The 72,089-nt window shown below is 38.5% G+C and overlaps 2 protein-coding genes across 3 annotated transcripts; one reads left to right on the forward strand and one right to left on the reverse strand.

Moving 5' to 3' along the window:
- The first annotated feature begins 7,093 nt into the window (after positions 1 to 7,093).
- Positions 7,094 to 51,473, forward strand: LOC107808483 (protein tesmin/TSO1-like CXC 5). Of its 2 annotated transcripts, none has more exons than XM_075236861.1 (8): positions 7,094 to 8,075; positions 8,918 to 9,028; positions 24,384 to 24,561; positions 26,079 to 26,435; positions 26,728 to 26,831; positions 26,906 to 27,000; positions 36,907 to 37,290; positions 47,730 to 48,182. In XM_075236861.1, exons 1-8 carry the CDS (start codon positions 7,726 to 7,728, stop codon positions 47,975 to 47,977), a joined length of 1,827 nt encoding a protein of 608 aa, XP_075092962.1. In that variant the 5' UTR covers positions 7,094 to 7,725; the 3' UTR covers positions 47,978 to 48,182. The 2 variants fall into 2 exon arrangements, with proteins under 2 accessions (XP_075092962.1, XP_075092963.1); XM_075236862.1 differs by lacking the exon at positions 47,730 to 48,182 and adding an exon at positions 51,312 to 51,473 and having other exon boundaries at positions 7,100 to 8,075.
- Positions 51,474 to 55,754: 4,281 nt separating this feature from the next.
- Positions 55,755 to 65,592, reverse strand: LOC107794207 (peroxisomal fatty acid beta-oxidation multifunctional protein AIM1). Its single transcript, XM_016616680.2, has 18 exons — positions 65,302 to 65,592; positions 65,142 to 65,213; positions 63,845 to 63,907; positions 63,697 to 63,753; positions 63,495 to 63,562; positions 63,334 to 63,415; positions 63,181 to 63,236; positions 61,206 to 61,508; positions 60,922 to 61,008; positions 60,033 to 60,207; positions 59,746 to 59,867; positions 59,412 to 59,575; positions 58,744 to 58,998; positions 57,808 to 57,929; positions 57,611 to 57,732; positions 57,352 to 57,500; positions 56,792 to 56,930; positions 55,755 to 56,089 (listed from the first exon to the last, which is right to left on the reverse strand). The coding sequence occupies exons 1-18, from the start codon at positions 65,393 to 65,395 to the stop codon at positions 56,045 to 56,047; spliced, it is 2,175 nt and encodes a 724-aa protein (XP_016472166.1). The 5' UTR covers positions 65,396 to 65,592; the 3' UTR covers positions 55,755 to 56,044.
- Positions 65,593 to 72,089: the final 6,497 nt, after the last annotated feature.

Raw genomic sequence — 72,089 nt, forward strand, 5'->3', positions numbered from 1 at the left:
AGGTTCCCCGACTTCGACTGGGATCAATGCATCGGATCCGTACATCAAAGAAAATGGGGTCTCCCCCGTGATCAACTTCGATGTCGTTCGATATGCCCATAGTACCTCGGGCAATACTTCTCTCCATTTCCCATTTGCATCATCTAACCTTTTCTTTAAGTTTCGAATGATAGTTTTGTTTGTGGACTCGGTCTGACCATTTGCACTTGGGTGGTAAGGTACTGATAGAATCCTTTTGATTTTGTGGTCCTCGAGGAATTTTGTTACTTTGCTATCGATGAACTGTTTTCCATTGTCACATGCTATTTCGGCGGGTATCCCAAACCGACATATGATGTGGTCCTATATGAAGTCGATGACTTCTTTTTGTCTTATCTTCTCGAAAGCCTGCGCTTCAACCCATTTTGAGAAGTAGTTAGTCATAAACAAAATAAATTTAGCTTTACCTGGCGTCGTTGGTAGAGGCCGACGATGTCCATCCCTCATTTCATGGATGGCCACGGGGATAGGATTGAATGGAGTTATTCACCTGGTTAATGGATCTTCAGTGCAAATCTTTGGCATTTATCACACTTTCGGATGAACTCCTTGGTATCCTTTTCCATGTTGTCCCAATAATACCCCGCTCTGATCACCTTGCAAACTAGAGAGTCTGCACCAGAATGGTTCCCATAGGTGCCCTCGTGAATTTCTCATAGTACGTAATCGGTATCCCCGGGTCCCAAGCACACTTCCAGTGGTCCATCAAAGGTTTTTCTGTAAAACATTCCATTTTCATTGAGTGAGAATTGAGTTGCTATGGCTCGAAGTGTTCTTGACTCTTTTGGGTCCTCGGGGAGCTTCCCATGCTTCAAGTAGTCGATGTACTTATTCCTCCCATCCCACGTTAAACTTGTTAAATTAATCTCTGCTTGGCCTTCTCGACCACCGACTTTGATAGTTGGACGACAGTCCCTGGGACAATATCATCTTCTTCTACCGATAACCCCAAGTTTGCAAGTGCATCGGCCTCACTATTCTGCTCCCGAGGTACATGATCTAGTGTCCATTCCTTGAGGTGGTGCAATGTCACTTGAAGTTTGTCCAAGTACCTCTGCATTCAGTCGTCTCGAACCTCGAAGCTCCCGTTTACTTGATTTACTACCAAAATGGAGTCACATTTTGCCTCGATGACCTCTACTCCAAGGGCCTTGGCTGGTTCGAAACCTGCAATCATGGCCTCATACTCGGCCTCATTGTTAGTCAGTTTAGAAGTTTTGATAGATTGCCTAATGACACCGCCCGTAGGCGATTTTAAAATGATGCCGAGCCTGGATCCTTTCACATTCAAGGCACCATCTGTGAATAGGGTCCATACCTCCGATAACGTACCCGTTTTTAACAAAAGTTCCTTTTCTACTTCGGGTACGAGGGCAGGCGCGAAATCGGCCACGAAGTCTGTCAAAATTTGAGACTTGATTGTCGTTCGAGGCTAATATTTGATATCATATCCTCCAAGTTCGATGGCCCATTTGGCCAATCTGCCCGATAATTCGGGCTTATGCAAGACATTTTGAGGTGGGTACATAGTCAATACACATATAGAATGGCATTGAAAATATGGTTTTAATTTCCTAAATGTGCTTATTAATGCAAGGGCTAACTTTTCCAAATAGGGGTACCTGGTTTTAGCATCTCCTAGGGTCCGAGTCACATAATATATAGGAAATTGAGTACCTTGCTCTTCTTGAACCAACACACCACTTACCTCTACTTCGGACACTACTAGATACAAGTAGAGTGTTTCATCCTCCTTCGGAGTATGTAACAAGGGTGGTTTCGAGAGATACCGTTTTAATTCTTCCAAGGCTTGTTGGCATTCCGAAGTCCATACGAAGTTGTTCTTCTTCTTGAGTAGGGAAAAGAAATGATGGCTCCGATCTGATGACCAGCCGTTGTACGGCTTTCGCATTGTTCACCCACAGTGATCTCCTCGATGGCTTTGATTTTATCGGGGTTGTTCTTTATCTCCTGTTCGACACTATGGAACCCAAGAACTTGCCCGAGTCGACTCCGAAAACGCATTTCTTAGGGGTGAGCTTCATGTTATACTTCCGTAGGATATCGAACATCACCTGCAAATGAGTCAAATGGTCCTCTGCGCGCAGGGACTTAACTAGCATGTCATCAATATAAACTTCCATAGATTTGCATATTTGATGACATTTTATTAACTAGGCGCTGATATTAGCTCCTACATTCTTTAGCCCGAAGAGCATTACATTATAGCAATATGTACCATACTTTGTGATGAACGAAGTTTTTTCTTGGTCCTCTAGGTTCATTTGAATCTGATTGTACACGGAGTGGGCGTCGAGAAAGGTAAGGATCTCGTGGTCAGCCATAGCATCGATCAATTGATCGATGTTGGGTAGTGGGAAAGAATCTTTAGGGCATGCTTTGTTCAAATCCTTATAGTCTACACACATTCTAAGTTTATTCCCCTTTTTAGGGACTACCACTATGTTAGCTAGCCATTTGAGATATTTTACTTCCCAAATGGATCCTATTTTGAGAAGTTTGGATACCTCTTCTTTGATGAACACATGCTTTACCTCGGACTGAGGTCTCCTCGTTTGCTTCACCGGCTTAAATCTGGGATCGACACTTAGTCGATGGGTAGTTATCTCCGGTGGGATCCCTATCATGTCTAAGTGGGACCAGGTAAAGCAGTCAGTGTTATTGATAAGAAATTGACTGAGTTTTTTCCTGAGTTCGGGGGTTAACCCCGTCCCCAAGTATACCTTTCATTCCAGAAGATGCTCGATCAATATAGCCTGCTCGAGTTCTTCGACCGTGGACTTTGTCGCGTCCGATTCCTCGGGGGCAACGAAGGCTCGGAGGGGAGGGGGGGGTGAGAAAATCTTCTTCTTTGTCATTGTCCACGTGTTCGTCGATCACCTGTCCATCAGGCTCAACCGAGGGTATGGGCTATGATTGCTATTTGGCGGCATGTTTGTCCTTTGACTTCTCCGATGTAGATGGGGTCGATACAGATGTTAGGTCATGTACTGCAAATATCTCCTTAGCTGCATGCTGCTCTCCATATACTGTTTTGACACCATCCTTTGTTGGGAACTTCATCATTTGATGAAGGGTTAATGGCACTGCCCTTACGCTATGGATCCACGGCCTTCTAAGTAAAGCATTATACCTCATATCTCCTTCGATGACATAGAACTTGGTGTCTTGTATGATTCCAACCACGTTGACTGGGAGGATGATTTTTCCCTTCGTCGTTTCACTTGCCATGTTGAATCCATTCAAGACTCGAGAGCAGGTATGATTTGGTCAAGCAGCCCAAGCTGCTCCACGCCCCTTGATCTGATTATATTTGCCGAGCTACCTAGATCCACGAGAACACATTTAACTTGAATTTTATTTAAAAGGATAGAAATTATCAGTGCATCGTTGTGAGGCTGAGATAAGGCCTCAGTATCTTCCTCGCTAAATGTGAGGGTGCCTTCGGGCACGTAGTCCCGAGTCCATTTCTCCCTTGTAATGGAAACCTTGGTGTGTTTGAATATAGGTCCCTCTGGAACGTCGACTCCTCCAGTAATCATGTGAATGACATGTTGAGGTTCTTTGGGCTTATTCTTCCTGTTTGCATCCCTTTCTCGGAAATGGCTCTTGGCCCGGTCGCTGAGAAATTCATGAAGATGCCCTTCGTTGAACAACCGGGCTACCTCCTCTCTGAGCTGCCTGCAATCTTCGGTCATGTGCCCATGAGTACCATGATATTTGCACATCAAGTTAGGGTTACTTTGAGAAGGATCGGCCTGTATAGGCTTGGGCCATCTAGTATCTCTAATTATGCCAATGGCTGAGATGATCCCCGAGGCATCGACGCTGAAGTTGTATTTTGATAATTGGGGTGCCTCTGCCGGTCCCACATGATTATCAAACCCGGTTTTGCTCATGAGTCCCCGAAAACATTGACCTCGATCTGCTCTTCGATCATTTCGAGGTATATTACGCCTTGAAATGTTCCTTCACTCCTCGACGTATGGCTGATATCTTTCCTTATTCGATCTTGACCCCCTGTCTGCATTTCTTGACTCCCTTGCTAGTAACCTGCTTGGATAAACCAAGCCCGAGGGGGATCCCAACTGGTCATCCTCGACCCTAATTTTTTATTGGTACCTATTATGCACATCTGCCTAAGTCACAGTGGGATACTCGACCAAGTTCTGCTTCAGCTGCTTCAAAGCTATCGAGCTTCGTTCATTTAGCCCCTGAGTTAAGGCTTGTATGGACCAACCATCGGAGACTGGTGGTAACTCCATTCGTTCTGATTGAAAACGGGATACAAACTCCCTCAACATCTCGTTCTCCCTTTGCTTTCTTTTGAATACATCGGACTTCCTTGTTACAACTTTTACGGCACCGACATCTGCCCTCACAAATGAGTCTGCCAACATGGCAAACGAATCGATAGAGTTCGGGGGTAGTTATGGTACCAAATCATGGCACCTTTTAGACAGAGTTTCCCCAAACTTTTTTAGCAAAACAGATTCAATCTTATCATCTTCCAAATTATTTTCTTTTATACTAGTATGTGGTAATGTGCTCGTTAGGATCAGTGGTTCCGTTGTATTTTGGGATATCTGGCATCCAAAACTTCTTCGGGATGAGCTTTGGAGCCGCACTCTAGAGGAATGGTTTTTGCACGAACTTTTTCGAGTCCAGTCCTTTCAAAATCAGAGGTGCTCCTGGTATCTGGTCGACCCTCGAGTTGTATGTCTCCATCTTTTTGTAATTTTCTTCAATTTTATTTTTTCCGGTCTCTATCCTTTTTGGCGAGATCTTCTAGCATTTTTATAATAGCGGGGTCAGTCCCTGAGCCATTTTCATCGGGCCTCTCTAGCGTTGGTTCAACACGCCGAGTGTTCACTGGTTCAGCTATGTTGGGAGTTCTATTCTGACTCTGAAGTTGAGCGATGACGACTTGCTGGGCTTGCAAAATTTCAAATATCACCTGGAGGCTGTCTCTTCCTTCTTCCATTCCTCGTGTTTCCTGATCTCTGGCTTGGGCTTCCCTGTGCGCATTCCTTACGGGGTCTATGCATGCATCCGTATTTAGAGCATTATGCGAACTGATATCGACTGGCTCCATATTTGGCACTCTCTCAGGGTTTATGGGTGGCACATCGACCCCTATACCACTGTTTTCTCCGAGTCCCTTCACTGTCATGAGCAGATGCTTTTGTGTGCTAGACATATCTTAGCCTGAAATCAAAGAATCTTTGACAAGAAAAAGTATGAAGAATGACGTGTGTTATCAGAAAACTAGCACTAAAATAATCACTATTATCTTATACCCCACGGTGGGCGCCAAACTCTTTACCTCGAAAAATATGAGTAACAATTAAAGATAAATTGTGGTTTTAAAGATATTTGAATTCCAATACTAATGAATGTACAAATAATATTAGGTTTAAGCAAGAGAAATTGATGAATAAAACCAGTATTGTTAGAGCAATAAGGGCCTCGAGCTCGATTATTTTAGGGGCCTCGAGATAAGCTAAGAACAATAAAGTATAAATAATAAGCTGAAGAACAAATGTTGAGCACGGTAAACAAGAAAAGCAGAGTAGAATGTTCTATTGCAGTGAATAATGTGTCTTTACAAATGATTGGGTCCCCTTTATATAGGAGGAGAGAATCCCAGCATAGTACATTCCTAATTGTGGTAAAGAATTCTATTGGTACATGTGTATAACAACCTAGTACGGACCTGTACCATTTTGTACAAATCTTATCCTTTAATTAATGCCCTGATCCACGTGTCCTTGAGAACTTTCCGCTCTTTCTTGAGTGTCTTCGAGATCGTACTGCCCTCGATGTAGGTCGTGCCAGGCCTTCGATCTTCTCTCTCGAGGTGTGTGCCCTTCAGCCGGGTCCAACCCCCATTGCGAGTCACCCGGGCTCGAACTCATAGTCCCAATCTAAGACCTCGAAATCGGGCTCCTCGATTTTGACCGTATACATAGATATAGATATAGATGATAAAACAACTTTGTTTTGGAACAATTCGTTGTACACATTTTTGCTGAAACAGAAAGATCATTCATTTGGGTGAAAAATGAAGATAGAAGAAAGAAGCACTTAGGGTGTGTTTGGTATAACGGAAAATATTTTCTTGGAAAACAAATAGTAATCTTATTCATTTTTCAGTGTTTGGTATGCTAATTAAGGAAAATGACTTCTCAAGAGTATTCATAAATAATTTAGATATAATAAACATGAAGCCATAAACTTTCAAACCAACAACCTTTCGAACCCACATTTTTCATAAACTTTCGAAAACGCGGAATTTCGAACCCGTAAACTTTATAATTTCTAAACCCGTAAACTTCCAAACACATAAATCTCCGAACTCAAAACTTTGGAACTTGTAAAATTTTGAATCTTTAAACCGATAAATAAAAAAACTAAAATTGAAAAATATATTAAAAAAAATATTTTTTTTGGGGGGAGGGGGAGGGGGGTAGGTGGGGGATGGGGTGGGGGGTTGGGGCAGAAAAACAAAAAAGAACAGAAATTTGAAATTACAAAAATAAAAGTAAATTCTTTTTTGTGCCGGAGGGGGGGCAGTTGGGGTTGGGGTGGGGGTGAATGGTGCAGAAAAATAAAAAAACAAAAATCTGAAATTGCAAAAAAAAAAGGTAAAGAAAATATTTTTTTTTGTTGGAGGGGTGGGGTACGGGTAGAGGAGTAGTAGGGTGGATGGTAACGGAAAACTGAAATTAAAAAATAAAAAAAAATCCTTTTTTAGAAAGAGGGAATGAGGTGGGTTGGTAAGGGTGAGAAAAATTAACAAGGAGTTTTGGAAAATGTTTTCATTCGTACCAAATACACCCTTATTTCTCATTCTCATCGGATCTTGAGACGAGTCAATCTTGAATAAACAACAGATTTATTTTAAACTCCAATTAGAATCCCTCGTCAATCGTGTCCGTCTATTTCTACACCTCGCGGAGCAATCGTCGCCCTTCATAACATTTTCACCCAACCCTGCACTTTATAACTTATTTAGCGCCAAAATCCCTGCACTTCTTAACTTATTTTTATTACTCCCTATTTTACTTTTAACCCAAAACAAAAAGAATCTTAGGTAGCGCATTTCACTCCCTCCAGATTATCTTAAGCCACGTGACGGTAAATGATTTGATGCGTTTTATATTCCAAGCATCCTAGTGTATTAAGCAGCCAGTCATCTAACGGTGGAAAAGAAAACCTTCGATGCTTCTATGAATTTGAGCCGTGAGATTAATTCTCGCGATATTAACCGTAGGATGAGGTTAATGTGACGATCTTACCGTAATTACGAATTGAATTTCAAAAGCTAGAGAGGGAGAAAGGGAGAGACAAAGGCTCTTTCTTTTCTTTGAAAAGATCCCCTCTTTTCTCCGTCCGTCTATACGTACAGAGGATTTACACGCATGCGTATGTAACTGCGGATCGAGATTTTGTGGATTAAGTTTGAAAATTCCAGTCGATATTGGGGCGATTCTTCTCTTTTCTGTGAATGACTGAATGTCACTGTGTGAATGACATAGCTTCTTACTCTCGGATTTTGAATTTCTAAGATTTTCAATTCTATGAATTTCGAGGAATTTCCGTGAGAATTTCGCAGGAGAATCAGTGAATTTTCGAGGATCTTTTTGTACTATTTGTTTTTGAATGGAGAAAATTGAGGGAGGGGATTTCCCTCCAAAGAAAGCTCAATCAGAGCCGGCAGCTACGGCGGCTAGTGCTCACGTGGTAACGGATTATCCGGCGAAGAAGCTAGCGAGGCAGCTGGATTTCGCGGGATTCGGGGGAGCTGCGGCGGCGGATTTGCCGGAACAAGCTAAGCAGGTTCAGCAGCAGGTAATGAAGTCTGGTCAGTTACCAGTGTCGATGAAGCCAACACAGATGACAAGGCCACAATTACAGACGCAGGCACTGCCGCAATCGCAGCAACAACATATACTGTTGATGCCGATGCAACAAACTCCGGTGCAGCCTACTCATCCTTCCATACGACCTGTGTAAGTTTAGCCTGCAATTCGCGAGAAACTTCCAGTTTTTTTTTGTTTTGTTTTTTTGTTGAGGGAAATAATAAATATCGTTCTGTTGAGCTAAATTCGTTATTGAAGGTAGGTGCTTGAATTAAATGTTTTCACAAATTCTAATTCAATTGTTTGAAGTCCACCCGAGCAGCCTTTTTGAGCTCGTATTAACAGATTTTGATATTCCCTTCACCAAACATATGGCTTTCCATCTCCAACTTTGATGGAACTATGACAGATTATTTGGCGCTAATACCTAGACATGTTTCTGAGCTTTGTTTCTTGTATTGTATATTTCACTAGGATTTTATTAGAGTTTGGCTGCTTCTATAGATTTGTTGATTGGCTAGGCATTCTATGACTTCAGAAACAGAAAAGCTCATTTCTTGCTAGCCAGGGGAACTGTGGGATGTCCTCTAAGGAACTATTAAATAAGAGTTGTGTTCTCCCTTCTTTCTGTTTTCTCACATGGTATAATAGTAGGCAGAGGTCCCAATTTCAATTCTCACCACCCAACCATTAAGAATTTTCAATTGCTTGGCTCATGAAAAAAGAAAAAGAATTAGGCACATGTGAGGGGGCGTATTGAGACATTAATTAATTAAATAAAAGCTGTGTTCTCTCTTCTTTCTCATATATGATCATTGACAACTTATGCTAATCTATTAGGATACTGCGTGTGGTGTTATTTGTTATTCATATTTGAGGCTATCCACTTCTTTCACCTCCCATGTCTAGCAAAGAGTGGGAGGGGGAGGCATGTAGTGTTCTCTAGAAACAGTTGTGAGATCTGTATATCCTAATACACTTTCTCTTTCCAGGAAACCCGAATCACCAAAAGCCAGGTCAAGGCAAAGTGCCAATGAAGCAAAAGATGGTACACCTAAAAAGCCAAAGCAGTGTAACTGCAAACACTCTCGATGTTTGAAGTTGTAAGTATTTCCTCCTTTCATGCACAATATATGTAGAATCTCCTACCAATATTTATGGCTAATAAATGATGGTACACTGAACTAGCTCCCAGATTAGGAAGGCCATTACTTAGTAATGATTTAAACTGGACCTGATAGGCTTTGGGATATCTTTTTTTTTTGTCCCTTTCTCATATCGCACTCAATTAACTTGAGATAGTGACAACATAAAACCCCTCTAACTTTTCAGCATCCACTGCCTTTAGCCTATGGTGGGAGTATTTTTGCTGTTTCCGTTGCAACTATGACTTCTCTATCAGAAACAAGGTAGAGTTTTTCTTGTGTATTGTTATGTTTTGCTAACCACCTCTGAAGAGGCAAGCTCCAAGTAGGAAACTAATGAAAGAAGGAAAAGCTCCAAGTAGAGCAATAAAAAGAAGGAAAAGCTCCAAGTAGGAAAGCAATGAATGGAAGAAGGAAAAGCTATATATTAAATAAATACCTTTTGTTCAATATTTTAGAGAAGGCAAAGAAAGAAATGTATTCATCATTTATAGAAGAAAAAACCTGTTGTGCAGCCTGCAGGTAATCCAACAACAGAAGCAATAGGAATCTAGGTAGAAGTTCTTTCCTTAGAAAACATGATCACTGAGAGAGATTCTTCCAATTGGTCTAATGATTTAGTGTTGCTTGGCTTTCTAGGCTTATCTTGGACCTGAGTGCAGTTTATATTTTGCTATTGAAATCTTTTACATTAAAATATTGCTTTCCTTTTAAAGGGATATTTATTTGGAGGCTAAAGGCCCAAGGAGGCACTATGAGTTGGAAAACCGGTTCCACTAAATTGAGGCATGAGTGCAAGTATATAGAAGGGGAATAGGGGTTCACTTTAGTTTAAAATTTTGTGCAAAAGTATTATATATTTTCCCTGCATGTTGACGAATTTCTGTCCTTTGAAGTGGATTTATCATATTGACAAATACAACTATGTTTTTATAAGCTGATAACACAACGATTTCCTTTGTTGAGTCATAAATTGCACAATTCCCAACAAGAAGGGGATTGAGAATTGGAAAAGAAAGAGGAGAAATGAGGCTGTTTGTAGACATATCGTTTTTCCTTTTTGTGTCTTTAGCATGTTCAATCACTCGCTCAATCAAATCAATAATACCTTAATACCAAACAAAGTTGGGATCAACTATATGAATTCTCTACAATCATTCTCATCTGCAATTGTTTATAGCTTTCCACTCTATTCGTGTCCAAATAATTTAAACTTGTCCATACTTTTCACTTAAACACTTCATCTTAAGGTTGTTCCATCTGAACACTCCAACCACATCTCAAATGTGTCATTTAGACACAACTTAGTGATGTGGCATAGTGCGTGTATTGCATCATTTTTAAAGCGTGAGAGAATAATTTTTCCTTTTAATTTTTTTCTCTCTTTTTTCTTCTCCTATTCTTTCGCACACAGTCATCTATTTTCTTCGCACACCAGGTCACTACCTTCATATCCTTTCTTTCACAATGTTTTACTCCTCTTTTTTTCTTCTTTATTTGCTATTCTCACTCCATAAAATGAAGAAAAGCTGCTTGTTTCAAATTTATACAGAGAAGCATGAAGAAGCAATAGTAATTTCAAAATAGAAAGGGAAAACATAATAATGCATTTACTGAATAGTCCATGTTCGTTTCTTTACATTTGCAAACCTGGGACAAAATTAAACTTTGTGACTTGAATCTGAAGAAAAATAAGGTTTACATCTCAAAAAATTTCCGGCAAAGCTTCATCTTTTATAGCTGGAAGTTTTAGTTTCCACCGCACAGCTAAACCTAAAAATCTAGTATAATTAAAAATTGTTGTCAAGCAAAAAAAGAAGAAGAAGATCGATGTGAGTAGTTAAAGAAGCACACAACGTTAAAATGGTTGGCTCAGGCGAGAAGACAACCGTACTTGGCCATCGCTTTTCTTTTTTTCAAAAGTAAAATTTATTTAAGTTAATTCCACATATCCCCCTCTTATTCGTCACTCTGGCGTGTGAATTACATGCACTTTTTTTTTGTGTTTGACTACTTACAGATTTTGTGTCTAATTGACACATTTGAGATGTAGTTAAAGCGTTCAAATAGGACGGACTTAAGATAAAGTGTATAAGTGAAAAGTGTTGACAAGTTTAAGGGGCTATCAATGTATTTTACCTAATTTTAATACTATGTTGTTCATAAATAAATTGCCTATAGGTGCTAAACTAGAGCTCTAAATCTCACACTTATCCTACAATGACATACAAATATATAATCAAATTGAAAAGACTATTGATAAACATTAGACTGTAAAGCCCCGTAACTTCACTAGCATAATATGGATTAGTTTGAGCTTAAGGAAGTAGATTGGAGCTTAGAGGGAGTGTTGAATCTTCAGGGATTTACCCATGCGTAGGCCTTTTGCATAGGTTCCGCAGCCTTGCCTAGGAAAAAACAGAAGCTGCCAGTTGAGGGATTCACCCATGCGTAGGCCTTTTGCATAGGTTACGCAGCCTTGCGTAGGAAAAAACAGAAGCTGCCAGTTGAGGGAAGGAAAGGCTCTCGTCTTGTATAGGCACAGTGCATAGGCTAAGCAGCTTTGCGTAGGCCTTCTGTGTAGGCAACACAACCTTGCGTAGGATTTTTGCGTAGGCTACAGAGGGTGCGTAGGCAAAAACAAAATGGTCACCAAGTTAGGGGAAATGTTCTCGCCCTGCGTATGCATCATGCGCAACCTATGCAGGGAGGCTACGCAAGGCTCTAGATTGTTTTGGTCTTTTGAAGGTGATGTTCAAAGAGAGAAAAACATTTCATTTTGACTTGGTCTTTAATTTTAGAGAGAATGAAGAGCATCTCTCTCATAATACACCAAGGTAAGCATATATGGTGATAGTTATGGGTACCAAACGTCATTTTATGATATTCTAACAATATTTATGGATCGAATCCATTGGATTTTCCAAGATCTAGAGCTAGGGTTTTGAACCTAAAAGGTGAATATCTCTACCCATGTTCAAATACAAGTATAAGATGGATCTTTGGGGGTTAGTTTGAGTTGAGAAATATCATTTCGATGAGAAAGAAACCATAGTTCTTGAATGGGTCTTATGAACTAGGGTTTGCTATTAATAGTAAATTGGGTATAGTTTATTGTTGGAATAGGGGGATTAAATTCTTTTACCTATCGTGTGGTATAGTTAAGATTCTTACCAAGTGACTTGGGAACCAAGAGATAAGCTAGCTTCGGAATAGTTTAAGGTATGTTGGCTAACCCCTCCCATAGGATTATTTTTCCTAAAATTCTCATGTCTTATAAATGTGATTTCATAACTAAATAGTTTCAAATTGTTAGTGTATAATTCTGGGCGACAAGTAATTATATACTTTTCATGTTCTCCTTCCATGTTATAATCTCACATGCTATGTTTTACACGATGAAATTATAAATGTTTCAAGCCTACGAATGAAAATATTTTAATGATTAAAGTTTTCCATGAACATGAATATTTCGTTACGGTGTTTCAAATAATGAATGTAAATGGTGACGAAATGGAAAGAGAATGTTATGTAGCTATTGAGCCTAACCCTAAAATTAACGAATTTGGGCCAAAAGTGCCAAATGTAATGAACTATTTTGGGAGTCTTGTTATGTAACTGTGAAGGTGTAAGTTAAAGGCGCCTAATACCCGAAGCTACACTTACTGGTGTAGGACTATGGTCGTACCATTGGCTTGGATGACTAGATAGTCTCCTTTGGTTGGGGTTAATGAATTGCTAGAAACTAATGTCGATCTACATGACATTGCGGTGAGATGACTTAGCCGATCGGGCCGAGATCGGACTCCATGTTGTATACATGGTGGTTAAACGGAATATCGCTAACTAATGAACTCCCACCTAAGATAATAAGTTGTTAAAAATTCAAATTCTCAAATGTTTTATGAAATGAATTAATGTTTCTCTAAGTTGCATTTTATCTCTACATGTTTTCCTTTATATTTGTTTCTTATCCCATTTTATGTGATGAAGCTTCCGATGTATACGAGTACTATTCATCATGTACTTACATCCCTTTGGCCGGGAGCACAACATCTTTTTCATGGATGCAACTAGTACTACACTGGACGACGTGGAGCCTCGTTAGGCGACTCCCTCATCTTCCAGTCTTTGGTGAGCCCCGTTATATTTCGGGGCACCCATGTTACGAACATTTGGATCTCCTTTTGGTTATAGCCGATGCCTTGTCATCGACATCTCTTCTTATTCATATTGCCATAGAGGCTCCACGGACATAACGGGTTAAGTATGTTTTTGTCATTTCTATTGAGGTCTCATATGGCATGTATGAATAACTTTTTTCGTTATTTAATTTATTCAAGTTTATGGAAGAAAAATTGTTTTAAGAAAGGCTTTAAATGTTTCTAAAGCATGCATCAATTATGAAAGGTATGACATGAAAGGTTGGTTCGCTCGATCAAGTTAAGGTATCGGGAGCCTTGGCCATCTCCCAAGGTCGGGATGTGACATAGACATAATGTAAGTGTACAATAAGAACTAAACCTTAATGCCAACTAGTTGTTATTGCTAGTCTGGATACTTTGCTTCCATTATATTCTGTCCTTAGCTAAGCCTGCATGATTCCGAAAGGTTGTATGTATCTGAGAAAACTTCCTTCTATTTGATTCTAGGTTTATCTTGTCCCCTTTTAGCACCTTTAACCATCATAAGGTCGTGCCTGTAAACTAGTCAACAGGAATCTATGACATAGCCAAACCATTTTATGTAACCTTCTCTAATTTGTCCTCTATGTGTGCTGCTTGCATTCTCTATCTGGTATGCTTATTCTCAATACAAGAACTTAATAATTTCTACTGTGAGAAAGCACGGGAGAAAATATTATTGATATTATTCTCATATATTAAACATGATACAATGAGCCCTATATATATACATAACACGTCTTACTCCTAATACATATGGGATTAGGGTTATTTACTACTATTTACATAACTATTCTAACACTCCCCCTCAAGCTGGTGCATATAAATCATATGTACCGAGCTTGTTACATATGTAGTTAATACGAGGACCAGTGAGGGACTTGGGGAAAATACTGCAAGCTGATCATTCGACTTCATAAACTTTGTAGCAATATCTCCCAAGAGTATCTTTTCTCTGACAAAGTGACAGTCAATCTCATTGTGTTTAGTTCTCTCATGGAATACTGGATTTGACGCAATATGAAGAGCAGCTTGATTATCACACACAAGTCCCATCTGACTAATCTCACCAAATTCCAACTCCTTGAGCAACTGTTTGATCCAAATTAGCTCACATGTTGCCATAGCCATTACTCGATATTCTGCTTCTGCACTAGACCGAGCAACCACATTCTGTTTCTTGCTCTTCCAAGACACCAAATTTCCTCCTACTAAAACACAATATCCAGACGTAGAACGTCTATCAGAAGGCGATCCTGCCCAATCAGCATCTGAGTATCCAATGATCTGCTCATGGCCTCGATCCTCAAACAATAAACCTTTGCCTGGAGCTGATTTTATATACCGAAGAATGCGAACAACTGCATCCCAATGACTATCACACGAAGAATCCATAAATTGACTCACAACACTCACAGGAAAGGAAATGTCAGGTCTTGTCACTGTAAGGTAATTTAATTTACCAACCAACTGCCTATATCTTGTAGGATCGCTAAGAGGCTCCCCCTGTCCTGGCAGAAGTTTAGAATTCGGATCCATTGGAGTGTCAACAGGTCTACAACCTGTCATTCCTTTCTCCTCAAGAATATCTAAGGCATACTTCCGTTGTGAGATCACAATACCCGAGTGACCTCAATACCCAAAAAATACTTTAGTTTGCCCAGGTCGTTAGTTTGAAAGTGTTAAGAGAGATGTTGCTTCAATTTAGTAATGCCATCCTGATCATTGCCGGTAATAATAATATCATCAACATAGACCACCAGATAAATACAGAGACTCGAAGCAGAGTGCCGATAAAACACAGAGTGATCAGCTTCACTCTGAGTCATGCCAAACTCCTGGATAACTGTGCTGAACTTACCAAACCAGGCTCAAGGAGACTGTTTTAGACCATAAAGTGACCGGTGCAAGCAACATACAAGGCCACGAGACTCCCCCTGAGCAACAAACCTAGGTGGTTGCTCCATATAAACTTTATCCTCAAGGTCACCGTGTAAAAAGACATTCTTAATGTCCAGCTGATAGAGAGGTCAATGGCGAACAACAACCATGGATAAAAAAAGGCGGACTGGTGCTACCTTAGCTATGGGAGAGAAGGTATCACTGTAATCGAGTCCAAATATCTGAGTATATCCCTTGGCAACAAGACGGGCCTTAAGGCGATCAATCTTGTCATCCGGACCAACCTTGATTGCATATACCCAACGACAACCAACAGTAGATTTACCTGAAAGAAGAGGAACGAGCTCCCAAGTACCACTCGTAGGTAAAGCAGACATCTCGTCAGTCATAGCCTGTCGTCATCCTGGATGAGACAATGCTTTACCTGTAGACTTAGGGATGGAAATAGAGGACAAAGAAGATATAAAAGCATAATAGGGTAATGGCAAACGATGATAACTTAAACCGACATAATGGGATTAGGATTAAGGGTGGTCCGTATACCTTTTCGAAGTGCAATCGGTGTACTAGGAAGAGATAAGTCCGCAGTAGGAGCAGGGTCAGGTGCAGGACGTGAATCAGCTGGTACTGATGCTGGGTGCGAACGACGATGATATGCCAAGAGTGGTGTTCCTGTGGCGGGGAGTCTAGGAGGAGCCATACGACTCCCCCACGGTTTGAATGGGTAAGACTTCTGTGGCGGAAGGTGAAGGAGGAGCTATAGTTAACTCCTTAAAGGTCGGTATAGGTAAGACCTCAAATATATCAAGGTGGTCAGAATGGTTAGAAGAGGTAAAGAAAGGTTTAGACTCAAATGTGACGTCAGATGACATTAAGTACCTACGAAGATCAGGTGAGTAACAACGATATCCCTTCTAAACACGAGAATAACCAAGAAAGATACACTTGAGAGCACGAGAAGCTAACTTATCTTTCCCGGGGCTAAGTTATGAACGAAACAAGTGCTCCCAAAAACACGAGGGGGAACAGAGTATAAGGGTGACTGGGGAAACAATACTGTATATGGAATCTGATTCTGGATGGGAGATGAGGGCATCCGATTAACCAAATAACAAGCTGTGAGAACTGCATCGCCCCAAAAACGCAACAGAACATGAGATTCAATGAGAAGTGTGCGAGCAATCTCAATGATGTGCCTATTCTTTCTCTTTGCAATCCCATTTTGCTGAGGGGTATAAAGAAAAGAGGTCTGATGAATAATTCCTTGAGAAGTCATAAACTGATGAAATTGTGAGAATAAATATTCTAAGGCATTATCACTGCGAAAAGTGCGAATAGAAACACCAAATTTATTTTTAATCTCAGCACAAAAATTCTGGAATATAGAAAACAACTCGGAACGATCTTTCATTAAGAAAATCCAAGTACATCTTGAATGATCATCAATGAAACTAACAAAATAACAAAATCCCAAGGTTGAACTGACTCTACTAGGATCCCATATATCAGAATGAACTAAAGAAAAAACACTCTGCATGACTCTCAATACTACGAGGAAAGGAGGCTCGGGTATGTTTCCCGAGCTGACATGACTCACACTCTAATGTAGATAAACTAGACAAACTAGGCACCATCTTCTGAAGCTTGGATAAGCTTGGATGTCCTAAACGTCTGTGAATTAGGTCCGGAAGATCTATAACTAGACATGCCTTGGAGGAATTGAGTGAGTTAAGGTAGTAAAGGCCTTCTGATTCAAGTCTTGTTCTAATCGTCTGCCCTGTCAAACGAGTCAAACGACTAACAAATGCAAGATTAAAAGGACACCCAGGGACATAAAAAACGGCATCTAGAGTGACAGAGGGTAGGGGATTCGCTTGTCCAACTCCTTTTGCTTTAGTTTGAGACCCATTGGCTAAAGTAACAGTGGGAAGAGACTGTGAATACACAATATTTGATAGAAGTGATTTATTACCAGAGATATGATCAGAAGCGGCTGCGTCCACAACCCATTGTCCAAGAGTACTAGACTGGGAAAACAAACAAAAGAATTACTAGCAACAGAAGTATTAGTCTGAGCAACAGAGACTACTCGTGGAGATGTCTGCTTACTTGCTCGATACTGAAGGAACTCAGTATACTCCCCTTCAAGTAAAGAAAATCCTTGGTTACCTATAGTCTCGGTCTGAGCAACATAAACATTTTTGGGTGGGCGACCATGTAAAGAATAGCACACATCATGAGTGTGTCCAAGTTTATGATAATAAAGAGCACTTGGGTCTAGATCTTCTAAAACGACCTCCTCCCTGTCTATTCTCCATAGTATGAGATACCCGATTGTCCACTATCTGGGATGCGAGAACAGATGAGTCAAGTGTCTGTGATGAGATCACTGGGTGACTTGGTGCTGCAGCAAGGCGAAGTAATCGAGAGAATAATTCATCAACTGTGGGGACAGTCAGACTAGCCAAAATCTGATCGCGTATTAAGTTAAGATCATTAGGAAGCCCAGCAAGAGTAAGAACTAGAAACATCATTTGTTGCTGCTCTTGTTGCTTTTCAACACTAGCAGAAACTGGCATCAACTTCTCAAATTCCTCCATGACTGCATGTACTTGTCCCAAGCAAGTAGACATAGCTAATTCATGTTTCTTTAAATTTGTCATCCGCGATATCACATCATAGAAACGAGATATGTCATTAGTGTATAAAGTGAGAGCCTTTTCCCAAACCAAATAACATGTCTGGAATGGACGAAACAAGGGCATCAACTTGGAATCAATAGATCGCCACCGAATACTGCATAATTGAGCATCGATCTTCTCCCAATGTGCTTTGGCCTTTTCATCTCCTTCGCTAGACTTCTTGATTAAATGATCTTGAACACCTTGACCTTTACACCACAGCTCGACAGACGAAGCCCAAGCTAAGTAGTTTGAACTTCCCATTAAAGGTTCGGAGGTAATCATAACACCGGAACTGCCAAAACCTGGGTTTTTAGACCCCAAAGCATCAAACAAAGACATCGTTGGATTGAAGAGAGATCTATAAAATTATCACCAAATAACAGAAAGAATCAATTGAAAACTCGCTGAAACAGACGGAGGAGACACTGTTTCAGCCGAAAATTACTGTATCTGCCGGAAAAATCAGTGTAGTCGGCGGAAAAACTCAAAGTGGTCGGAATTAAAAAATAAAATTATGGGTAGGCTCGGAATTTGAGGGCGATCCAACTGCTTTGAAGGAATTCCATCAAAAAGTGCCCGGAAAGTGCTCCATGCGCTGGCGTGTGGAGTAGATCTCGCCGGAAAAGAATCTCTGATCGGCGTGTGGAGGCGCGTGAGATGTCTGCCGGCGGAGGTATTTGTTGGGGTTTGGTCGCCGGGGGTTGGGGGACCTTGTGGTGGTATTGGATTTTGCACAACACCGATGTAAATTGGTTTGAATAAAAACAACCCTAAAAAGGTTGCCGGAATTGAAGCACGACGACTTTTTTCGGCCGGGTTTTCTTTCCCGGATGTTTTCTCACTGCTGCTCTGATACCATGTGAGAAAGGACGGGAGAAAATATTATTCATATTATTCTCATATATTAAACATGATACATTCTATGGTTATGTTGATGATACTGATGAATTGTCTTTTCTTGTTTTCTTGTTTTATTTCCATCTTCCTGAGCCGAGGGTCTATCGGAAACAACCTCTCTGCCCTATCGGGGTAGGGGTAAGGTCGCGTACACACTACCCTCCCTAGACCCCACTTAGTGGGACTTTACTGGGTCGTTGTTGTTGTTGTTGTTGATATTAAACATGATACAATGAACCCTATATATATACATAACATGTCCTACTCCTAATACATATGAGATTAGGGTTATTTACTACTATTTACATAATTATTCTAACAACTACATTTTAAGAAATTCTAGAAAATTTTGATAGAAGATTTCTTTGGTAATTTTGCTGAAGGATGAATGATCGTGAGATATGGTGCTGGAGGATGATTGATTGTGAGATATAATCAATCCTACCAATCAACTCTCGTGACCAATTTGATTAGATGTCTTGTATAGCTAACTTGGTGAAATGCTCAAACACGGTAGATTTGCATTTGCAGCAGTCTCTGCACATTATTTTCTTCTCCATCATTGTAGGGACTGATTTTATAGTCCTTATATTTATCTATGTGCACATGTGCATGGTGGTGGGGTTTATAGAAAAGGAATTACTTGCTTTGGGATCAATAATTGCCTAGTTTCTCACGCTTTTAGAGTGACATGGTTTAGCATTCTCTTGTAATAAAAGAATACAAATCCATCATATGGAATTTGATAATCAGTTCCCAATAATTGACAGTGTCCTTCGAAGTGATATTCCATATTTAAATTGTTATTTTGAATGGATTATTCATGTTCACTTATTCTGGTCCTCCAGGTTGGAAGGCCTTGGATTGAAAATTGATCTAGTTCATCTAATATGAAGTCTCATGAGGAGTTCTGCTGTGTTTTAATTCTTACAAGCCTATCCTTGGATTAGCGAAATGAGCTCCTATGACTACATTAATGATATACACACATTATTTTCTTTCACCACTGAAGGACATAAACATCACTAAGTTGTATTTTTTCAACAAATGGTGGTTTTGAATAATTCTTCTCCACCTGTCCGTTGTCGCAATCAAATCATTCAGCAGACATAAAACAGAAGCTACCTGTTGCTAATTATGATAAATAGAGGTTGTTAAATAGTTATGTAAATAACCCTAGTCCCGTATAGAAAAGGAGAAGAATATGTGTTTTGTATAGTTATAAATAGGGCTATTGTAAATACTTATAGAGTACATCAATAAAATATATTTTTCTCACATGGTATCAGAGCATCAATGAGGAAAGATCGTTGTGCGTCATTCCAGCGACATCCGGGAAAAAAGAACTCAGTCACCGTGCAATTTTTCGGTGACCTAAGAGACTGAATGGCGTCATCTCACGTTTGGTGAGTGTTTTGCACAAACCAACACCACCATTAGACTCAGAAAATTCCGGCGACCAAATCCCACTCAGATTCTCCGGCAACTGACAGCTCACGCACCTCTACACCGGTCCAATATGTGACTCCGCTGTCTTTCCCACGCGCCAGTGCGTGCGTGCTTCTCCGGCTATTTTTTGGCTAGCTTCTTCAGGATAGCTTGTTCCCAAGGCAATCCGACCCTACCCAGCCAATTTACACCTAATTTTGACGACTTTTTTTTCCCGACAATCTATTTGAAGTTTTCGGTGACTGTTCCAGCGGCTGGTTCCTTTTTCTTGCAAGCCACAATTTCTGGGAGCTACAGTGGTGCTAGACCTCTCTTCAACTCATACAACTTTTAGTCAAGAATTTGAGAAATTGGTTGTAGCAAAATGGGACTAATGCTATGAATAGTTGGATGGTTTCTCTACTAGATTATATTGAGTTCCTTCACTACAAAGCATGTAAACAGACATCTTCAGAGATTGCTTCCGTTGTTCAAACAGATAGTAGCTTGACTTGTGTCTCTCAATCTTCAACCTCCAAGTCTTGGGTCATTGATTCAGGTGCATCTGATCATATTTCTAGTAACAAATCTCTTTTCACTTCCGTTTCATGTTCTCAATCTCTTCCAAATATCACAATGGCCAACGGGTCTCAAACCGTGGCAACTGGAATCGGCCAAGCAAGTCCACTTCCTTCCTTACCTTTAGATTCAGTTCTTTATGTCCCCGATAGTTCTTTTAATCTCATAGCCGTTAGTCGCTTAGCCAAATCACTTAAATGCTCTGTTTTATTTTTTGATGACCTTGTTTTTATACAAGAATGCAGTACGGAGCGGATTATTGGTACCATGCGTGAATCAAATGGACTTTATTACCTTATCCTTACTAAATCACATGAACTCACATTTTGTCTTCCTTCAACAAATTGTCTGATTCACCAAATTTATTACATAAACGGTTAGGATGTCCCAGTTTGTCAAAACTTCAGAAAATGGTACCTGGTTTATCTCACTTGTCCCCTCTAGAGTGTGAGTCATGTTAGCTCAGTAAGCATACTCGCTCTCATTTCCCTCGGTGTTATGATAATCGAGCAGAGTCACCTTTCACTTTAGTCCATTTAGATGTTTGAGGTCCTAGCCGGGTCAGTTTTACCTTGTGATTTCGCTACTTTGTCATTTTCATTGATGATTATTCCAAGTGCACGTGGATATTTTTGATGAAAAATCGATCTGAGTTGTTTTCTATTTTCCAGACCTTTCACGTGAAATTCAAAATTAATTTAGTGTTTCTATCCGCACATTTCGTAGTGATAATGCCTTAGAGTATCTAGGATTATTCATTTCAGCAGTTTATGAACTCTCATGGGATTATTCATCAAACATCTTGTCCGTACACATCCCAACAAAATGGGTACTGAAAGAAAGAATAGACATCTTATTGAAACTGCTCGTACCCTACTCATACAATCTCGTGATCCGTTGTGTTTTTGGGGGTATGCAATTCTTAGATCTTGCTATCTTATTAATAGTATGCCATCCTCAGTTATTCAGGTTCCATTCTCTGTCTTGTTTCCTCACTCATCTTTGTTCTCTCTTCCACCTCGTGTCTTTGGGAGCACGTGTTTTGTTCATAACCTTATTCCATGAAAAGATAAGTTAGCTCTTCATGCTCTTAAGTGCGTATGTCTAGGTTACCCGAGAACGCAAAAGGGATATCAATGCTATTCACCTGACCTCCAACGGTACCTCATGTCTATTAATGTTACCTTCTTTGAAACCCAATCATACTTCACAGGTCTAGTTAATCACTTAGATATTTTTGAAGTGCTACCAGTTCCATCTTTTGGAGATTCAGCCACTATCTCCCATTCATCTTCCTCTACAATTCCAGCTCCACCACCTACAGTTCTAGTTCCAGCTCCACCACCTATAGCTCCAGTTCCACCACCTAGTCAGTTCAACCTTCTACAGCTCCACCACCCTTGACTTATCATCGTCGTCCGCGGCTAGAATCAAGCCCAGCTAATTCACGTCCTGCACCTATACTAACCCTGCTAATACTACAGACTTGTCTCCTTTTAGTCAACCGATTGCACTATAGAAAGGTATATGGTCCACACTTAATCCTAATCCTCATTATGTCGGTTTAAGTTACCATCGTCTGTCATCACCCCGTTTTGCATTTGTATCATCTTTGTCCTCTGTTTCCATCCCTAAGTCTACAGGTGAAACATTGTCTCATCCAGGATAGCGACAAGCTATAATTGACGAGATGTCTGCTTTACATACGAGTGATACTTTGGAGCTTGTTCCTCTATTGGTTGTCGTCGGGTGTATGCAGTCAAAGTTGGTCCAGATGGCCAGGTTGATCGATTTAAGGCTTGTCTTGTTGCCAAACGGTATACTCAGATATTTGGGCTCGATTACATTGATACTTTCTCTTTCGTGGCTAAAATAGCATCAGTCCGCCTATTTCTATCCATGGCTGTTGTTCGCCATTGGCCTCTCTATCAGTTGGACATTAAGAGTGCTTTTCTTCACGGTGACCTTGAGGATGAAGTTTATATGGAGCAACCACCTGGTTTTGTTACTCAGGGGGAGTCTAGTGGCCTTGTATGTCGGTTGCGCCAGTCCCTCTATGGTCTAAAGCAGTCTCCTCGAGCCTGATTTGGTAAGTTCAGCCGGTTATTCAGCAGTTTGGCATGACTCATAGTGAAGGTGATCACTCTGTGCTTTATCGACATTCTGCTTCAAATCTAAGTATTTATCTGGTGGTTTATGTTGACGATATTGTTATTACCGGCAATGATCAGGATGGTATTACTAAGTTGAAGCAACATCTCTTTCAGCACTTACAGACTAAGGATCTGGGCAGATTAAAGTATTAGCTGGGTATTAAGGTCGCTCAGTCTAGCTTAGGTATTGTGATCTCACAACGGAAGTAGGCCTTAAACATTCTTGAGAAGACATGAATGACAAGCTGTAGACCTGTCGACACTCCTATGGATCTGAATTCTAAACTTCTGCCAGAACAGAGGGAGCCGCTTGGCGATCCTACAAGATATAGGCGTCTGGTTGGTAAATTAAATTACCTCACAGTGACTAGACTTGACATTTCCTTTCCTGTGAGAGTGGTGAGTCAGTTTATCGATTCTCCCTGTGATAGTCATTGAGATGCAGTTGTCAGCATTCTTCGATATATAAAATCAGCTCCAGGTAAAGGGTTATTGTTTGAAGATCGAGGCCAAGAGAAAATTGTTGGATACTTAGATGCTGACTAGACAGCATCACCTTCTGATAAACGTTCTACGTCTGGATATTGTGTTTTAGTAGGAGGTAATTTAGTGTCTTGGAAGAGCAAGAACCAGAATGTGGTTGCTCGGTCTAGTGCAGAAACAGAATATCGAGCAATGATTGTGGCAACATGTGAGCTAGTTTGGATCAAACATTTGCTCAAGGAGCTGAAATTTGGTGATATCAGCAAAATGGAACTTGTGTGTGATAATCAAGTTGCCCTTCATATTGCATCAAATCCGGTGTTCCATGACAGAACTAAACACATTAAGATTGACTGTCACTTCATCAGAGAAAAGATACTTTCAGTTGATATTACTACAAAGTTTGTGAAGTCGAATGATGTGCTTGCAGATATATTCACCAAGTCCCTCACTGGTCCTCGTATTAGTTACATATGTAACAAGCTCGGTACATATGATTTGTATGCACCGGCTTGAGGGGGATTGTTAGATAGTTATGTAAATAACCCTAGTGCCACATAGAATAAGAGCAAAATATGTATTGTATATAGTTATAAATAGGACTATTGTAAACACTTAATAGAGTACATTAATAAAATATATTTTTCTCCCGTATTTTTTCACGGTGCTCTCAATATATTCCTGTTTGCCATTGCTTCTTAGCCTTTTCCTTTTTGAGATCCCAGTTTTAGATGATGATATTAGGGGATATGCAGGTTTTTTCTTCTTTAGGGATGGTTAAGTGTCTTCTAGACAACTACTTCTTTTGTTAGGTAACTATCTGTTTTCGTTCTTTGCTTTTGGCAGCACAGTTTTTCCTTTTATTTTTCCCTTCAGTTGCTCAACCGTTGTCAAGATCTTTTGCTGAAAAAGTTTGCATGACTTGAAGTCCTGCGTAGCATTACATTTGCATTGTGATTATCTTTGATTGCTTCTATACATTTTTTGTTAAATTTTGGATCAGGTATTGTGAATGCTTTGCTTCTGGCATATACTGTGATGGATGCAACTGTGCCAATTGTCATAATAATGTCGAAAATGAGCCTGCTAGGCGAGAGGCAGTTGAAGCTACTTTAGAGCGTAATCCGCATGCATTCAGGCCTAAAATTGCCAGCAGTCCACATGGAGTTCGAGAAAATAGGGTATTCTTTTAAATTTAAGCAAATTCATGGATGATGCATCATTAAAATCTGAAGCATTGATGAAATTATCCTTATTTAATTCTGTATGAGGTCTGAAAGTATCTTTGGTATATGGTTCTGGTTGATGTATAGTTTCTTGTCTGTGGAACTGTTTCAATTTTTTATTTTTGGGTGCGTGAGGTGGGGTGGGTAAATAAAGTTCTGGTCTTAGTAACAAACTGAAATGGTGCAATACTATATGAAAGTTATGTAACTGGTTTAACCAGAAATATCTATCAAGCTATCCTGGTCATCTGTACATGCGGAAATGTTCTTTTTACACCAAAAGAGTAAATGAAATAAAACTATTTTCTTAAACTCTTTACATCCTTTATATGATTTGGAAAATTATCCTGTTTCTTTTGTTCCAGATAATCCAAAAAGTACATGATGGTGTGGTTTTCCAAATCACCTTCTCTCTTTGCTAATCTTCTTAACATTCGAGCTCGTAACTGCTTTTCCCACAGACTTTAGTAGGACCCAAGAAATATTAAATAACGATAATGCAAGAATTTGAAGCTGATTAGTGATCTTGCAATGTACCCAAAGATCCATTTCATCTCCATTATCCTTTCAGTATTGTATCCCTCAATGCCCACCATGGGAAAAATGTTACTCCCTCTGTTTCAATTTAAACGACACACTTTCCTTATTAGTCCGTTAAAAAAGAATGACACATTTTTTTATTTAGAAACAATTTAATTTTAAACTTTTCATTTTAAACACTTTACTGTTAATGAGAAGCTTTTATAGTCACACAAATATCATAGCCCCACAAAACTTTTGCCCCTTAAGCTTTTAGGACCACATATTTCAAAAGTCTTCTTCTTCTTTCTTAAACTTTTTGCCAAGTCAAACTACATCATCTAAATTGAAACGGAGGGAGTACTTTTTTGTTGGCACCTTGGTCAAGCATAAAAAGCGGAATGAACAAAGAAAAACTGTTTATCCTTGTATTTCAATCGTAGTTAGATAGGCCTCCTGTTATTCTCTGAACTTTGAGAAATTAAGTCAAATATCAGTCTCCAAACTGGTCAATCTAAGAATCAAAGTGAACTTGGTTAACTGCACGTGAAATGCAGTATTTGTCTAACAGAAGCAAACGAATTTGAGTCATCAAAATACTAATATTTATTTTTGATGACTAGAGTTTTCTCCTAGTTTCAGGCATTATGGCAGTATTGTTCTTCTCGTTTCACTTTATGCTTCTTGCTTTGTGTTATTACTCCTAATTTTTTAGCTTTTCCTTTTTGTGATAGTGTTGATTTCCAAGATGACCCAAGTGATTTTTCTTTTCTTTTCTATAATTTTGTGGATTATCTAGAACTGTTGCATGCAAGAAGTTTCTGAAGAGACGGATCTTGATGTGTTTGCTTGTAATGGATTACAAACAGCAACTGTAATTTGTTGCTGTACTGAAAAAACTTGCATGTCTCTGTCCTCTATGACAGTTTAGAACTGATCTTCAATCTATGCAGGAGGAAGCTGGGGATGGCTTAGTACTGCCAAAGCATAATAAAGGCTGCCACTGCAAGAAATCAGGTTGCCTTAAGAAGTACTGTGAGTGCTTCCAAGCCAACATTCTTTGTTCTGAAAATTGTAAATGCATGGACTGCAAAAATTTTGAAGGAAGCCAAGAAAGGCAGGCTCTTTTCCATGGAGATCATGCCAACAACATGGCATATCTCCAGCAAGCAGCAAATGCTGCTATAACTGGTGCCATTGGATCCTCTGGTTATGGATCGCCTCCAGTGAACAAGAAAAGAAAGGCTCACGAGCTGTTCTTTGGGTCAATGATTAAAGACCCTGTTTATAGGCTCGGTCAACTTCAACAGGTAAACAATAACTGTTATCCAATTCAACTTGACGTGTTTCTCAATTGTGCATCTCATCTGCATATTCTGGCATGGGGTCTGTTCTGATAATAATAGAGTAGGATTAAAGGTTATAGGTTTCATTATAAGACATGGAATTTGTAATGAACAACAAGAAATTGTTTTACTTGATTTTGTGATCATTTATCAGTGTTTCTATGCTATCTATTAAGCAGGCGAAACAACTTGCTGTAGCTCTGGCTTAATATTTTGTGATAATAGTTGATTAGTGAACTCAAATCATACCATACAGGAAAGCCAAATCAAAGCTTCAGTTTCACCATCTTCGCTGTCTTCTATTCCTGGTCCTCGCTTTGGTAATGCTGCAGCATTAGGTCCTTCAAAGTTTACCTACCGGTACTGCTAACTACCCTTGAGAAATTAACACCCACTGCTCCTTCAGCAGATTAATTGTTGCCTCATTGTTGTAGGTCCCTGTTAGCAGACCTAATCCACCCACATGATATCAAGGAGCTTTGCTCTGTTTTAGTTGACTATGCATGGGAAGCGGGCAAGATGCTTGCAGGTATACTTTGATGTTTATTAAGAACATGGCTTCATTCACATCTACTTGTATCACCAATACTTAAAAGTATATCTTTCATTGTATTGACTTTCCAGCTTGTTTAGTTTAAGGTCGTTTTGATGATTTTTCCATGGGGTGTACTTACAATGGTTTTTAAGTCTTTCTTGAATCATCACTGGAATTTCTCCTGTCTATATTTATTTATTACTTTAATTATGCTTTTTTCCTTCTTAATATTTGGGATCTATGACCTAAGTAGCAGAAACAGTACCTTTAATTTTTCTCTGAATCTAATACTAGGTAATAGCTTAAATGGGGTGATAATGTTTAGCTTAGATAATACTTTTCTGCCTCTGAACTAAATTGAGATCAAGTAAAAACATTCACCCAAACTGAAAATATCAAACTTTAGAACTATGGAAACCTTAGCTAAATGTGTCATATGTGTAGCATGGACAGCTATTTGAGATTCATTTATGTGTTTAATGCTTTTTATCCATTACCGAGGATTAAAAGAAGCTGCTGGTTTTGTTTCTGTTTTTTTTGGGCTACTTTTCTTCTTTTCTTGTGTGGGGATTTAGGATGCGTAGGGATCACCTTAATATGGCCTTCGGACAGAGTACTAGAGTAGTTTCCATCATGTCAAAGACTTCTTCTCTCTATTTTTTCTCTGTCCTGGTTCATTTTCTTTCCCATCTATTTTCTTCTGAACAGAACCAAGTAGGAAGAGGACAAATATTAAAAAAAAAATGAATGGAAGGACAAAAATTTTAGAAAAAAAAGAATGGAAAAGACAGGAAGAACGGGCACAAGAGCAGACTAAAGGAGGGAGACTTAAGTACTGGGGGTAGTGTAGACATGTTGTGAAAGTGATCTAGAGATTAGCGAGATCTACCTTATATACTTGTTAGATAGTTAATGTACATAGTTAAAATGTGTATAGTTATGCTTAATGTTAGTGTCACAACATTGGGAAAACATGATTATCTATTACGTAAAGTTTGGATAAAGGGCTCAACATAAGACAATTGTTTTCATACATCTCCATAATCTTTTCTCCTGTGTCTTTATTTCTCACGTGGTATGATAGCCTGGTGAGAAATTTCTCGCTATGGACTCACCAGCGACGTGTCTGGAAAAGGAAAAGCTAGTCAATGCACATTTTTTCCGGTGACTTTCAGGGTTGTTTGCGTCAACTATCTGTTTCGTGAGTGTTGTGCGAAAACCAACACTGTCACGGGGTTCGGGACCTTTTGGCGGCCAAAGCCAATAAACTAGCTGACTGCTCATATGTTGCCACACACTAGCAAGAGTAAGATCTCTGGTGCCATGTTAAGACCATGCGCCAAGCACGTAAAGCACTTTCCAGCCATCTCCATAGTAGTCATTGTTCCTTGGGGTCACTTGGTCATCCCGACCTGACCCATCTAGTTTCTATGCAATTCTGATCACTGGTTGTTGAGATTCCATCCCGACCTGACCCATCTAGTTTCTAGCCAATATCGACCACTGGTTGTTGAGATTCCATCCCGACCTGACCCATCTAGTTTACAGCCAATTCCGACCACTGGTTTTTGAGATCCATCTTTGCCAGCCAACTTTTTGATGACTCTCTATTTCTAGCAACACTTTCTGCTACTAGAGGCCTCTTCTTGACCTTCAGAATTTTCTAGTGATTTTTTTACAATCTTCAGGCTACCTACTGTAGCCAGCCACTTCCCAATGACTTCTCTGGAAGAATTGTTATCGATTTCCTCCTAGTTACTAATTTGTTTGATTAGAACTCTCAATTCAACCATGTCTTTCAAGTTTGATGTGTTTGGATTCTTTGGTTCCAACAACATAGGATTCAGAAATTCAAGTCTTATGATTACTTCGGAACCGTTAATTGGGACTTTAAACTATTTAACTTGGGCTTCCTTTATTGAGTTACGGTGCAAGAGTCTGTGGTGTCTAAGATCACTTCACTAAAAGGGTCACCGAGATTGATGAGAAGACTTGAGCAGTATGAGAGAATGTTGATGCTCAATTATATAGTCACTTGTGGTGATCTATTGATTCAAAGTTGAAGGCTTTGTTTTCTCCATTCCAGATATAGAAAAGCTCACTTTTATATGTTGAGTTTCCCACATTGGTTGTAGGATTAAATATTAGACTAGGTTTTGGGCAATCCTCACCACATGAGCTAACTTTTGGGGTTGAGTTAGCCGAAAATTCATTTTTTATCATAGTATCAGAGCCGGATCCATCCCAATTCTTAGTTTACTTGATATTAGGTCCCCATGTTATATTGCCCACACTCCAGATGTCTAGTCCTAGGTGAGGGGAGGGGGAGGGGGGGTGAGTTTCCCACATCGGTTGTGGGATTAAGTATTAGGCTTCTTATACGGTCTTCCTCATTTCATGAGCTAGCTTTTCAGGTTGAGTTAGGTCCAATATCCATTTTTTTCATTATAACTAATGACATTTCATTTTTGTGATGTGATTTCTCTTTTGACTAACTTAAATAAGAATGCATTAAATATGTCTACTTATTTGGAACATGTACAGGCAATCATGGAGGAATTTGAGAAGTTGATGCCAGTCACTACTAGTATTAATTGTGGAAAGAGTAAGATACTTGAATAATCTCATTCATATCTTTCAATGTCATATACATGGCTTTATATACAAAAAGGTTGAGAAGCAGAATTACCTAAATCCGATAAAATCTGGGATTATATAGAATCATGTAAAATACACAAAAATAATCAGAAATTTGATATTCTAGATTACAACAATTATCCCTAAAATCTTAGAGGATCAGATCTTGATATGGAGAATATCTTCTGGAAATCCTCTATCATTCGACACTCCCGCTCAAGCTGGTGCATGAATATCTTCCATTCTAGCTTGCTTATCAGGTCTTGAACATATTATTTGGCTGTCCTTTTGTTAAAACATCGGCCAACTGATCTTTTTTAGATATAAATGGCATACAGATGAGTCCTTTATCTAATTCCTCCCTAGTTAGATTAGGTTTTCAATGGGTCAAGCCCTTGGACAAGGTATCTAAATGAAAATTTTTGGTAAGTTTGTGGGGCTGTTGATGTATTCTGCCAAGAGTTTAATACCAATCAATCCATCAATACTATTAAAAATCTGTAAGGTGTGAAACTAGAAAAAAGAAACAAATTCGTCGATATTGTTCAAGTCTGCCAAATATATCAAATTCATTGATATTATTTAAGTCTGTCAAACAGAACTAATGTAAGAGTCTTATTATTGAATACTATGTTCTAACGAGTTATAATTTTAAATCAAATGAACTATAATGGGCATGAAAACATTTTAAGGCTTTCAAGTAAGTACATTAATTCTTAACTCATGCGGCATTCATTTTTTTTTGATAAGGTAAAGGTTTTATTGATAAAAGTACCAAGATGGTACATAAGATTACACCAGGATCAGACCAACACCTATAATAGCATACTTTCAGTTACAAGTTGCTTAGCACATCCAAAAACTCCATATATTGATCTAGACTTTCAACTAAACATTTCTTACACCAAAAAAATACATTTTGAAGCGAAGTATTTTTTATTCTAGCAATGTGATTCCTCTTGTCCTCAAAGCAAACATTGTTCCTTTCTTCCCAGATGGTCCAGAAAATGCATAGAGGGATGGTCCACCATAGTTGCTTCTGATTCCTTGATACCTTCTGCTCTTGCCAGCTGACCAGTAGAGATTTTATGTCTGGAGGCATAGTTCACGAAACACCACACTGATTCAAAAAAAGCTCCCAGCACTGTTTAGCAATTTTACAATGGATAAATAGATGATTAACAGTTTCCAACCCTTCTTCACATAAGTAGCATCTGTTACTTAGGCAGAATCCCCTTTTTTTGTAAATTATCTCGAGTTAAATTGGCTTCTCTGATAGCAACCCACCCAAAACAAGCCACTTTAATAGGTGCTTTGGTTCTCCATAACATTTTCCATGGCCAATTAGATTCATATTGATCATTTTGTTCCTGGAGAAGATTATAACAACTTTTGACAGAATATCGCAGATCATTGCTTGCTGTCCAAACCATAAGATCCTCCTTGTCTTCCTCCACCACTGTTGTGCCTAGTAATTGGAGTAATTGTCCCACTTCTTCCAACTCCCAGTCATTAAAGCCTCTTCTAGGATTTAGTTGCCACTCATTAGTAGAATAGAATTCAGCAACAGAACCATCTTTATTCACAGAGCAATTGTACAGGTTTGGAAATCTGTTACTTAAGCTCACACCCCCTAACCATACTTCAGTCCAAAATTTGATTTTTTTTCAATTTCCCAACTTCAGCTATGTAAATTGATGAAATTCATTCCACAACTTACTGATATTGCTCCAAATACTACCTTTTGTAGAGTTATGAACAATTGCAGGCCTCCATGTATCTTTCTTCACATACTTGACATCTATGAGTTTCTTCCAAGTGTTTTCCTTTCCATCATTATATCTCCATAGCCATTTATATAATAAGCTTTTATTATGCATTCTCAAATTTCTAACCCCCATGCCGCCTCCCTTCTTCACAGTCATTACCTTTTGCCATTTAACCAAATGTATCTTCCTTTTTTCTACATTTCCTTCCCATAAGAAATTACTTCTCATAGTATTCAATCTTTTCTCCACACTAACAGGTAACTGGAACAAGGACATCAAATAAGCTGGAGTACCATCCAACACACTGCTAATCAAAGTAAGTCTGCCTCCAAAGGACAAATATTGCTTTCTCCAGGTAGTCAGTCTGCTGGAACATCTATCCAAAACTCCCTGCCAGATCCTCTGTTCATTTTTCATGGCACCTAGATTGTAGGTAATTTTTCCACCTTACACCCCATTACCTCTGATAATTCCTCTATACAATGGTCCGCACTTATGCTAAACAAACTGCTCTTTGTCAGATTCACTCTTAAACCTGACACAGCTTCAATAGCTAAAAGGATTCCCCTTAGATACAAAAATTGTTCTTTCTGTGCTTCACAAATCAGTAAGGTATCATCTGCATACAAAATGTGGGAAATATCATAGCTAAGACCACCCCTTCTGCTAATATTCAAGCCTCTAATCCAGCCCATTGACTCTGCTTTCTTCAGCATATTGCTAAAAATTTCCCTGACCAGCACAAACAGATACGGGGATAAAGGGTCCCCCTGCCTTATTCCCCTAGTAGACTTGAAGAAACCTTGAGGACTGCCGTTGATAAGAACTGAAAATCTCACTGTGGAGATGCAATAATCAATCCATCTTATCCATTTTCCCCCAAAATTCATTTGTCTCATGACGCCTGTTAAGCATGCCCAGTTAACATGGTCATATGCTTTCTCAAGATCTAATTTGCATAGCACCCCTTGCCTTTTATTCTTGAACATATATTCCACACATTCATTTGCAACCATTGATGCATCAACAATCTGTCTTCCCCTTATAAAAGCATTCTGATTATCGGAAATCAAGTTCCCTATAACCATCTTGAGTCTTTCTGCTAGCAATTTAGAAATAATTTTATACATAGAGCCCAACAAGCTGATTGGTCTAAAATCTTTTATTTCCTCTGCCTCCCTCTTCTTTGGTATCAAAGCAATAAAAGTAGCATTGAAGCTTTTAGTAAAATTTGCTTCCTGAAAGAATAACTTCACAGTATTCCACACATCTTCTCTGACTATATTCCAACATTTCTGAAAATAATGTAGGTTAAAACCATCTGGACCGGGTGCTTTATCTCCCTTAAATAGTTTTATAACCCCTTCCACCACTTCTATTGTGACAGGTCTCTGCATCCATTCTTTTTCCTCCTCTGTAATTTTTTTTAAGTCATCTCCACTCCACTCTGGTCTCCAAGGTTGAGATTCTCTAAACAAGCTATTATAAAATCCCACAATATGCTTCTTTATCAACTCATCATCCTCAGATAGTTCTCCTTCAATAACAATCTTATCGATGCTATTGTACCTCTTGTGTGCATTTGCTTGCTTATGAAAAAATTTGGTATTCCTATCTCCATGTTCAATCCATAAACATCTAGACTTCTGTCTCCAGGAGATTTCTTCTGCTTTTGCAATTGCTTCAAGTTCACTTATGATAGCACATCTCTCAGCTTCCATTTGTCCAGAATTCTGACTCAATAGCCCTCCTGGTCCAAAGCCTCCATCTTTGATAATGCTCTAGTTTTTCTATCTTCCAAGTTTCCAAATACTTCTTTGTTCCATTTCTTCAGATCTTCTTTTAGCAACTTTAGTTTCTTAGCTAGCTAGCACTTCATCAGCTTTGCCTTGAACCCTATATGAATTTCACCATTTCTCCACCAATTCAATGAAATCTTTATGTTCAAACCACATATCTTCAAATTTAAAATAACCTTTCCCCTTGTTCCAATCACCACACTCTAACATGATAGGACAATGGTCTGAAGTTACCCTGGGCAACACTCTTTGCTTTATGAGTTTAAATTGTTCATCCCAGCTTTCAGAGAGCAAAAATCTATCAATTCTAGAAGCACATTGATTATTTTCCCCTCTGAACCATGTGAAGGCACCTCCATGAAGTAGAGGATCCAATAATGAAAGATCATTGATGATTCTGGAAAAATCCCTCATTGCCCTAGTATTTCTTGCATTACCATTCTTCTCCTCTTCATACCTAATAACATTAAAATCCCGACCAATTGCCCAAGGTTGTGAGATTAAACTAGAAATTGCAGCCAGCTCTTTCCACAATTCCTTTCTCCTCTTTCTGTCACACGGTGCATAAACTCCTGTGAAAGTGACTTGTGAACCTGTGTTCTCCTCTTCCATCAAAGTTGTAAGTGAATGCTGTCCCATATATTTTCTTTGCAATTCCACCTCCTTTTATCCCAATACACAACAATTCCCCCACTGTTACCCTGAGCTTCCAATTCAATCCATTCAGTCCATCTAGAACCCCCTACTTGCACGATATCGTTCTGATTTAAGCCCTTCATTTTAGTTTCAGAGAGACAAACAATGTCAGCATTCCATCTTCTAAGAAGCAAATCCACCATTCTCCTTTTCTGTTTATCATTCATACCTCGAACATTCTAGCAAATGATTCTCATCTTCATTGAGAAACAGACATAGCCCTCCTACCCTTTCCTCTACCACCATCAAACCCACTGGAACTGGATTCTCCTTTGAACTTGACCCCAAACTCGAGCAGTTTCCTCTCTCTCTCTCATACTTTTTACCAGGAGAAGAATTTCTGTGTTTAGAGGAAGATACTGATTTTTTTGGCCTTCCATCTTCAATTCGCAACAGTAATTCTAGCAATCGTTCTTCTGTTTCTATTGACTTAACACCCAAGTCTACAACAACAACAACAACAACAACCCAGTATAATCCCACACGTGGGGTCTGGGGAGGGTAATTTGTACGCAGACCTTACCCCTACCCCGAAGGGTAGAGAGGCTGTTTCCAGGAGACCCTCGACTCAAAAAGCAACCGAAACCGATATATTAGTACCATAAAAATGCATAATAAAATAACAGCAATACAATAATAGCAATACAATAAATATGAAATACAGAATACGACATACGAAAAAGATGACTGGTATGGTAAGACTAGCAGGTAAAGCCCTGCATCAATAAATGACCAATGACATTCTTAGTCTAACTCCTAACTGGCTAGTCTCACTCTATTGTGATGTAGAAATATTCACAACTCTCCCCTAACCTACAACCTTAATACTCGACCTCCATAATTCCCTGTTAAGGGCCATGTCTTCAGTAATCCGAAGTCGCGCCATGTCCTGTCTGATCACCTCTCCCCAATACTTCTTAGGTCGTCCTCTACCTCTCCGCATGTCCACTACAGCCAGTCGCTCACATCTCCTCACCGGTGCATCAGTGCTCCTCCTCTGAATATGTCCGAACCATCTGAGTCTTGCTTCCCGCATCTTGTCCTCTATGGGGGCCACGCCCACCTTCTCTCGAATATCTTCATTCCTAATCTTATCCATTCTTGTATGCCCGCACATCCACCTCAACATCCTCATCTCCGCTACTTTCATCTTCTAGATGTGTGAGTTGTTTCTAAAAAAATTAGTTCCTAGAATATCTGCCAATAGTGCTTCATTTGCAAACACTAGAAGAACTACCAAAATGGTGGTGCTGGCCAAAACCTGCTTCCTGGCCCCTTCCTTAGCTAGGATGTTTGCCACTCTAGTTGATTCTCGGTGGCTTACGGCCGGATTCCCCAACCTTGCTAGCAATAACCTGCATGCAGAAATTACGAAGTTATAATGAAGGTTACCTCTGTTAACCATGTGTATTACCTCCGCTGAGTCAATAGCCACTTCAAGGGGAGTGAAATTGTTATCCACAGCCAACTGCAACCCCTGCAATTGTGCTAGTAATTCTGATCGAGAGTTACTAGTGTGTGCTAGACCTTTCATGAAGCCCATTACCTAGTCACCACTAGGGGTATCAAATGGGCGGGCTGAGCCGATTTTGGACGGGTCAAAATAAGCTAGGTCAATAAAGGGGTGGGTCACTGACCCCATTCAAAAGTTACTTGGTTGAGATAGGCTGGGTCAAGATGAGCTTAAATTTGGGTCGCCAACCCTCCCAACTCTTACTAAGCTTTAATTAATATGTGTTGTTTTCTTGTGAATTGTATAATTACTAAATAAGACTGTTTTCTTTTGTTATGGTCATATATAACATATCAAACAAAAAGGAATTATTTCTAAGATATTTTGGCAAAGTTACTCATGGATCAATTTGGGCTAAAAATTAACCCAACTTTAAATGCGTTGAAATGGGTTGGGTCAAGATGAGCTGAGCTCAATAAATGGGCGGATCAATAACTAGCCCAACCTTGGGCAGGTTGGGTGGGTCATTTGGGCTTGGGCTAAATTTGACAGCCCTTGTCAGCACTACTATTTTTAAAAAACCCCTCCTATACCACCTGCCCTTGGATTTGTTAAGCTAGAGCCATCAGTGTTGAGCTTATAGGAACCCTTGTGTGGGGGTTCCCGTTTAACATTGATGGTCTTCTTAGTAGCGGTTGAAAGGTTGTCTTAGCAACAAGGAGAAATTCCACTGCCTCAGCAATGGTGTTCTTAATAGGTAGCCTCTTCTTTGTTATTGAACATGTTGCTATTTCTGGTTAGCCAAGTGTGCCAGAAGCAGAATGGGAGGAGGTGTCCCCGGGTGATGTTGCTGTTAAAGTCTATGCTCCTAATTTTGGAGTAACAGACCATCCATGAGCTTGGAAGTTAAGGGCATTTGTACAAGAACTGTAGGTGCATTCTTGAGCAATGCTCATCTACAGTGAGAGATAAGATCATCTACAATTTCTTTATTACAAAATAACAATAAATAGAAGTTGATAAAACTGCATTTTTTTGTTGAGATGCATATATCGTATATGAAAATTTTATCTGCCTTTTCCTATTTAGGGAGTATAGATAAGATCAGAATTACTTTAGAAGTTTTCCAAATTAGGAATAAATGGAAATTGCATCTATGCGCTTGAGTATACTATTAAAAGTAAACCAGAATGCTCCTTACTAGAGCAAGAAAGTCAGGCCATCTATTTCAACAGTTTAATGCAAGCTCCTGAGTGGAGGATGACTAAGCTCGGATAGGTACTTATGCACAAGCTGGTACAGTGCTTCTGGTTTAGATGATAGCTAATTTAAGATCTAAATTCGTTTACAATTAGTCTGATATGGAAAAAAAGCTTTATTAAAAAGAAAAAAAATTGTTTTATCTCTTTTACCAGATAGAGGACCATATCATGATCTGATGGTTTAGCATCTATTATCTGATGGTTTTTCCATGTGATTGTTTGCTTTTAGCTGACATTTCCACTATACATAATGTTTAATTGATTATGTGTTGGAATGCTTTCAGATGAAAAAGATGCTTCACTAAAACAGGCGAAGTGCCACAGTGAAGCTTCTTACCCTTCATCAGGTGTTGAGAAGGTTATACCTGATGATTGTTCAAGTGCATTCCAGGCCGAGAATATGGATGAGTCTAGTTTGGATAGTGCTAATGTACCAAAAGAAAGGCCAATGTCTCCGGGAACATTAGCACTCATGTGCGATGAACAGAATACGATTTTTACTGTGGCTGCTGCTCCCCCTAATGACCCAACAAGCCTTAGCAATAATACATCTTCCCAACTTCCTCATGGGCAGGCCATGAAAGAAGTCTACCCAGAACTGGAGAAGATCGTGTTGACGCGAACTCGTGATTGCCTTAAAAAGCTGATCACTTTAGGAGAATTAAAAGGTTAGTTTCTAATCTTTTCTGTCTGAAAATCTGATTCTACTCATTAATTGATAGCACTTGCCAAATGCATCTGAATCAATGAAACCAATAATAAGCCCTAAAATTCCTATCAGTGAATATGTGCCCTTAGAATGATACAACAAGAAAGCTTCTCAATTGTCACGGCACAAACTCCTACCAGAGCCGTGACGGCGCCTAACACTGCTTGCTAGGCAAGCCAATCCTTCCGCAATAACAATAACTAAATTAATAGAAGCTTGATAATCTCAACAACAGTAATATCATAACATATCTGAGAAAAACAACAATAACACAACTACAGCTATCCCAATAATTTGGTGAGTACATGAGCACTACAGAATCTCAAAATACATAGCCAAATCTTCGGTACAATACGATAGAACAGTGATAACCAAAATAAACAAAAGAAAACTTCAAGGTCTGCTAACGACATAACAGCTACCTCGTAGTCTTCACAAGCTGAATCCGATGCAAACCTCTAATAATCGCCATGCCCCGAAGTACCTGGATCTAAACGTAGAGTGCAGAGTGTAGTATAAGTACAACTGACCCCATGTACTCAATAAGTAACAAACCTAACCTCGGGCTTAAAGCAATGACGGACTCAAAAGAAAGTTTCAACACTAATAATCAATAACAACTCATAATATAATGAAAACAGTGAAGTATATAACTTAGAAGATATCATGTTCAGTTCGTTCACAATTATAACAATCAAAGTCCAATCTTTCACCAAAATTTCTAAAATATGAGATTATCGAGGAAACTGTGATTTTCCCAAACTTTCAACAATAGATAAGACATTTCATTTACCAACTAGCATGAGAAAAATACATCTCTATGCCTACATGTCAAGTCAATAACATCACAGTGAAATCATCAAGTACACTCACTCTCAGCACACTCAAGGTGCCTGGCACAAATGCCCCACACCATCACACACACAATCTCTCAGCACTGTACGGGTGCCTGCCCCACACCATCACACACACAATCACTTAGCACTTTACGGGTGCCTGGCACAAATGCCCCTCACCAAAACACATATATATCACTGCGCCTGCGCTCACTATAATGTCAAACTCCGGAGGGGCGAATCCTGGACCAAGCGCTAATCAATAATCAATGTTAATTTGTTGCGGCGTGCAACCCGATCCAAATATCAATCTGTTGCGGCGTGCAACCCGATCCAACATAACTCACAACACGGCTCTATGACCCACATCAGTCATCAACCGCTCAAGTCTCAATGGCTCACATCTCATAAAACTCAGCCCAAACAGTATCACATATAGAAGGCAACAACAACACGTGATATGACAAACAAATAATGTACAGAGACTGAGATACAACATGCGGATGAAGAATTATGACTGAGAATATTGACTACAATTAAGGCAAACAACTCAAAACAACAAGATCAACCTTATTATGTCTCAAACAAATAAGTTCATAGCCTAGACATGATTTCTAACACGAGTCATTAGTCAAATGATCATGCAAGTAGAGAAAACATGGATATAGAGAAATCACATAGGTTTTTTCGTTATAAAAAAATGACAACTTACTTTTCTCTTTCTTTATAAAAAATTAATTTTGCTTGTTTTACTCTTTGCAGATTGTTTGAATTCAGCACCAACCATTATTGCTAATTTTGATGAATAATTGAGGTTCATGACTCACTTGTACGAGAACCAAATTAATTTTTTTTAAAGCAAATTATACTACTAGGCGGGCTGCCTAGTAGCTATTTTATTAATTATAAAAAGAAAAGACCACAAAGGAAGAGTACAAGTAAGGGGGGCAAACACTACAGTAGTGTTGCCTCTATAGCCTTGGCTATATAATCATCCTTGTGCACCTCCATTGACTTATGATGGCAGCCTCAAGATGTGGTTGCCGGCAAAGTCTCACGAGAGCGAATGATCTCATAGCCGTTTGGATTATTCCCAAAGGCATAGGACATATAGCAAACACTAACTGAGCTAGACCTTACCTTACAATTCCTATTGAGGCATGAACAACCTCATCTACTAGCAAGCATGTAAGAAATAAGAACTAGAAATAACTAGATACTCTATGATTATCACAGAGTTTATAACACTCTGACGGTATTACATATGATTATGCTAATTGTGGAAAGAGTAAGAAACTTGAATAATTTCATTCATATATTTGAATGTCATATACATGGCTTTATATACAAGAAGAGGTTAGAAACAAAATCCCATAAAATCTGGGATAAAATAAAACAAAGAATCAAAATTTGATATGGAAAGATCTTAGAGAATCAAAACTTGATATGACAAATCTTAGAGGATCAAATCTTGATATGGAGAATATCTTCTTGGAAATCCTCTATCATTCAACACTCCCCCTCAAGCTGGTGAATGGATATCTTTAACCATAACAACTCACAAACTCCCATCGCCATAGATCTGAACTTGATCTGGCCACCACATTCTGTTTTTTACTTCTCCAAGTCACAAGATTTCCTCCTAAAAAGGTATAGTATCCAGAAGTTGACCTTCGATCCACTAATGAACCAGCATAATCCGCATCAGTATAAGCCTCTAAAACCATGTCTCCTCCTCTTCTGAATAGTATTCCTTTTCCGGGGCTTCCTTTACGATATTGTAGAATCCTGTTCGCCGCTTGGAGATGCATTTCTCTAGGGTCCTGCATAAATTGGCTAACGACACTTGGAGCAAAAGCAATGTTTGGCTTTGTATGGGACAAGTAGATCAATTTCCCTACAAGCCTATGATACGAGCCTTTATCTACCACAGAATCTTCTGGAGAATTACACAACCCATGATTATATTCAATTGGTGTAGTCACTGGTGGTTTACACCCTAATTTTCCTGTTTCTTTCAACAAATCAAGCACATATTTTTGTTGGGAAATAAAGATTCCTTGTTTAGAATGTGCTACTTCAATTCCCAAAAAATACTTTAATTTTCCAAGATCTTTGATATCAAATTCCTTGAGTAAACAATTCTTCAAATTGTGTATCTCCTCTGAATCATCACCTGTTACTATGATATCATCTACATAGACTAGTAGAGCAGTTACCTTTCCTTTTTTTGAGTGCCTTATGAACAAGGTGTGGTCTCCTTGACTCTGCCGATAGCCTAGCTTGATCATAACCTTTGTAAATCTTCCAAACCATGCACGGGGTGATTGCTTTAGTCCATAGAGTGCCTTCTTCAGTCTACATACCATTCCCTTCTTGCTTTCAAAATCAGGTGGTACCTCCATATACATCTCTTCATCTAAATCTCCATGTAGAAAAGCATTTTTAATATCAAATTGCTGTAGGTTCCAATTAAAAATCGCAGCCAATGACAATAAGATCCTCACTGTATTCATTTTTGCCACTGGGGCAAAAGTCTCCAAATAATCAATTCCATAGGTCTGTGTGTAACCCTTTGCTACCCATCGTGCTTTAAATCTTTCTATAGACCCATCGGACTTGTATTTCACGGTAAACACCCATCTACATCCTACCGGCTTTTTCCCTTTTGGTAATCCCATCTAATTTCACGGTAATCAATTCCCTTTTGAGGGGAGTGTTGAATGATAGAGGGTTTCCAAGAAGATATTCTCCATATCAAGATTTGATCCTCTAAGATTTGTCCATATCAAGTTTTGATTCTCTAAGATCTTTCCATATCAAATTTTGATTCTTTGTTTTATTTTATCCCAGATTTTGTTAGATTTTATGGGATTTTGTTTCTAACCTCTTCTTGTATATAAAGGCATGTATATGACATTCAAAAATATGAATGAAATTATTCAAAGTTTCTTACTCTTTCCACACCAACCAATCCTAAAAATAATACAGACCTGCTCGAGACCTTAAATCACATAAAGCAACATCAATACCACGAATCGCACTTCGATTCAAGCCTAAGGAACTAATGAATTTTTAACTTCTAAAACTCGAACCATATCACATCAACTTGGAATGACCTCAAATTTTGCATAAAAGTCCCAAATGACACAACGGACTTATTCCAGCTTCTAGAACTACAATCCAAAACCGATATCATCAAAGTCAACTCCCGGTCAAACCTATGAACCTTCAACTTTCCTACTTTCGCCAAAAAGCACCAAATCAACCTATGGACCTCCAAATCTGGACATACGCCTATATCCAAAATCACCATACGAACCTATTAGAACTATCAAAACACCATTTAGGAGTCGTCTACACAAAAGTCAAACTCTGGTCAACTCTTAGAACTCAAGCTTCCAACCTAGGGACTAAGGGTCCCAACTCACTCCAAAACCTCCCCGTACCCGAACCAACCATCTCTACTAGTCATATAACAACAATTACACATATGTAAAGCATCGAATAGGGAAAACAAACTAAAATACTTAAAACAACCGGTCGGGTCGTTACATCAATCAATCAACCAACTTCGCCTCAATTGAAGCTATGCAGGGACCGTCCCGCTGTATAAATCCTCTTATAACTATTCCACTCCATGTGGTCCCAACTCATTCCAATATTAAGACAAACTAGGAATTCACTGCAATAGGGTAAATCCCAGACCTACAATACTAATATACAAATCTCCAACCATGCTTGAATAGTTACCATATACCAGACTTATTTGTTACCAGCAAGTTAGTGTTACCCATATGGATTATTTTCTTTAAGTATGCACATGTAGTTTATTGAAAAGTATGAGTTTTGGAAAAATTTGAATAAGAAGTTATAGTTGTGTGCTGAAATAGTTATGGATTCCTTTCTCCATGCCAAGGACTGCGAAAGTGAGGTAGGCCTCAATTAGAAAATTCCAATAAATAAACTTGGCAAAATACATAAGTTACCCATGAACTATGGACCAAATCCATGTTATACATTTTTTGCGAACGAAGTTCACCTTACACACTCAACCTTTCTAGAGTGTCTAACACACAACTTTGCCTACGTGGCCAGCGCGTGGTTTACCAACAAAATGAGGCCTGTGAAGAAACAAAGATATATACTTGATGCTTTATTTGAACGATCCAGATCTAATAAAATTGATCCAATTTAAATTGAATTTTCTATTTTATTTCCTTTCTTTTTTCCTTTTCTTTTATGTTGTGTTGTTCTTTCTTCAACAAATAAAACTCCTCCCATGTTTGTCTTTCACAGTCCCTATCGTCCCTAGACACCCACCCCTCGGCCGCCGTTTGTTTTCCCCGAAACTCCTCCCTTGAAATTAAGAAGAGTCCAATAATAAAGCTTGATTGCCTATTGAATTTTAAAGGCGGAGAGAGATAATATATAGTTTTGAAGAGGGATCTTCTAGGTTTGTCCAAATTATTTTGGGATTCTTTTGAGAGTACTGTTGAAATAAAGGAAGTAGAGGAAGAGGACAAAGCAGTGTAAGCATTTGCATTCCGCCTAAGAATGCTTTGCTTTTAATGAGATGTTGCGGATCTTACTAATCGTTTCTAGGAATCACTTGCTCGAAAAGAAAAGAAGAAGAAGAAGTTAAGAAGGATAATGGAGAAAATGAGGTGAAAATAGAACTAGTGAATGCAAAGAAATCTGAATGGTGGCCAAAAATGAGGTGAAAATAGAACTAGCAAATGCAAAGAAATTTGAATGGTGGCCGAGGAGATGGCAGGCATGGTGGTGGATCTGATGAAGAAGATAGGTTTAATTTGTAATTTGAAGTTTTTATTTTTTATTTTTTTAATATGTTAATGACACGTGTCACTATTTCATTGAAGCGTGATATTACACATGTTTTGAGAAATTGGTCAAGGAAAAAGTAGTGTGTATTAGGCAAACTCTGAAAAGGCCGAGTGTGTAAGACTATTTTTGTCCGCAAAAAGTGTATAATAGAGATTTGTTTTGCAGTTCAACGGGTAACTTATGTATTTTGCCATTAAACTTTCTGGAAAATCAGTTGGTTAGGTAGTTTCAAAGCTAAAATTATAGTGCATAATCAGTTTCCAAGAGCGGTAAAGTTTGGAGTTCAGATGAGACAAGTAACCACATAAAACTAGCACAAGTCCCATGTAGTGGCATATCTAAATTGGGGGCCTGGGTTTACGTGCAACCATGCTCCCCTCCCTAGATCTTGTATAATAATGCTACTCTCTCCATTTCAATTTATGTGAACTTATTTCCTTTTTAGTTCGAGTCAAAAAGAATGATCACTTTCTATATTTGGAAACAATTTACTTTTATGCAATGATTTATAGCCACACAGAATGTGTGCCTCATTTTACCCTACATGTTCCAAAATCTTCTCTTTTTTCTTAAACTGCGTGCCCAGTCAAATAGGTTCACATAAATTAAAACAGAGAAAGTATATTTTTTTATTTTATAAAATACTTAAATATATATGTGGAGCCAAGCTCAAAGTGTCATATGGTGCAATAATTGTTGTGTGCACCTCTTTAAGTAAGGTTGGGGTTTCAAATCCTATGTCAATCTTGTTGCTTTTCCTTTCAGAATTGGGTCCATCCACGAGGATGGGCATGTCTGGTATCTGTTCTTGCGTTTTAGTTGGGTACATTTCTCTTTTTCTTATTTGTTTGGATTTTTCCTTCTAAATTTCCAAGTCTGACACATTGAAATCCCTATTTTCCTTTTATCGCCGTGAAGTTTTATATAATTAAAGTTGTGCACGAAATAGAAAGATTAACTTGTGTTCTCATTCCAAGAGTTGAGCAATATAAATACATGTACATCAGATCCTAACTAAGGAAAGAAATAAAAGAGATTCCTACAAATTTGCTATTTATGTACACTACTAAGAAAGAGTCTACATTCATTCTATAATAAGTGTCTAGATTCATTCTATAACACTCCCCCTCAAGCTGGAGCATATATGTTGATCATGCCCACCTTGTTACAAAGGTAACCAATTCGAGTATCATTCAATGCTTTAGTGAACAAATCAGCTAGTTGCTCTCCTGTCTTCGTGTAGGTAGTGGAAATCAAGTTCTCTTGAATTTTCTCACGAATAAAATGACAGTCAACTTTAATATGCTTGGTTCTTTCATGATACACTGGATTTGAGGCAATATGGACCGCAACTTGATTGTCACACCAGAGCTTTGATGGAGTAGGATGCTTCAACCCTATTTCAGTTAAAAGATGGTGTATCCACATTATCTCACATGTTGATTGTGCCATAACTCTATACTCTGATTCTGCACTGGACCGAGATACAACATTCTGTTTCTTACTTCTCCATGATATCAAGTTTCCACCAACAAGTACACAGTAACCAGTAGTAGATCTTATGTCAATCTTGGATCCAGCCCAATCTGCATCTGCATCTGCAAAACAATCAATGCGGGAATGCCCGTGGTTGCTGTATAATATGCCAAGTCCAGAAGCTCCTTTTAAGTAACATAAGATCTGCTCCAAAGCCTCCCAATGTTTGATTGTGGGCGCAGACATGAATTGGCTAACCATACTTACTACAAAAGCAATATCTTGACGAGTCACAGTGAGATAGTTTAATCTCCCAACTAACCTCCTGTATCTATCTGGATCATTAAATGGCTCGCCATCATCTTTCATAAGATGCAAATTAGGAACCACTGGAGTACTGCAAGGCTTGGCAGCCAACTTACCAGTTTCTGCCAGTAAGTCAAGAATATACTTTCGCTGAGATAGAAAAATCCCCTTCTTGCTTCTAGTTACTTCTACTCCCAAGAAATATTCAGTTGTCCCAAGTCTTTTGTATGAAACTTAGTATGCAAGAAAGACTTAGAGAGAAGAGATTCCTGCATAGTCACTTCCTATAATCACAATGTCATCAACATATACAACAAGAAAAATAGATCCAGCTGTTGATTGCCCGTAGAAGACTGAATGATCACATTTGCTCTTTTTTAGCCCAAATTCTTGAACTACCTCACTAAATTTACCAAACCAAGCCCGGGGACTCTGCTTCAAGCCATATAAGGACTTCTTTAAATGACAGATCTTTCCATACTCCCCCTGAGAAACAAAACCAAGTGGTTGCTCCATATACACCTCTTCATGACGATCACCATGAAGAAATGCATTCTTAGTATCCAATTGATGCAAAGGCCAATTCTCAGAAACTGCTAGAGAAATGAACAAGCGGACAGAAGTAAGTTTGGCAACCGGAGAGAATGTGTCTGAATAATCCACCCCATAAGTCTGAGCATACCCTTTGGCCACAAATCTGGCCTTAAGTCTTGCCACAGAGTCATCTAGATTAACTTTGACCGTGAAGACCCATTTGCATCCCACTGCTTTCTTTCCACTAGGTAAATTCACTAAATCCCAAGTATGGTTTTCCTCTAAGGCATGTATTTCCTCAAGCATTGCTTCAGACCATCCATGATGATTCAAAGCCTCTTTCACCGTTTTGGGTATAGAAATGGAGTTTAGAGACGCAATCAAAGATCTAGACGCGGGGGATAAGTGGTCGTAGGAAACAAAATTAGTAATAGAATATGTGGATTTGCAAGTACGTGTACCTTTGCGTAAAGCAATGGGAAGGTCAAGGTCTTCTGGAGGATCAGGCGGAAGAGGAACAGATGACAAAGGAACTGGTGCAGGAGACGTATCATTTGTCTCTCGCCTGCGCGAGTAAACTTGAACAATTTGTGGTCTTGCTCACACAGTTGAAGCAGGTGTTGAAGGCACAATAGTCGATGGGTGCTCGACAGAAGAGCTAGGAGATGAAGGAACATCATCTGATTGTTCTGTCAAAGTACGGGTAACCTGATATACTAGCCACTCATCTTCCTCCCCCTGACTTTGTAGAGACGGGAGGTGCATAGAAGAATGGTATAGTCGATGAAAACACCACATCAATTGACACCAGATATTTGCCAAGTTCAGTAGAATAACACTGATACCCTTTCTGAAGGCGAGAATAACCAAGAAAAACACACTTCAATGCCTTGGGATCCAACTTGGTAACAGATGGTCGAACATCTCGAACATAACATGTGCTTCCAAACACCTGAGGTTCCACAGGAAATAATGACTTATTTGGAAAAAGAATATTGTAAGGCATCCAAGCACAGTAGATGGCATGCGATTAATCAAAAAGCAAGCCGTAGAGACCGCATCAGCCCAGAACTGTTTAGGAATTTTCATTTGGAACAGAAGTGCCCGAGCTGTCTCAAGTAGATGCCTATTCTTCCTTTCAGCAACTCCATTTTGAGAGGGTGTACCAACACATGAAGACTGACGTAGTACACTATGTTGTCTCATGTAGGACTGAAATAACTCTAACATGTATTCTTTAGCATTATCACTCCTTAGAATACGCACCGAAGCATTGAATTGAGTTTTGACTTCAGCACAAAAGGCAGAAAAGTGAGTAAACACTTCAGAGTGACTCTTCATAAAGTAAATCCAAGTCATTCGAGAAAAATCATCTACAAAAGTGACAAAATACTTATGTCCAGTTTTAGAAACAACAGGACATGGTCCCCAAACATCAGAATGAACTAACTCAAAAGCTGACTCAGCTCGCTTGTTAATCGTTGGACGTAACAAAATGCGATGATGTTTTGCAAATCGACATGACTCACAATCCAATGAAGAAATATTCTGAAACTGAGGACATAGCTTCTTCAACAAAGGTAAATAGGGATGCCCCAATCGACAATGTGCTTCAAAAGGAGACACGACACTAGAGCATGCAATAGACTGTGGCTCCCATTCATCAAGGATATATAGAGATCACCAGATAAATACCCTTTACCAATAATTTGAGGTTCAACAAGATCACCAGTAAACCTGAGAATAGCCACTGTCACCAACCTGTAGAAAACCTGAGAATAGCCATTTGTGATTTGAAGCACACTTGCTGATTTGAAGCACACTGATTTATATCCTGGATCCACATCTTCGTAATAGTGCCTCCATCCTCTCGAAATCTTGGATTCTGCCCCTGGTCCTATGAGTGCTGGAAACCATAGGTTTACTGAGCGGATGCCACACTGTCATAGGATGATAATCTCAAGTTACGAAGGGAATTAATCCTTGTTCGTTTGGTAAAAGTTTAGCTGAAGTAAGTCAGGTTGGTAGACATACTCGCAAACAAGAAAAAGGCATTGATCTGTAGACGAGACCTTCAAAGAGTGGTCCTCTGCACTTGTAAAGAATTCACTTTCGTGTTCCCTTAATCTCTTTTTGTCCTTAAATTGAATAAAGCATTTTCTTAAAACTATTTTGCAATATACTTTGAAATTTCATAGCCTGTCTATCAGGAACATCCTTTCTTTCTTATTATGTTCAAGGGGGTGGGACCTTTGAAACTGCAAAGTATGCTTGGTTCATTTGCAGTTTTGTTATCCCCTCCCCGCTTCACGAGAGGAAGACAGTCCATATGTTGATACTGCTATGTTTCATTTGGGATAGGTTGATTTGTTACTAAATACGTCTATTCTGAATACAGAAACAAAATGTTCTTCAATGGTGCGAGGTGCCGATTCAGGTAGCCAAAATGAAGTGAACGGCAACGGCATAGCCATGACTGATTCAAGGAATCAACATGAACCTTTCAGGAATGGTGTTGCCAATACTGTTCCAACTCCTCCACCTCCACCGCAAAAGGTTGAACCTGGAACTACTGCTTTTAATAATAACCCATGTCCTAAAGTTCATCCTTCGGATGGTAATGGGGACGTGATATCAAAAAGCTGAAATAAACTGTAAAGAGATTTAGGATGAGGTTTGCCTCGAGCTGCTGCATCTCTGTAATATTAGGCTATTCTTTATTCAGTTTGTCTTCGATGCAGTGGCAAGGTTATTTCAGGCCTCATTTGTTAGAAGTTAGAACTAACTAGCACCACTCATGTAACCTTACTACAGTTTTCCTTGGTATAATTTTATTGAAAGTAACAATTATTCATCTTTTTTTTTTTTTTCTAAAATCGATGTGTAACTGGTAAGGTTGTTGCCATGTGACCATGAGGTCACGGGTTCGAGCCGTGGAAACAGCCTCTTGCAGAAATGCAGGGTAAGGCTGTATACAATAGACCCTTGTGGTCCGGCTCTTTCCTGATCCCGCGCATAGCGAGAGCTTAGTGCACTGGGCTGCCCTTTTCATGTGTGCCAGTAAATACATAGGTTATCCCCCGAACTATGGACCAAATCCCTGTTATACACTTTTTGCAAACAAAAATAATTTTACACACTCAACCTTTACAGACTGTACCTAATACACACTACTATGCCTACATGGCCAGTGCGTGGTTTACCAACAAAAATGAGGCGCGTGAAGAAACAAAAAAACTTATCTGACTCTTTATTTGAACGATTCAGATCAAATAAAATTTATCCAACGGTTTAAAATGATTTTTCTTTTTTCTTTTCTTTCTTTTATTTCGTTTCTTTTACTTTGTTTTGTTCTTTCTCAACAATCAGAAGACCTCCCTTGTTTTTTTTTCATCGTCCCTAGATCCCTGTTTGTTTTCCCGAAACTCCTCCCTAAAAATTAAGAAGAGTTTATTAATGAATAATGAAGCTTGATGGTCTTTGGAATTTTAAAGGTGGAGAGGGATTTTCTGGGTTTGTCCAAATTATTTTGAGATTTTTTTTGGGATATTGAGAATATTGTTGAAATGAAAGAATTAAAAGCAGCGGAAGAGGAGAAAGCCAGAGTAAGCATTTTCATTCCGCCTAAAAGTGGTTTGCTTATAATGAGATGTTGATCTAATCCTATGAAAATGGCGGATCTTGATAATTAATTTTGGGAATCACCTGCTCGAAAAGAAAATAACGAAGAAGAAGAAGGTAAGAAAGATAATGGAGAAAATGAGGTGAAAATAGAACTAGCAGATGTAGAGAAATCTGAATGGGAGTCGAAGAGATGGCAGCCATGGTGGTATATTTGATGAAGAAGATGGGTTTAATTATAATTTAAAGTTTTTTCTTTTTTTAATATGTTAACACGTGTCACTATCTCATTGGAGCGTGACATTATACATATTTTGAAAAACTGGTCAAGAAAAAAGTGGTGTGTATTAGGAACAGTCTGTAAAGGTTGAGTGTGTAAAGTTATTTTCGTTTGCAAAAAGTGTAACAGGGATTTGGTCCATAGTTCGGGGGTAATCTATGTATTTCGCCTTTTCCGTGTAAAGATGTAATGCTCAAATCTTCTTTTTGCTTTTTACTTGATCCTTTTCCATTTATTTTTCCTAGTGAAGTTATGCCAAAAGGTGCGCAAAACTCTAAGTTTTAATGCCATTGCTTATTATTAAGCACATAGTAGCCTGTAGTGCTGAAACTCTTAGTGTTAATTGTTAATTACGTTGATATTTGATTTCTTCCCTCCTGATTGCAAAGACTAATTACTTCTCCTCTAATTTTCAAAATTAGAAAAACGTTTCTTTTATTTGGATGTATCAGTAACGAGTTTCTGGACATGTGTGTTGTGCATTTACCCCGAGTATCAATACTAAAAACTTATAATATCATTAAAAATATATTTGAGTCATCAAATAAAACTTAGATAACTAAATAATTAAAAAAAACTAAAAACTAAAATAAAAATAAAACTTAGATAAAACTAATTGTAAGTTACTTAAAAAGATGATCATTCATCCTATTTATTTAACTCAATGAAGAAACCTGGCGCAACAAAAGTCCTCTATCCTCGGATGCTGTATTCTAATTTTGATATATTAATTTTGTATCTACTTGAAAAGTCAAGGCAAAAGTACATACTCACTTTGGAGTATTTTTGTTTCATTTATAGGTGTGAATGACATAATGAATTGCTAAATATAGATGGAAAAATACATGGATACAAAATTGAAGCAAGAGTTATGCTTTTAATTCTCCAAGCTAACAACAAATGAAATATGCACCATTGTTGACGCTTAATTTTCCCTCCCCTCCCTTTAAATTTCAGTTTGATAATCAAATATGCATTTCATCAAATCACAAATAAACTTGATTTTCATTTTTCACATCCACAAAGAAAGGAGGAAAATTCCTAGAGCCGCCGTCAAGAAACCATTTTCCCCCATCCCTAGCGTTCACCTTCCCCTCTAAAAAGTCAAGCCACCACTACAATATTATTGGTCTACACTATTGCAAAGGACGAAACCTTCCTCAGATATATCTTAATGTGAGTGAGATGTTTCAGACACACTCTTGAAAAACTCATAATTTTACATGTTACCAGCAAATGATGACTGGAAATTTCAATCTTTTATCAAGCATACTATTCAAACAATGGAGTAGAGCTTATACTCTACAAAAAAAAATCTGCTATAAATAATTTATATTATATTGATATAAATAACGCAAAGGAGGATGGAGAAGTGATTGATTCTTTGTCTGTATTTATAGCATGGTGGTCAGGTTGCATAATTTGGGATACATATATAGATTTTACGTGGAGAATGGGAAATGAACCATCCATTTATTTAAAAGTTATTTAAGAGCTTTTATTAAAATATAATGTGGAAGAATTTTTTGTGATTCATCTTTAAGAATTGTGCAATTATAGAGGATGAAGTGGGGGAGGGGATTAAATGGGGTTGGGGCAGTGATGTGGCATTGCCATGTGGCATCTTTATCAGCAAAACGTCAGGCCACGTGGGATGGAAATGAAGGGTATTTTTGCACTAATTTTATAACGCCGGGTAGTGATGAGCCGACAGTATATATATGATCTTTTTGCATAGTAAAGGAATATTTTTGACCCTTGCAAGTGTTTCTCTCACGATGAGAAGTTTGAATTTTCTCTCGCTTGGTCCCATTCTCTCTCCCTTTTTTTTAATTTTTTTTGCTTCAGATGAAATACATGTATATTAAGCATTTTAATTTGGGCCATCTTAATGCTCCATGTTGGTGTTAAGCTGTTGTTGCTTCCATACGCTTTATGATTTTGAAGGACTTATTAAATATCTAAGATAGTACTCAATTATCTCCAGAAGAAGTGATGCCAAATGCTGATAGGTTGGCATTTGCAATACAAAATATTGTTATATACCTTCATCATAATTTGTTAAACTTTTTTATGCAGGGTGGGGGATAGAATCTGAGGTGGCTGAACACAAAAAGTTATCCTACTCTATTCTGCATAATACGAGGTCGATATGGAATTTGGTCAAGAAGATGATGTAAAGGAGAGAGTGAGTTATTTTGTCAAACTCTTTTGATGTTGTAATCTTCGTTATGGATTTTAGTACCATCCTCCATTATTATGTTCATTTCGTTTTAATATGCATAACAAAGGGATGAACACATAATACAAAAAAAAAAAAGGAATATTAAGGGATAAATGAACCATCCCACTTTGGAGAGGGGGAAGGAGGGACCTCGTGCAATGAAACGACGGGTGAGCAGAAAACCATAGAAAATAGGATATGATCATTGATTGATTCCAAAAATTTGGGGACGGGCATAGTTTAGGCAAGCTTGAAATTCAAATCGAAAATTATTTTTTTTGAATTTTTGGTTTTCGAATTAAAGATTGAATTTCGAGTTTAATATTTAAAATTTTCAAAGCTCGGATAGGATTTTGGATTTGGAATTCAACTTTTCGATTCCCGAAAATTTAAAGTTTTAATACACTATACATGAAAGAGCCAAAACTGCCTGTAACTTATTCGTTTTAGTTTAAAAATAGGGAGAAATTCAAAAATAGCCAGATTTACAACTGGTCGTTCAAAAATAGCCCAGTTTCAAAAATAATCGAAATTCAGTCACTTTTTATGTAAAGATAAATCTGACCGAAAACACTGATCAAAACCCGAAAAATACGCCAGTATATTATACTGGAGTTCCAGCATAAGTATGCTTGAACTCCAGCATATTATACTGGAGTTCCAGGATAAGTATGCTGGAACTCCAGCATAATATGATGGAGTTCCAGCATAAGTACACTAGAACTCCAGCATAATATACTGGAGTTCCAGCAAGTATAATTGTCCAGTATAATATACTGGAGTTTGGAGCACCGGTGCTCCAGTCTCCAGTATAGTCAGCAAAGTATACTGGTCCAGCATAATATGTTGGAGTTCATACACAGGTGCACTGAACTCCAGTATATTATGCTGGACCGGTCTCTGTTGCAGCAAAATAGTGGCTATTTTTCATTGACTTCGTAAACGCTAACTATTTTTGAATTACCAGTTCGAAAACTGACTATACCGTGCTATTTTTACTTAAAAATACCTCTCGTCCACTTATTTTGTTAAAATTGTACTCACCGTTAAAAATATGGCTCATTCATGCCCTTATTTCTGACAAACTTTTGCGGAATAAAAAAATATTATTATATATGACGTGACAATTTCTTATTGGTCAAAATTAAAAATCTCACTCTAACACAAATTTGATCCATAAATTACCCACCCACGACCCATCTTAATTGTTCCAACCTATTAAGCCTCTTTTAGCCCCCTCAAACACCGATTCCATACTCGACTCATGATCCAATTGTTATTTAGATTTCATTTGTCAAAATTTCATACTCTTTCTTTTTATTAATTTATTAGTTGGTACTCTATCCCTTCCCTTGTTCATCTTCCCCAACTTATTCACCTCCAACGAAATGTGAAGCTAATTTGGTCACATGATTTTAATTAACTCCAAAAAGCCATATGTGGCACAACAAATATAAATTTGGCAAAAATATAACTTATTAAACCATAAAATTTTAGAATGAACCATTAATTTAATTGTAAAAAATACTAGATTTCACTTAGAAAATTAATTTTAAAAAAAATATTAATTTAAAAATTAAATTAAGGCCGAAAAATATGGGTAGGAAAGGAAGATCCGTGGCTGTTAAAGGGTGAAGATCTGAAAGTTGAAGCCGATGGTAGTCCTCTGTCGGCAATAGTAAGTTATTGTAATTTGTCCATGGAGGAGAATGATTAGAGAAAATGTGGAGTAGGAGGGCGGGGATAGAAGAGGAGAACTTGAGAGGTAAAGTTAGGGCATTTTAAAAAGCGGTCATGGGTCGGGTATGAATGTTTTGGTTCATGGGATGGGGTAATAAGTGGATATGGGGTGAGGCTTTAATTTAAGCTAATAGAAAATTGACACCTAATAAGTAATAAAATTTCTTCTTAATTAAATAGAGTCGTTAGTTTTCAGGGCATGAATGAGTCAGATTTTTAACAGTAAAGACAATTTTAGCAAAATAGGTGGACGAGGGGTATTTTTAAACCAAAACGACTAGGTTAGAGACAGTTTTGGCCCTTTTCCCATCATTGCCCCTGTACCTAATACTAATAAGTCTAATACCATATCCATTGGATATTAGTCCATATATGCTACAATTGTTAATTGTTAGAGCCTTATTAATGCTTATGTTGCATTTTCTTGATAATGGTTTCATTACTTGTATGAATACTTTATTGAGAAAACTACCCTCTATAGCCCCTCAAAATTTTAATAGCCCATATTTTGGCCCACTTATAGAAAATGGCCCTTCGGCCCAAAAATATTGCATTTAGTAGCCGAAAGGAATGAACATAACAACACAAGTGGTTGTAGCTCAGTGGATAGAGCGTCTGTTTCCAAGCTGAAGGTCATAGGTTCGACCCTCCCTTACGCGATAGAGCAGCCCTTTTTTACCTTTTTAAATTGTATTTTGTACTTCTAGATATGATAAGTATTAGCTAAGAATTGAATGAAATATGTAATGCAGGTCATATACGAAATGTTTATTTTGTATATTTTTTGTATAATAACAGTCTATTTTTGTATAATTTTTGCATAGTGACAGTCTATTTTGTGTTTTTTTTTTGTATAATAACAGTCTATTTTATATAGTGACAGTCTATTTTGTATATATTTTGTATAGTGACAGTTTATTGTATATAAATTATATAGTGGCAGTCTATTTAGTATATTTTTATATAGTGATAGTCTATTTTGTACATATTTTGTATAATGACAGTCTATTTAGTATATTTTTTGTATAATGACAGTCTATTTTGTATATATTTTGTATAGTGACGGTCTATTGTATATAAATTATATAATGATAGTCTATTTTGTATATTTTTTGTATAGTGACAGTCTATTTTGTATAATGACAGTTTATTTAATATATTTTATATAGTGACAGACTATTTTGTATATTTTTTGTATAGTGACGTCCATTATATTTAAATTGTATAGTAAAAGTCTATTTTGTATATATTTCAACGTTATGCATTTACCTGAGAAAGAACAATCATAAAACTTCTACAATTCAATAAGTGTATCATGTAAAATTATTGTAATAGAATATACTTAGTCAGTATACACTGACTAAGTAGTTTCTAATACTTAGTCATTTGTAATAATCTATTTTGTCAACCTGTTATAATTATTTTCTAATAGCACATATTCCTATCGTTCCATGAAATTAAATAATTTAATTTTTGCCGGAGTTATTTCTGATCAACAAATAGACGGTGCTTTAATTTGGTAGTTACCAAATAAAATTTTTCACCAATTCTTCTTCGAGTTTTGTTTATCGACTTATTAGAAGAAAAAAATTAACACATGGCGAACCAGAAATGCTTGTGAGACCATAGGAAATAGAAACTAAAGGACGAACGAATTAAAAATACATAGGATATTCGTTGGGAATAACATTGCTGGTGGGTTTCTTTTCAGGTGTTGGGCCAATGATATGGCCGATGGTTTCTGTTTGAAGTGTTGTGTTTTATAATTTCAATTGCTAGCCGTTATAATTAGTTTAGGGCTATAATATATATGGTATAATTTTATGGCTACCGACTGTTATAAGTTTTCAGCGGGTGGCTATATATGATTTTCTCTCTACTTTATTTGAATGATTCTTATTGGAATGAGAAACTATTTCAATTTGATACAAATACTTTATTTGGAATTTTTTTTTTTTTTTTTTTTGTGAGAAGAAGCTCAAACCAAATATTCGACACGTCCAAATGGATTAATTCTAAATCGAACCTAAAAATCTGATCCAATCTAAGCTTATTTGGATTGTAGTAATTTCTTCAATTTAAAAATCAAAAATCAAGACAACAATTTTAATATTTAACTCGAATTGCCCAAACACTCACCCCTAGTGCAGGGTGGAGAGAGAGTAGAGACGAGAAAGAATAATACTACATTAGAAATGAATGACGAAACAAAAGTGATCAATTTTAAAGCTTAGTGATTTACATTGTCGAAGTGCAATTATAACCATCTTGCCTATTATTCTTAAGAGTACATCAATGTATGAGCTATAAACAAGAATTGCATTAATCAAATAGAGAAAAAAAAACTACTAACAAGAGAAAGATTAACACACAACCAATAGAACTCTACAAAAGATTAACAATCACAGCCAGATGTCTCATCTGATTTTAACATGTTGCATAGTAGACCATTCTCTGTTTCGGTTGCTTCCTCAAATCAAGATACCCCCCCCCCCCCCAAACCAAACCCAAAACAGTAAAATGCAGGATTTAGGCGGTAATACACGAATTCCAGCAAAGGAAGCAACGAATAAGAAACTAATACACATCTCGAGAAACTGTTTTGTTTGCATCATGTTTATCAAATCAAAACATACCCCCCTCCTTGGCCAGGGGGGAATAAACAAAGCTGGTGAATTTCACCCATCTAACTAGAAAGTAAACTTTATTATGAGTCACGGAAATATTAATGCATCATCATACATGCACTTACAGGCATGACATATGTGCCCCTCTTCAAGAAGGTCATACCTTTCTATATTTCAAATACATGCTTGTTTCCCAGATGTAGGAACATTCTATACTGTGCTTAAATGCGTGACCTTGAAGCTGAAGATGTAGAAGCAGGTGCACTCTGCAGCACAAGAAATGATACCAATAAGTAATGATTTTAACATATGTACACAACACAACAGCAAGCAATCCGAGTTAAAATGCACACAATTGCCAGCTGTCAGTGGCAACTTTTTCTTCCAGGTTGACCACATATCGATGAGGTTGAGCAATAGTGGCAGTGCAACAGCTAACATTACCTCTCATCCTCTTCTTACTTCATCCTCCTCCAAAGAACATTACTAACACCCTTTATTTTCTTTGATTTGGCAACAATGGGAGCTCAGACTGATGATTATTTTTATCAGACACTTACGATAATCTGATTACCAAAGTCATCAATAATTGGAATTCAACTGTATATGCATATTCCCTCCGTTTCAATTTATGTGAACCTATTTCCTTTTTAGTCCGTGCCAAAAAGAATGACCTATTTCCTTATTTGGAAACAATTTACCTTTATACAATGATTTATAGCCACACAAAATATATGTGACTCATTTTACACCACAAGATTAAAAGTTTTCTCTCTTTTCTTAAACTCCGTGCCCAGTCAAATGGGTTCACATAAATTGAAACGGAGGGAGTATTAATTTTTTTTAATCGGTAGTATGTGATAATATTTCAAAAATTAATAGACACAATGACCAAACTTGAAGCTAAGGTACAACGGACAGCTAGAAAGATCTTAAAATGAATCATGGAGATGAGATCAAGTTCTTACCAAGGGGATGCCCTTTGTCGCTCTCTCTTCCAAGAACCTTGAGGGCTTGAAGAAATTACCATATAATTCTGACCACTTCTTGAGACTTCTATATATATGGCCCGCTCCAACAGTGTCAGCCCAGAAAACAATACCACCTCTGCCAAAAACAGAATCATCGTTAAAATCATATTGTAGAAATATGTTTAAATTTTGATAGAGATAATATTAACAGATACAGAATGTTAGCACAATTGCTAGAAACCCCAGTCATGATTTCTCATCTTTATTAAAGTTAAGGATAAATTAAAGCTATTTTATGTTTTAAGTAGACTGCCCAATCTTCCACTCTACCTAACACCCCCCCCCCCCTCCTTTTTTCTTAATTATCTTCATGTCTCTTGGTTAAGAGTTTTATCTACTCTCATTGTATTGAAAGCTTTGAGAAGATTTCATGTTTAGTTCCCATTGTCTACACCTCTGAATAGTAATCAGTTAGCACAAGTTTCAATAAGTAATCGGACTTCAATATGGAGAGTAACATATGACTGCTGGTTTCCAGCAGAGCATAGACAACTAACCGGTAAGATGGGAAACTCATTCCAAGGACGGATGCGACATCAAGGTCAGATGCTCGGACTACTATCCCCTCATCCAAAACACGACATGCCTCATTTACAACTGGAAAGAGTATCATCTCAACAATTTCTTGGTCAGTGACAGATATTGGCTGCAAGAAAATTCCAAAACTTATTCTCATATGAGTTAGAAACAACAGGACCCTCTCAACTAATAGTCAAGTCTTCAATTCTTTAAACCCTTTTTCTTAGATAGAGATACCTTTCCTCCAGGCATTATGTTGGTGAGCCTTCTTGATTCCTCAACAATTGGAAGCACCGTAAAATCAGGTCTTGGCTTCCTTCCCTTTTCGTAAATGTAGTATCCTTTTCCATTATTTTTACCTGCAAAACCTGTGTCAATGGTGGAAAGCAAGACCTCTGAACCAGCAACCCAAAGGATAAAAAATGCAACATTACCATTTCGACCACTTTTTATAAGAAGGTCGATCAGTGGAGACTTAAATGTTCGATCAGAAAAAGCTGACCCAAATTCTTTCCCTACAGCAACAGCCACTCCATATCCTGTTAAATCCTGAAGCCTGCAAGATGTTAAAGCAGGCACCCAAGCATGCCATGTGAGCCAACAAATACCAGTTAATACAGTGTCTAATAAAAAAGTGCCGTTTTCCCTCTGTCTTCCTTCTTAATTTCTAAGCAAGCAAATGCAGTATACTATAGCATTCATCAAATTCCAACCAAACTAAAGGGGTGGGAGACAATGCACTTGGGCTCTAACATATAATAGAATGTACGTGCTGCTCTCTCTAATTTTTCTTGTGTTTTGTGGTAGCATCGGAAAAACTGTTTTTGAACATACTCTTAATCTTACATCAGACAGTAAATGCCTCTAACAATTCAAAGAATCTGCAATCCTTTTTACTACTTTGATGTATAGACAACTAGATTTGAACAAAATCATCTCTTATATTCTGTCAAAGGATGCATTTGAGAATTTCTATCATCTAGAGCATTTTATATGAGGGTGTATGACTAAGTACGGAGTTTTAAGAAAGACAGAAGACTTTTGGCTCATATGATAAATGTATATAACCTACAAGAAGTACCTTAAAATCTTGTGGTATTCATCATGCATGTCATTCTCATAGGAGCATGACATTAAAGGTAAAATGGGGATGTGCAAATTAAAGCACTTCCAAATATGTAAAAAGATGTCAACCTTTTTGAAACAAACTAAAAGGAACGGAGAGAGCAATCATCCTAAAGCTGTTATAATAAGCTAAACAAACAATGAAGAATAGCATCTGCAGAGATAGATTGCCCAGTTTGTATTTATGTGTTCTCTTGCATGAAAATTATAACCACATCTGATAATTTAATAAGGAAGAGAATTACTGGAATGGACCCATAGGGAGACCAAAGTTGGTGATTTGCGCATCAATCCTGTAGACATCCACTCCTAGATTGGCCAGAATATGTGCGCCCTGGGCGTAGGGAAAGAAGGTCCTATTGACAGCAAAGCCAGTACAATTTCCCACCACAACAGGCACTTTCTTAATTGCCTTGCCAACAGCCATAAGGTCAAGAATTGCTTGCGCAGATGTCTTCTCTGTTCGTACTATCTCCAGCAGAGGCATAATGTGAGCAGGACTGACCACGGCAAAAACCAAGTTAGCAGTTGGAACAGAAAAAGATGCTCCCATAGTAATTGCCTGCAGCTCTATCTCAAGGATTTGTTACATAACTTAAACATAAGAATTACCCTCTTCTAAAAGGATCATTTACGTTACTATTCATGTTGCTGCATTCAGGCACAGCAATATGCTTCCAACTGCTTTTACTTTCAAAAGCGCAATAAATAAAGTGAAAGGCAGGTATAATATATGTGATAACATTCTTGTCCTTTCAAGCTAGTTTCACGAGCAAGTATAAAATATCGCATTTTGTTTCACATTGTTATATTTTATTTTTTGAAATTGTATGTACATCCTATTCTTTAAGTGGTCACATTTCCCTCAGATTAATAACTACTATACAAAACTTTGCCATGCATGACTTTGTACCTGAAAAAGTGGGCCCCTATAATCCTATCCTTGGATCTGGTATTTTCTCCAATAACATTGAGGTCGATCGTGGATGTGTTACTTGCCAAAATACAATGTGGAGGGCACACCTTCTCAATTTCACTGAATATTTTCTGTTTTAGCGGAATATTTTCAATTACAGCCTGCAAACAAGATGAGGCCGCCAGAGTTGCAGCAAATTAAGTATGGAAAATTCTGATCATTAGCATTGTTCCAGTAGTAGGGTGAAAAAGAAGCCTAGTGAAGAAGAAATGAGAAAAGAGGAAACAATTATGTGAACATTTAACAGCCAAACATAAGTTCAGAAACTCACCTCTATGACCACATCCACATCCTTAAAATCTGAGTAACCCAATGCACCTTTAACCATTGAAAGGGCTTTATCTGCTTTGCCCTGTGGCAATTTCTTTCTAGCTACCAGTCCACGGACATTTTCTGTAATATAAGATACGTCCCCATAAGTTTCTACATTTCAGGACAACTAAAGGACTGTAAGAAAATAAACTAGTCAAGACCATCATGATTTTGCAATCCTCACCGTCACTGACTAAATGGCTAGAAATAAGTAAGTTAACTGTAGTCAAAGAGTGTATCAACAACCTTCAATAGCTTTCATCCCCTTCTGAAGATACTCAGAATTAATTTCCTTGAGTACAACAAATGTGTTGCTAAGAGCAAGAGCTGTAGCTATGCCTGAACCCATTAAACCTCCACCAATTACAGCAACTTTCTTGACCGTCCTAGGTTTGAGACCAATATCAGTGACGGTGGGTACCTGCCCAATAAAAAATCAAAAGGTCATCCAGAAAGAAGTAAGAATTGATTGATTCAAAGGGAGTGCGGACATCTAACTGCATATTTCAAAAAGTTAAAAGTCGGGAGAGGATCAGAACAAACAGAATACAAAACTAATGAGAATGGTATATATATAAACAAGTAACTGCACAAGTTCATTACATTAAAGAGATCCACACTCTATGTCACCATGTGAATCATACTGATAACAAACTTTACAAATTAAGGTACACCATGAAAATCCATTCCATACGTTAAACCTCAAGAAGAGCCAACCCAACTAAATTAGCAAAAGAAAAGAATCAGCAAACCCCAGCTTAGTTCACTCATTGTAATTGTTCTTTATAGAGACTTTGCACGTACGCAGATAGTTTTGCATGCCACGGCTAATGCGTTAATCTCTTGAACACGAGATTACTAATAGATAAGAACTTTTTTGATAATTGGCGTTCAAGTTTACATTTTAATAATAAATAGCAATTTCAAGAAAATGAGTCAAAGCAAAAGCAGTTAACTAAAGGATAAGTAAGACCGAGAAGGTGCATAAGTTGTAGTCATCCCAGCAATTCTCCTATTCATTATTTGCCTGCTCAAATAAAGATGCTTACGAAGAACGACAACCTTCAAGCTAGCATCACATAATCATATAGTGCAGATTCATACCCTTCACAGTTCAGGATTTGCCGTATCATACCTTTGATGTTGCCCGTTGGGCAAAAAATACATGAACAAGACCCTTTGATGTATCTGACAACACAAGGTCCTTAAATACTTTAGCTTCCTGCAAAACATCCAAAAAGAGTTGTTATGCCATCTCGTACATGGTGTAAAGAAAAAAATAGCTAGATGTCTTCATAACCCCCTTTTCCAATTGTTAGGACCTACACAAAAATGTAACTGGACCATCCACATTTTCTGCAGAGAAAACACAAGAAACGTGTTTACAATGCAATAATATCGTTGACCGAGAAATAATACCTTGAGAACACCATGATATCCTCCATGGATGATGCCATCTTCAACTATGTCAATGCATGCCAACTGCTGAGGCATATTCTTAACTGTCTGTTTGACTTGTTGCCTAGCCACCTTCAACGCTTCACGCGCTTCAGAAAGGGAACCAATTTTGTCTGTCTTGTGAAGGGAACGTATCCAAGGCTTGCGCCTTTCAGCAATATCGAGTGCCCACTGTCTAGATACTTTCAACAACTCTGATGAAGGGGCAATGGCATCAATAAGACCAAGCTTCTTCCCTTCTTCCGACATTATTGGTTTAGATGTCTGCAAAAGTTGTTTATAATATATAATGCCATTACGATGATTCGCTTGATTGATTGACAAGATTTAAATAAGAACAGAAGCAATCTAATTAATGGAGCACATATTGGAAACTAAAAAGAGATCACTGCGAGGATAAGCAGATAAATTTTAGAACCCATAGGTCAGAAAGCGACCAGAAGTTGAATAATGCTCACATCTAAGTAGGACATTACGTCATAATATTTCTGCCTTTTGTTTGCAAGTTGCTAAAATAAAGAGAATTCCAATTATATCTAACGACAAGAATAACTGTAACAGTTCTAGGCAACATGCTGCACGCAGGACAACATTGATTGCCCAACACTTACTTTGGTAATGAATTGATAGACCAAATAAATTACGGTTAAGGGCCTAAAATACCCTTCTACTATTAAAAATAAGCTATATGTACCCCGTTTCACTTTTGTGTTATTATAGTCCTTGCCATTTTACTTTTCTATTTAAAATACCCCTCAGTCGTTAGTTTATTAATAGGATATTAATAAATACGTGTCACTATCCTATTGCTCTAAAATCACCCGCCTCATATCTCATTTGTTGAGTCTCCCACATCGGCTAAGGGATGGGGGCCTTGGTCTCCTATATGGCTTGGGCAATCCTCACCTCATAAGCTAGCTTTTGGAGTTGAGTTAGGCCCAATGTCCATTCTTATCATGGTATCAGAGCCAGACCCATCCCAATTCTTTGTTTCACCGATGTTGGGCCCCCATATTATATTGTCCACGCTCCAGTTGCCAGGCCTGAACGTGCCGGGGGTGTTGAGTCTCCCACAGGGGGCTTGGTCTCCTTATATGGCTTGGGCAATCCTCACCTCATAAGCTAGCTTTTGGGGTTGAGTTAGGCCCAATGTCCATTCTTATCATCATTAAAATTAGCCGACCCAACCCTTAAGTTAGAGGGACCCGAGTAGTTCGGGTTAAAAGGGTTGGGTCGGCTAATTTTGATGAGATATGGGGCGGGTGATTTTAGAGCAATAGGATTGTGACACATTTATTTATTAATATCCTATAAATAAACTAACGGCCGAGGGAAATTTTAAATAGAAAAGTAAAACGTCAGGGACTATAATAACACAAAAGTGAAACGGGGGTACATATAGCTTATTTTTAATAGTAGAGGGGTAATTTAGGCCCTTGACCGAATAAATTAACCTGAGGATCTAAACAGTTCAGAACCAGGAAGAAAAAAAACTAGTCACAAGTAGGGGTGGCAAACGAGCGGGCCGGGTCGGATATGGGACGGGTCGAAAACTGGTAATGAAAAAACTAATAAATTATCCGATCCGACCCATATTTAATACGGATAAAAAACGAATTAACCAGCGGATAATATGGGTAACCATATGATCCATGGCTTCGTGGATATGACCACTTTTGCGAGAATTCCTAATCTCGCAAACTTGAGGAACCCCCAATTTGAGGCTTTATAAATGTAAAAGTTAAACCCATTAGTTATCCATTTTCTAAATGAATAAATATGGTTCTTATCCATATTTGACTCGTTTTTGAAAAGTTCATAATCCGACCCATTTTTTAGTGGATAATATGGGTGGTTAACTGTTTTCTTTTAACCATTTTGCCACCACTAGTCACAAGTTTCAGCTGGTTTACTGATATGAAGATAAATGACTTACCATCATCATTTCAACAGCTTTAGACAACCCTATAAGCCTCGGAAGACGTTGTGTACCTTAAGAAGAAACATTGTCTCTGTGCTTAGTCAGTTGGTAATGGATATAATTCAAAACCTACAATCAACTGCAATGAGCAGTATGTGGCAGAATTACCTCCAAAGCCAGGGATGACTCCGAGACTAAGCTCTGGCAACCCCAGTTGTGCTCGTGGTGCAGCAATTCGTGCATGGCATCCCTGCCAAAAGCGTACACTACTTAATTGACACACCAAGAAAAGAGTTATATAGACAGCACAAGCTACAGAGATCACAAACCAATGCCAATTCCAGGCCGCCTCCTAGTGCAAGTCCTTCTATGGCAGCGACTGCAGGCTTCTTACCATCTAAAATTAAATAAAAACAACAGGATTGACAGATTTGTAAATAACATTTGACTACAGAATGATACAGAGAAGCACCAAGAGAAGTAAAGAGAGATATAAAGATCTGAAATCATGATTTAAACAGTGTCAACTACCTTCCATCGTGTTCACCACAAGATCAACAGAAACATCAGGCATTTGAGAAATATCTCCTGCAAGATTTAATCCAATTCCATTTTTTCAACACGGATGTCCATTGAGACACAACCTTACTATACGAAGATGAGATTAAAGTAATCCTACCAGTCCCATGAACCTTCTGAAAAACATTGATATCAAAACCGCCAGAAAATCTCCCTCCATTTCCTGAATAAAAATACAGAGAACATAAAAATGAGATGCAACGGAAGACTCACATAAACAATTAAGCAAAGCGCACAAATCAATCAACTGCGTCTCAATAAAACTAGAACCCCTATATCGGATTTTTATAAGCAGGTGTCACAATTAATCGGTCGAGGGTGACTCATAGAAGTTGGGGGATGACGAGAGAGATGGGAAGCCGAGTAAAGTAGCAGCTAGCCAACACATCGAAAAAATATTAAAAAAATGCTTTCTTTTTTACCATTTTTTCAATCGCGGCAGGAATAACTTTAAAAATATTAACCAAGTTCTGCCCCCTTACGTCAATCCCACGAGCCAAGGAATTTTTCTGAATTGTGGGTTAAAAAATGAATATTCTTATCACTTCTTCAATATAGAATAGTCTGTCTATTGGTTTGTTCAGTGTATTTTAGAGCTGGCGTCGGCAGTTCGAATACTTTTTATTAGCAAAAAGTGCTAGAGAAAGTGAATCGAACCTCCAACTTTTGCTAGGAAAACTAGACGCTCGACCAATGCATTAAGAACTGCATTTGGCAAGTAGTGTCACTTTATTTCCATTATATATTATTTGCTTTTCACATATAATCTACCATAAATGAATTAAATAAAATTTTGCAATGAAGCTGCATCACGTGACACCACTTGGGCCTACATGCATCCGCCCCTGCCCTATATGATTCATCAAACTACAACTAAATTAAACTAACCGCCAACCTCCTTTATCCAGGCAGGCCTTAGTCCGTCTATACAAAACTCACCATAGGTGGAGTTAAGGAAAACACCAAATGTACCAAAAAAATTAAACTCAAATAAATCCATAAAGCACACGAGGATGTGGTCTATTGGTCAAGTAGACTGAGACCCATGAGCACGTTCAATCACAATTGAAGCAAAGAAACACTAGGTAATTTCTTCCTATCTGCCTAAGCTTGGTACACAGAGTTACCTAGAACCTCTGTTGGTGGGAGGTAGCAGGCACCAAGTGGAATAGTCAAGTGCACGCAAGATGGAATAAGCGCCAGCGTTATCAAATAAATAAATAAATCCATAAAGCAGCAGATCACTAACACTTCGCTTCACCACGTTTTTTAGAAAGTGAAATTTCACTTATAGACGAAATAAATCATCTCAATTCCTGAATCCTAGTCGTAAAACACAGAAGATCTGGCTGAATTACAAGCAACCACCTAATTACCGAACGGTATAGATAGCTAACCAGTCAAAACAATAGCTTTAACATCGTTTCTCATCGTCGCTTCAGTCCACTTCTCTTTCAATCCAGCGATAACTGAAACCACCAATACACAAAGTTCGAATCAAAATCTAATACAAACACATGAAGTGAAATCGAAATAAGTATAAAGGGATAGGCTTACTGGGAATAGCAAGAGGGTTCACCGGAGGATTAAAGATGGTGATGACGGCCACGCCGTCGCTTCCCACCTCCATCGTCACCTTAACTCCGCCCATTTCCCACTTCTTTCAACTGGACAAGAAAAAAATTTAGTTTTGCAATCACAAAGAATTAAGAGGAAGGCAATTTAAATAAGAAAGTTTGATAGTGGTGGTATATCTTGTTATAGGTGCGCGCGGAGAAAGAAAATATGTACACGGTGTTAGTTGTACTTTTTAAATTAAAAAAAAATTTACTTTGGAAAGTAACATACAGAAGAATTTCCAGTGGGAACTGAAAAGTTATAAAGCACTAACCGAATGAAGGCAAGAGGAATTATTAATATTAATTAGAAGACTAATTTTGCCCAAGTCGTCGGTTGGGACTTATTTTAATCGTGCGTCACGTTTTGTGCGAGGCAAAAGCAGTAAAGAAAATGATATTGTTTACCATTAAAATACGGGTAACAATTAAATTTGATTTGTGGTTTTAAAAATATATGATTTAGTTCAATATCAATTAATGATCTATAAGATGAAAAACAAATGAAAGAGACAAGTAAATCAAACCAAACTTACTCAGCAGCAGTGACCTCGAGCTTGGTGACCTCGAGGTAGGCTTGGAATAATAAGAACGGTTAAATAATAAAAGTAAATTAAGAACAATAGAGCTAAAGGACAGTGTTGATGAACAGTAGGCGAAAAGTTAGAGAGTATATTCTTTTCTCGGTGATTGTGTGTTGCTACAAATGATTGGGGTCCCCTTTATATAATAGGGGAACCCTAAATATGGAATATTTCTATTTGTAGGAGGGACTATTCCTAATACAGCTATCTAACCGCCTAGTACGGAATCGTACAATCATATTCCGAAATTTGCGCCACGATCTTAGGGACGTGGAAGGAATCTAGCTCATTCTGTTACAAATCCTCAACGGTACAATTTCGGGATCGAGCATACTCGGCCTCGGTGTACGTCGTGCTTCAGTCTTCGGGCATTGCACTATGTCCTCGAGCTCGAGTCTGGTCCCTCAAGCTCGAACTCGACCTTTCCCAAACTAGGGCTCAAAATGACCCCTCGAGCCCATAGATCGGAGGCACACGATTTCGACTGTATACATATAGTCCCCGCGTTTCTTAGAGTAGGACTACAAGAAACGAATTGAGTCATTGATCATTACCCCGATTTGTAACGACATCATCAGTGGCATAAGCGACTGAGGAAACAAAAGTTTGGAAGGTGGCCCTTTCCGAGGGCGACTCCTAGAACTCTAGCGAGTCCGGTAGTGGGGAAGATTCTGAGGGTGAAGACGCTTCTGCCGATAAAGATCGTGTTGCTTAGGTTTTGTGTTCTTCGTGATTCTTCGCTTTTGAGGCTGATCGACCTTTGTGAGGCATTCTTGATCGTGACCTATAGCCCTTGTAAATAGTTTTACACAAAACTTTTATCCTTTCATGGCTCCGGAATCTATTACTCCTTTGTGCGGGTCAGAGTGTCTTAGCATAAAATTCCCTTTGAATGTTCACAAAATTAAGATGGTAATGGCCGAAAATAAGTACAGCCCTCGACCGTTTTTGATTAATGGACCCCGAATGATCGTTTGAACTTGAGTTTGAGTAGCTTTTAGACTAAACAGTCGATGAGGCAAGGTAGCCCTTGGGCTTGATGGTTGAGTGGGTTTATGCTTCGGACTTGAAATAAAAGATAGCCCTTAGGCTTTATAGTCGAGTGAGGATTTGCTCGAATTCGAAGGTAAGTTAGCCCTTAGGCTTTTATAGATAGTCCCCAAGTGAGAATTTATTCGAACTCAGGTAGCCCTTGGGCTTAGTAGTCGAGTGAGTGTTTGTTCGAACTCGAAATAGTCACCGAGTGAGAATTTGATCGAACTCAGGTAGTCCTTGGGCTTAGTAGTCGAGTGAGTGTTTGCTCAAACTCGAAATAAAGTTATCCCTTAGGCTTTATCGATAGTCCCCGAGTGAGAATTTTCTCAAACTCGGGTAGCCCTTAGGCTTAGTAGTCGAGTGAGGGACTTGCTCGAACTCGAAGTAAAGTTAGCCCTTAGGATTTATAGATAGTCCCCGAGTGAGAATTTGCTCGAACTCGGGTAGCCCTTGGGCTTAGTAGTCGAGTGAGTGTTTGCTCGAACTCAAAATAAAGTTAGACCTTAGGCTTTATATATAGTCCCCGAGTGAGAATTTGCTCGAACTCGGGTAGCCCTTGGGCTTAGTAGTCGAATGAGTGTTTGCTCGAACTCGAAATAAAGTTAGCCCTTAGGCTTTTTTACATTGGCCCTTAGGCTCTTTTAGATCGGCCCTTAGGCTCTTTTATATTGGCCCTTAGGCTCTTTTGGTTGGCCCTTAGGCTCTTATATATCGGCCCTTAGGCTCTTTAAGCCGGGCCGATTCGGCCTCTAAAGTGGCTATAATTTTTCCCTCTTTTCGGCTAAAAGACTTAGTGAAAATTTTTGTATGTCTTAGCATGTGTTTTTTTGTACCCGTTGGGTTTTTCGAGGGTTCAACGTATCAGAACCTTATTAGTAACTTGTTTGTGTAATGGTAATCAACTACCTCTTGAGGATTTTTCGAAGGCTGAAATTATCGAAGATTTTAAATTATTCGAGGGCTAATTTTATTGAAGCCCTTTTTGCTTTTGCCGAGGGTAGCCGAGTTTAATCGGTTTTTCAAAGTATTTGAAGGCCTTTAATTTATGGCGGAATTCGGACGTCTCCGAGCCGCATTATTTCGGCTGTAGCCTTTTTATATGACCATAGTCTTTAATATGGCCGTAGCCTTCGGGTATGTCTTTTGGACTTGTTTCCCGATAATATTTTGAACTTGTTCGAAATGTTAATCCCCGAATGTGATGTCCTTGGCCTGTATATCGTGGGTGCCTCTTGAGGTCTTATTGTTTAAATAGCTCGGGTAGTTAGTTGCCAAGTGTTCGAGATATGCTTCCGTTTAGGTTAAGATAGCCCTTGGGCTTTCGTATTTGTTACGGATTTTGGGTGTCTCCAATCCGCGTTAATCTGTCCGTAGACTTATTAGTTTGGAACTTGCCCTTTGGGCTTATCTTCCGTTTCATTTCGAGCTTGCCCAAAATGTCAATCCCCAGGTGGGGTGGCCGTGGCCCGTAAAGTCGAGGATTGCCTTTAAGGTCTTATGGTCTCGAAATGTTAGCAATTTGATTCCGTTTGCTTTTGGGACGGCAGTCCTCGAGCATGGGGTCGGTTGTTCGAAATTCTATCGTGGTCCGCATTTAAGCCTGTTTACACAATAGATCAAGAGTATAAAATATGAAATTTCTCTAAAGGCATGAGATATGAAGGAAAAATACTTCTCTCAATGGGTGATTATACATGAGCGCATGTTTGATGTTTGGGGCTCGAATAACCTATATGGGTACGGTTCATCTGACCGTTTGACCCTTACAATATTTTCCTTTCGAGGACCCGCCGTCATGAAGTAATCCCCTTGCCACAAAGTAGTCATTCGAGGGTAATGCCCCCGATACTCGAGGCTTATTGTAGGGAACCTCAGATACTGTTGACTTGCTCTAAGTTAGCATGATCATTGGTTACCTCGTTAAAAACCTCGCCGGAAAAACCCATTTGGGACAAAAACTGATCTACAGGAAATAGAGTGCAACACGTGCTTCAAGACCGAGAGCCTCGTGTTGATCCTTATCGATAGCCTGCAATTGTTAGTTGAAAGAATAGAAAAAAATGGACTGAGGTCTTACCTTTATTTGAACTTGGGATATTTAACGTGATCTTCCTCGGTATCAAGCCCCCACGAGTTTGGACCTCGATCATTTCTCCTCTCATTTCGTGTGAAGCTTCGCCCAGATCTGATGCTCCTACGATCTCCTTGTACGGTTGATATCGCTCTCTACTCGACCTCGACTCTCGATCAATGTCCCTTTTGACCTTATCTATGGGCCTGTTAGAATAAACGGACCCCGAAGGAGTCCCCAGTTGATTATCCTCGACCCTAATCTTCGATTGATACCAATTGTTTACATCGGCCCAAGTGACAGTCGGATACTCAATTAAACTTTGCTTCAGCTGCTGCGAAGCTATAGAACTCTGAGTATTGAGACCTTGAGAGAAAGCTTGATCAACCCAGTCATCGAAGACCAGGGGAAAATCCATTCTCTCCTTTTGGAACTGAGACAAGAATTAGCTGAGCATCTTGTTATCTTTTTGCCTTACCTTGAAAAGGTCCGATTTCCTCGTTGCAATTTTGAGGGCTCCAGCATGTGCCTTTACAAAAGAATATGCAAGCATAACAAACGAATCAATAGAATTAGGTGGTAAGTTATGATACCAAATTAAGGCACCCTTCGATAGAGTCACTCCAAAAAATTTCAATAGTACGGATTCAATTTTGTCATCTCCTAAATCGTTTCCTTTGATGACGCACGTATACGAGGTGACATGTTCATTCGCATCGGTCGTACCGTTATATTTGAGAATCTCGGGCATACGGAACCTCTTAGGGATTGGCTTCGGAGCCGCACTAGGGGGGAAAGGTCTTTGCACGAACCTTATAGAATGTAGCCCTTCCAATATCGGTGGTGCCCCTGGGATTTGATCAACACGAGAGTTATATGTTTCCATTTTTTTGTCATTATCCTCAATCTTTCTCTTCCTGGACTCGATTCTCCTAGAGAGTTCCTCGAGCATCCTCATAATTTCGGGGTCAGTCCCCGAGCCATTATCATTTGATCTTTCCGATATCGGCTCAGTACGTCGATTGTTTTCATGTTCAGCTACACTCGGAGGCTTATTTTGACTTTGAAGCTGAGCAATGGCGATCTATTGAGCTTGCAACATTTCGAATATCACTTGGAGGCTGATTCCTCCATCACCCACACTTTGTGTTCCTTGGCCACCAGGCCGGGCTTTCCTGCGTATACTCCCTCCGGGGTCTGTGCCTAAATTTGCGTTTAGAGCAATATGAGAACTAACATCAACTGGTTCCATGTTTGGAACTTCCTCAGGGTTTACCGGTGGTATACCGACCTTTATATTGTTGTTTTCACCAAGACCTTTGTTGTCATGAACAGGTGCACTTTGTGAGCTAGACATGTTTCAGCCTGAGAATAAAAAATTCTTGACAAGAAAAAATGTGAGAATATCATGTGTAATGAGAATCAGTAAAGAAACAATCACTATTATCTTTAGCCCCATGGTGGGCGCTAAACTGTTTACCTCAAAAATTTGAGTAACAATTAAATTTGATTTGTGGTTTTAAAGATATATGATTTAGTTCAATATCAATTAATGATCTATAAGATGAAATACAAATGAAAGAGACAAGTGAATCAAACCAAACTTACTCAGCAGCAGTGACCTCGAGCTTGGTGACCTCGAGGTAGGCTTGGAATAATAAGAACAGTTAAATAATAAAAGTAAATTAAGAACAATAGAGCTAAAGGACAATGTTGAGGAACAGTAGGCGAAAAGGTAGAGAGTATATTCTTTTCTCGGTGATTGTGTGTTGTTACAAATGATTGGGGTCCCCTTTATATAATAGGGGAACCCTAAATATGGAATATTTCTATTTGTAGTAGGGAATATTCCTAATACAGTTGTCTAACTGCCTAGTACGGAATCGTACAATCATATTCCGAAATTTGCGCCACGATCTTGGGGACGTGGAAGGAATCTAGCTCATTCTGTTACAAATCCTCAACGATACAATTTCGGGATCGAGCATACTCAGCCTCAGTGTACGTCGTGCTTCAGTATTCGGGCATTGCACTCTATCCTCGAGCTCGGATCTGGTCCCTCGAGCTCGAACTCGACCTTGCCCGAACTCGGGCTCAAAATGACCCCTCACGCCCATAGATCGGAGGCATACGATTTTGACCGTATACTGATACCTTTTTTTGTTAAGGTAAGGATAGGATGTTTTATATGAGTACGGAACCTAAATGTTGCCTTTTATCAAAATAAGTGGGAAAAAAGGATGAGTGCAATTTTATATATAGTGCATGTAATACATACGCTATACTCAATATTTCAAACTTAATACATACGCTATACTCAATATCTAGCTCATGTATGCGCTATGTAGAACTTAAATTAGTAACCATGATTTATAATATTCTTGGGTAATAGGTTCATCGTACCATTCTTCAAAACTACATTGATTTTCGTCTTACGAATGGTGATGAGAACAAATGACTATCAATATTATGTTATAAAATAAATATCCGAAAAACCAACATAAACTTGAATATTAATAACTATAATTTGTTTTCACATCCTACATATGAGCCCTAGATTGCAAGTGGCCCAACATGGCTTCAAAATCGCACGTTTCCCACAAAAACACCTAGGGACCTCATCACGTCCAGACATATGTATTGTTGGAACTTGAATTTTTTTGAAAAATAAATTATTTGATTTTAAACTATGAGGATTCGCAAAGAATAAAGTAACATGTGCACGGTTTTTAAAGGTTAGAATGTGTGGTTTTAGGTTGCATAACGCATATTGCACATGCGTCATGTTGAACTAGAAGAGGAATCATTACGGTACAAGTGTGTACATGCCTTTTCAGGTCGATAAGACAAGGCGTGCATTTAACTTTTAGTATTTTTCTGAACTGCTGCATAACACATATTATACATGCGCCATGTTGAACTAGTAAAGGAATTATTACGATATAAGTGCGTACAGACTTTTTAGGTCGACAAGACAATGCGTGCATCTAATTTGTACTATTTTTCATAACCTTTACATAACGCATATTGCACATGCTC

Source organism: Nicotiana tabacum, chromosome 18, assembly GCF_000715075.1.
Source record: "Nicotiana tabacum cultivar K326 chromosome 18, ASM71507v2, whole genome shotgun sequence".
Taxonomy (NCBI): Eukaryota; Viridiplantae; Streptophyta; class Magnoliopsida; order Solanales; family Solanaceae; genus Nicotiana; species Nicotiana tabacum.

Bases quoted from the DNA above. Each gene is read 5' to 3' on its own strand.
- LOC107794207 (XM_016616680.2), bottom strand. From the start codon at position 65,395: ATGGGCGGAGTTAAGGTGACGATGGAGGTGGGAAGCGACGGCGTGGCC. The intron at 63,754-63,844 runs GTAGGATTACTT...TAAATCTTGCAG, and splicing joins TCAGAAGGTTCATGGGACTG to GAGATATTTCTCAAATGCCT. The intron at 61,009-61,205 runs GTATTATTTCTC...GATGTTTTGCAG, and splicing joins GATATCATGGTGTTCTCAAG to GAAGCTAAAGTATTTAAGGA.
- LOC107808483 (XM_075236861.1), top strand. From the start codon at position 7,726: ATGGAGAAAATTGAGGGAGGGGATTTCCCTCCAAAGAAAGCTCAATCA. The intron at 8,076-8,917 runs GTAAGTTTAGCC...TTCTCTTTCCAG, and splicing joins CATCCTTCCATACGACCTGT to GAAACCCGAATCACCAAAAG. The intron at 24,562-26,078 runs GTATTCTTTTAA...CAATCTATGCAG, and splicing joins ATGGAGTTCGAGAAAATAGG to GAGGAAGCTGGGGATGGCTT.